Raw genomic sequence first — 72,089 nt, 5'->3', positions numbered from 1 at the left:
GACAACACTTAACACATGATTGCTCAAGAATAAATATGCCAGAGATGGGTAAAGCCTAAACAGAGTTTTGGGTTAAAACCCATTTAGGCCTGAACACATTATGACGCAATATTTTATGCTTTAAATATTTAAAAAAATAGCAGATATACAAGCTCACGCTAGTTTTGAAAAATCTTGAACATTTTTAATTTTGACTCGATTCTGTGTCTTTTGAATCCTTCTAAGATTTTTGGAAAAAAACCTATGTTTCTATGTCAGCAATCTGGCCAGCCATCGTCAAAGAAAAGGTCCTTTTCACTTAACTGGAGCTCAGTTAGTCTGTTCTTGAGAGACTACCATGTCAGTGGTTCTCAAACCTTTTCATGTGAAGGACCCCCAACATGATATTTATTTGGCCACGGACCCCCATTTCAAAATATCTAGTTCCAGGGACCACCCAGAAGCAAAATTTGAGTTACAACCGTTCGCTTTGAAAATACATATATTCAAAGAGTTGCACACATTTTCACGACTTTTTCAAAAATAGCAGATCTACAAGCTCGCAGCGCGGGACTCTGTGCCGCGCTGTGAGCTTGTATATCAGCTATTTTTCACTGGTTAAAGCATTCGATAATTCTAGGCCTAAATGGGTAAAAAAAAAAAAAAAAAAAAAACTCTACCTCGTCCGCCACCATATCCGCCGCCTCCCCTTCCGCCTCTGTAGCCACCGCCGCCGCCGCCGCCGCCACCACCTCCGGAGCGTCCATTCCCAGCTTCATCCACACGGATCGTTCTGCCGTCCAGACTCTGGAAAAAGATCATTATTACAGTTAGCCATTGTCTCGTCTAGCCATTTACAACATTAAAATTTAAATAAAAATAAAACAGAAGATCTAAATTGGTGCTAATAAATACTTGAGCAATTATCTGAAATGTCACACGAGTGGTTAAACAAAAATGCATAGTATTTTATTCACAGCCAACACCGTCTATCCTGATGATCTGTCTTGCGATGTTTTGTGTTATATGGTTTTGTGTTTTTCTTTTGTGTTGAACAGACTTGTGAAGACAAATTTCCCCTCGGGGACAATAAAGATTATTATTATTGTGCTGTACTATGTGCAATACCGTGTTGCGCCACCAGGCCACCATGTGCCTTACAAAATGGCCACCAGCAACCAGCCTTCTGTGATAAGATTTCATCAACTCACCTGTCCATTCATTGCTTCTAATGCATCCTTTGCATCATCTACGCTGTCGTACTTCACAAAGCCGAATCCACGAGACCTGCCTGTCTCTTTGTCTCTGATGACATCAACTGTAGACACAAATTAATAAAAAGATACATTGAAGATTAAATCATGAATGCGAATCAATTTGTGGTTGCACATCTGGAATCAATTTGTGGCGTCTCATATGCATTGCATGTCGTTTACCTTTGGCAATGTTTCCATATTTGGAGAAGGCTTCCGCCAGAGAGTCCTCGGTGGTGTCGAAGCTCAGCCCACCAATGAACAGCTTACCCTCGTCCGACATGTTTTGTCTAAAAAGAACACATAAGAAAGGTTACATTTAAGAATCAACCCCTTGCATTTAAGAATCAACCCGTCGTGCAAGATGTGCTTTACATAAGTGGATAAAACAAATCAAACTGTCAAATGTGTATGCCGCAGGGTAATCATGTAGGTCGCAGAACCATCACCTGTCCCAATTCCAATACAATGACTCCCACCCCAGTTTGGTGTTGATTGAATGCACTTTGGTTTCCTGTTCTCCCCGTCCTTTTAGTAAGGATTTGTTTACTCATCTTAATTGTTAGTCATCATATTTACATTTTAGTTTTGCCAATACTGCCAGTTTGAAGACTATTCTGATAATGACTAAGGAACCAGATGGTTCATTATTATGCATCAATTGTCATGGCTAGTTATCCCAGGGAATGCCCACTGCAGGTAAATTATTGAAGTGGGAACCAACTGGACCCTTATGGGTCTGTAATGCAGTACTTTATGTGGAACCTCATGGAACTGTAAGGATCAATTTAGTTCAATGTATACATTCTCAGACTTACACTGGGCATTTTACATTAATCGTGTCAAATGGGGGCATGTGGCATTATGTATTAGGGATCCTTGAAATTAAAGAGTAACCACTGAATTGAACTAATCTACTAACTAGCTTGGCTTGCAAAATTGTGATAAATCTAAATGTAAACATATCAAACGGTGTAGGGAGATGACAAATGCATAATATTTTGAAGAGTCCTTGACATGAAAATGTTTGAGAACCACTGGTTTAAGCATTTAGGGAAGCATGGCCAAAAAAAAGGCAACTACATTTTAGATGATCCACCCAAAATGCTACCCAGCAAATACTGCTGGCACAGGGATTGATTAGTCATAAGAGAGGAGACGCGGGGCGATGACATTACGTAAACTGTGTGCGACTGCATGCTGCATCATTGTTCTGGCGCGTTGCAGTCTGGTGTGAAATAAATGGAGTTTAGCTTTGCTAGCTCCCCAAAGAGAGCAGTTCCCTGGTTTGCCGTTATAGCGTCTAAAATCCTACACACATGCCTTTATTACACAGTCAGTCTCGGACGCTACACTGGTGGCAGAGGTGTAAATAATATGTTGTAACGATGAATCAGCGTTACAGAGAACACAGGCCTAACTGCCGCCTCGTTACAGGACTGTAGGCCTTTATGAGTACCAAGCCTTTTAGCGCAGGACCCAACAAAAGAAATTAAGACGTTTGCCCGGGAACTAGTGAAAACATAAGACCTACAAGCTCCTAATGAAAACGGCAGATCGACAAGATCCTAATGAAAAAAGCAGGTCTACAAGATCACACATTTTACCTACTTCTTACACACTTTATATTTCTTGATACATTTATTGAAAATATAATTTAGTTATTTTTATTTATTTTTTCTGGTAACGTTATGATCATGTTTTAAACAGTTTTCTGTTTTTCTTTTTGTATGTAGTAAACTAAAAATAAGGGACCCATATAAACCCAGTGTTAGGGGCCCAGTGTTGTAGGCCATCCAGTGCTCAGTTACTGCACGCTAGTTAGCCTAGCTCTTTTAGCCACACTGCTGCTAACGCGCCTCTTTATCCAAGGGCCCCGGCCGGGCCGGGCCGACGACACACGACACTACCAATATTTACACGCACCTTTACAGAAACGCTTATAATATGATAATAAGCAGACAATAAGACAACACCGACCTCATACGTTTCAGATAGGAGACATAATAATTACCTTAAGTTGTTTTTTTAGCAAGAAGATGACACAGTCTTGCTGCGCGGTCGAGTGAGAGCGAACTGGGGTGGGAGGATGGAAAAGGAAGTGCGCGGTGCCGAGGGCTCAGTTTTAGTACTGCGACCTCAGTGGGCGGGGTCAGCGGTGTGACGATTTTGACGCTTTTCGCTGCAGCCCGTGTGAATGGGAGGGGTTTAAACAAGCAGGGGTCTCCAACAGGGGGTCCGGGACCCCTAGGGGGGTCGTCAGAGTTACTATAGGGGGTCCTCCAAATCTTTGTGCGATAGAAACTTTTTTTCCTCCTATTTTATTAACCACTTGAACCCTAGCATCCATATTCGGATAACTTTTGCCAAAAATAGCAGATCTAAAAGCTCACTTGAGCTTGTAGATCAGCTATTTTTGGCAAAGAGCTTTGGTGCAGAGGGGGAAAAAGAGCAGACTAAGTACGGAGTGACGAGTGATATGTCAAGTGTTTTAAGTATTGACTGTTCAAGTGGTTAAAATATCTGAAAACGGGTGGGTGACGTGACGTAGCGTTTTCGCTGTCCTCGGTGTCAAACATGTATAAATAAAAAATATATTTGTCAAAAACCTTCTGAATATTGTGCAGGACATTAAGCTTTATGTGAACTTACTCAAGATTAAAACATTTCATTCCTCATTTCTTCAGAATCTTCAACCAAACATGGTAAATGTCATCTGGTGTGACTGTCCCGACCTTGTTTCTCAAAGTGGGAACTTGAATAAAACTAAGAAAAAGAATTGCTAAAATTCATTTAAAAATGAATTTAGGCAAAAAAAATGTCTATTTGTGAGCCTATATCTTTTCAAAGTCCAAGCATAATGTTTTCAGTCATTTCTGATCAAAAAGATTTTGTCCCCCAAACCAAAATCATCTGGTGTGACACTAGTTTGGAAAAATTAAACAGGCAATAATTTGGACACCTACTGGGCTAGAGAGGTCCTTCTTCTGTAAGGCTATTCAGCACTCCCAGCACAACTGCAAGACAGGTGTCTGAGGTGAGTTATGATTTTAACATTTTCATGAAATGCCATCTTGTTGAAACTTTGACAAGTGTGGCACTTCTGGATGTCATCTGGTGTGACACCTTTTTCATTAATAAAGCAAAAGTTATTTGAAACTTTGGTCATAATTACATGTAAATCTAGGTTGTTTTGTTATAGCTAGCATGTTGTTAGCATGCTAATGCGTACCTGGTAGCCTCAAGGTAGTCCTAAATGCAGAAAACGTCATCTGGTGTGACACTTCGTCATCCAGATGATATATACTGTATTTTCCTACAGACATAACAATAAATAACAAGTCCCATGTTTCTTTTGTCCATTTAAAACATTTTAACATGTTTAAAACAACGTTTTAAACATTTTTACATAATTTAATTTAGCTTCATTCGGTGATACAGCAAATTCATCAGACAGAGCAGAAACCCCTTCACAGAAACCTAAACCTTATATTGTGGTAACACTTTATAATAACTATCCGTTATAAGCAGTTAATATAAGACACTTGACAACAGAAAATGGGTGGTACAGAAAATGTGATTTTATTATTTCCAAAATACACAAACATACTGTATAGTGATGAATGAATGGATATGGAGGAAGGGCATAAACAAAACCATAGCTGTTCTTATCCTTACTTGGATACAGCAAAACAAAAAAAAAGAAGGAAAAAAAGTAGGACTACTAGTTATAGATTTAGCACAATTCAAATAAATTGATTAATTTGGACAAATTGCACATTGCACATAGCTTGCTTGCAAACAGTCTAGGTCCTGCTAGCTCAACCACCACACTTTAGCATAGCAAATATAGACAACAAAATACATTTTTTAAAGAACATATAAATGAATTCTGGCCAACTAAATTGATACAAGATTAATTAATTAAGAGCAGGAAGTTGTCTGTGGCATAGCAGAACCGCAACAGGGCAAACGGTTTGCTACCCTCACCAAATGTGACTGGCTGATGTACAATACAGTCTAAATGTCTATACCCTCACCAAATGTGACTGGCTGATGTACAATGCAGTCTAAATGTCTATTCTAATCTAATCTAATACTTTTGTACTTTCACTCACTGGACTGGACAATGAGGTAAGGTAGGACCCGAGACAAACATAGCGAAAATAGCTGATCTACAAGCTCTCAACGCATTGTGCTGCGAGAGCTTGTAGATCAGCTATTTTCGGAGTTGCACAACCCAGCACTCTTTAGCTAGTGGAGATGTGGTGTAACGACATGATTCGTAAATAAATTTGTTCAACTCAAAATGCTGTGTTCAAGTTCAGGAGACTTCGGAAAAAAGTAATACACCTGAATGCTGAGTTGTTTCCAATAATTGGTGTTAATAAAATGTTGCCTTGGCTCCCAGTGTGGCTATGCACCTTATTGTCTCTTTAAGATCCTTCTGCCGTGGGCCGGCAGAAGACTTAGGTGTGCGTAGCATTCCTGTGCACATCCTCATCATCCATCTACTACTACAATTCTTTGTTATCATATGTTAAGGCCCAACAATACTATCCTGTTCAGAAATATTAAGGCCATGTTATTTAATGTTAAAGCAATTTTACTGTTGCTGTTTTTCCTGGGTAATTGTTTAATCAATCAGTAAAGTTCAGTACTCACTAATAGGTAGGTTAAAACACAGTTTGCTTTGACACATGAAGATATGGTCATCTGGTGTGACACTAAGTCATCTGGTGTGACATTCCAAATAGTGAGAAATCATACCTTTATTAATGATGAAACCGAAAAAATGTGTATGGTTTACATAGAAAATAGTATCAGGAAGAGTCACAAATATTTGTGTAATTTTAAAGAAAGTTTTTGTCAGAATAAAATTAAAATATGTTGAAAGATCGACAACATGGGCCTCACACAGAGTGTTGATTATGAAAAAAATATACAGATTCAATTAATTTTCACAAAACTATAGTGGTTAGTTATGATAAAGGACTTTGATAAAGTGAGTAACTTAAGAAAGGTGTACTCCATTTTAATTTTATGAACAATTATTGTCATGTCACACCAGATGACGGTTTTAGGCACAAGTACAACAAACTGCTCAATAAAGTCTGATTCCAATAAAATATCTAAAAACAAAATGTGTTTCCATAAAGTTGAGAGTGAGTAGAACAAAAGTAAATAATTTTTATGCCTGCTATTTAAAGTTTTTAAAAAACAGGTTTTTTGGGGTGTCACGTCACTGACCCAAACACAACATTGACATGAATCCAAAATACACTGTCAAACGATGAAACTATATGGAATGAAGAGGTTGTGGGGTTCCCTGCTTCATCTCTCTCTCAACTAAGGGGTCCTTGGCTAGGGCTGTCACAATTATTACATAATCGTCTAATCGTGATTATTTTACATCATGCAATTATTTTGTCATAATCGTCATAATCTTGAATGTTGAAAAATTTCCGAAATAGTAGTAAGTAGAAAGTTGTCAAATATGTCAGTAATTTCTTTGTATATTTAGGTTATGTGTCATATCTACCATGTGCAACTTCAAAACCTAAAGCTGAACAGAAATGTAATTATCAACGACAAAAACACAATTAAATCGTTAATCGCAATTATTTGAGTGACAATTAATCGTCATATAAAATGTCATATTGTGACAGCCCTATCCTTGGCCTGAAAACGTTGAAGACCCCTGGTTTAAAGCATCACTGGCAGGCCTTTTGTTTTACCCTTTTAACTTTATTTGCAAATAATGCAGTGGTGTAAAAAAAAGAAAAAGTACACTTTCTTTTTTACTCAGGTAAAAGGAGCAATGCTGCAGTATAGAAATACTCTGTTACAAGTAAAAGTCCAGAATTTAAATATTACTTGAGTAAAAGTATGAAAGTATTGGCATCAAACTATTCTTAAATTACCACAATTAAAAGTAAAAACAAAAAATGATTGAACAAGTACATTTTATATCTAGGCTATTTGGGTCACAACGCAATATGCTGTGAGCTTGTAGATCGTCTATTTTCAAATAGCCTATAATAGGGCTAAAGTGGATTAATTGCGACCGTTAGGGAGCAGTTTACTACCAAAACCTCCACCGGCCGTCCGTCCGTCACACGTCACATGTCACACCTTTGTTTGTGTACGGTGTGATGTCATATATCTTCAGTATGACATCACACCACATGTGTACACAAACCTTTGTGTACGTTGCTGTGGCAACAGTCTGTTGTTGCTGGTCTGTTAGTGTACGTTAGCAACCACCTTAGCAACCATGGTTTTACCCTAGCAACCAACTGTTTACCCTAGCAACCAACTGTTTACCATAGCAACAATGTTTTTTTACCCTAGCAACCAACTGGGCATAACAGGGATTCTGTTAGGGATCTCCATATATGGGCATAAAAGGGATTCTGTTAGGGATCTCCATATATGGGCATAAAAGGGATTCTGTTAGGGATCTCCATATATGGGCATAAAAGGGATTCTGTTAGCTGTTAATGATCTCCATATATGGGCATAAAAGGGATGCTGTTAGGGATCTCCATATATGGGCATAAAAGGGATTCTGTTAGGGATCTCCATATATGGGCATGAAAGGGATTATGTTAGGGATCTCCATATATGGGCATAAAAGGGATTGTATCCCAGATGATGCCCTGTTAGGAGATCCACACTAACAGAATCCATATATGGTCCTACCGACAGCTGCTATAAGCCAACCCTGGCGATAAGGTCTGAGTCGAAGAAATGCTTCTTTCCTGGCAAGAATTGCCCCTTTATACTGTAGGGCTCGTTTTTTTTTTGTATTGTATGACATCACGCCACATCATCGGCTGAGGACTGTGTGATGTCATCATATCTCCATATATGGAGACATAAGTTGCTCATGCCCAAATATGGGCTGGTGAGGTCAGACTTAGTGTGATGCGTAGGTTATCTCCATATATGGAGATTCAACTTCAATGAGTAACCATGGCAAACTGTCAACTGCCCGTATGTCTTGATAATTGGTAAAACAAACTTTTGGCCTATTTGTGGAGATAAGCGACCAACGGTCGCTTATCTCCCGATTAGGGAGTCTTACTGGTGTATATATAATCACTTAGGCTATATCTGCAAAGTAACTAGTAAAAAAAATATATAATAATTGTAGTAGAGTAAAAGTGGAGTAGAAATAAAAGTATGGAAATACTCACAGTGCAAAATACTCAAAATTGTACTTAAAGGAGTAGTTCACCCCCAAAATGACCTTTTTTTCCTATTGATTACTCACCTCATGGAGACTTGAGTTAAATAACATTTGTTTTGTATTTGTCACATTCCTAAGACACAAATGTTATAGTAAATTTACCCCCATTGATTCCGGATGGAGACCCAAATGCATTTGGGTCCCCATCCAGAATCAATTAGGGGGACATTTATTGAAATCAAATTATTGTCTTAAGAATGCGAATTCAAGTCTCTATAGGGTGAGTTGTAATCAATAGGAAAAAACAAAAATGTCATTTTGGAAAGGTTTCAGAAAGGAGAACGACTTAGTTGCTTTTCTTACCCCCCAAAACAAGGTTTGATTGATTGATTGATTGATTGATTGATTGATTGACTGAATACATTATTAGCAGTTCACATGGGAAAAGCACAGGACAGTACAGTTCAGATACAAGGTCTACTATAGGATTTAAACCCAAGAAAGCTTGTTACTTGCACAAGCAGAGCGTGCAAGTATACTGCGATCAGCTGGGTGTGTGTGTGTGTGTGTGTGTGTGTGTGTGTGTGTGTGTGTGTGTGTGTGTGTTTGTGTGTGCGTGCGCGCGCGCATGCGTGTGTGTGTGTGTGTGTGTGTGTGCGCGCGCGCATGCGTGTGTGTGTGTGTGTGTGTGTGTGTGTGCGCGCATGCGTGTGTGTGTGCGTGTCGGTGTCCTCTCTTGTTTAAGACTCACTGTTGACTGTGTCAGGGACCCTCTGACCATGTCATCATTAACAGACAATGAGGGACCATGGTGATGCCAGTGGTGATGTCATTGGTCATAGTATATCAAGAAATGCAAACAAGAAATGCACTCTGTCGAGGTGCCAACTTGCGTCCTGCGACCAAGCAGGCTATATGGCCTACTTGTGCGCAAGCAGAGTGCGCTCACCACTGGCGGCCGCCTATATCGCCTATACGTGTAAACGGCTCTGATTTCAGTTTTCTTTGGAAGCGGTGATGCCAGTTGTTCCAGCCTATTGCTGTATTTTGTATTCAATTCATTGAGACAAAAGGTAATGCATATTTAGAAATAAAAGTTCCCAGATTTTTTTCCCCCCTTTTTTCTCCCTTTTCCACTACAAGGAGGAACCAGAACTTACCAGAACCTGAACCGTTTTTTTCTGGTTCTGGTTTTGTTTCCATAGCACACGGCCCGGTTTCAGACAAGGTTCTATAGGAACCTTCTTTCGGTCCAGCTCTTGAGGTAACTAAACTTTATTAGTTCTGGGAATGGGCGGCAGTGCTGCTGCTCTTTTTTGGGTTCCTGGTTATATGGAAACATAAGCAGAACTTGGTCCTGGAACTTCATGGGTTCTTGATAGTTCTTGATTCTGGAAAGTTATGGTTCAGCCCTGTAGTGGAAAAGGGGCTATTATAGTTGGGTATCATTTTCCCTACCTAAGTTCTGCATGTATGTATGTAAACTATTGATTGATTGATTAATTCAATGCTTGATTGATTTCCCCTATAAAACTGACTCCCTGCCTCACAATTTCCTCGTTTTACTGGAACCCTTCAAAAATCTTGTGAAAGCAGAGCTCGCAATGGAGACCATGATATGCCTATTAGTGCATATCAAATCAAACCATGCTAGTTTGCGAGGGTATTTTTTTTTCTCCTTTTCCTCAACCTACATCCACATATTTTAGCCACAAGGCTGATAAAGCATTTTGAGATGTCTCACACAATGGTGGCGGGAAGGACTTTCAGACAAAGCTGGTTAAAGTAAACTGCATTTTATCGGATTAAATATTTTTAATGGCTCACCCCTGACCACAGGGCCCGAGCTGGTCTCTCCTTTACTTTAACCCAATATACTCTGTACATTAACTTGGTGATGAGCACATTTGGAACCATTTCAGGGTCTAAGAAGTCATGTTATAGTGATATTGTGAAGAGTAGCCTGTCATGTTCCACTTGCATTTCCCGTAAATGTAGGCCACTAGAAATTCGCGGCCGCTGTGCGGCCGCTCAATTTCTAGGCCTGCTCAATTTCTAGGCCTGCTCTGTATTTGATCAACATAAGGGGTTTAGGTTTTAAGTCAGATTAATCATGAACAAAAAGGCACACTGGTTGGACACCAATAACTCAGGACACAGCGTATTAATTATTAGTATTACTATTGTTATGATTTGTAGGATCTCTCTCTCTCTCTCTCTCTCTCTCTGTCTCTGTGTGTGTGTGTGTGTGTGTGTGTGTGTGTGTGTGTGTGTGTGTGTGTGTGTGTGTGTGTGTGTGTGTGTGTGTGTTTGTGTGTGTGTGACACAGCCCTCCCTCTCTGTTGTAAATGTAATTCGATACACTGCCCTGCTCCTCTCCCCTTCTCTCTCTCTCTCTCTCTCTCTCTCTCTCTCTCTCTCTCTCTCTCTCTCTCTCAGTGCCTGGGCTGGCTTAGGCTAGCTTCATCAAACATGTCCGTTGACTGCCCTGTGCCCTGTGTGCTTGAAGTGGGCGTGGCCTCTTAGCCAGTTGTATAAGTAGATGGATGTATACCAGGGGTTCCCAATTTTTGAGCGGTGGTCACAACGCTCCTATACGTGGCCGTGTGTGTATCCGTGTATCCGTGTATGTATGTGTGTATGTAGCCCGAACTACCACTCAGTGACCAGAGAGGGTGCTCTTGAGTCTAGTCTGAGCATCAACTGCAATACTCTCTCTCTCTCTCTCTCTCTCTCACACACACACGCACACACACACGCACGCACACACACACACACACCACACACACACACACACACACACACACACAACCACCGCTCAGTTCACACGGGTGTGATTTTTTTGTCTCAGGGCACCCTGTGATTTTTTTTTTAATCCGAGGCACCCCTACATTATAAATTTCACTCCCAGCACCTTATATTTATAGCATATCGTCGTTGTCGGGTAGAAACCTTGTATGTCCAAAACCGTTCGTTCATCTATAAAATGTACTAAACTAGTGAAAACAGCAGATCTACAAGCACACATCGCGAGGCGTTGTGTGCTTGTAGATCGGCTGTTTTCACTAGTGTTGTGCGACAGTCTTGTATGATGAAGCAGGGCTTTTCCTGACCAAAAGACGTATACATTTTAAACTTGGAGATACAAGGTTTCTACCCGACAATGACAATATTTTAGTGATTATGTTGCGAGGAAAATGTTGAGATAACAGCCATTTTGGTTAGAACTGACTGAAAATAACTTTGTACTTCAAGTTTTAAATGATACTAAATATTTTTTCAAGTGTCCAAATAAATTCCAACTATTATCAAATTATCTCGCGGCACCCCTGGACTGCCGTCACCTGTCACCCACTTTGAAAACCCCTGTTGTATACAAACTTGGTGCTTGGAATAGGAGGCTTTGAATATAAGTATAATACATAGGCCTAAACTAATCTACAATCATTTACTTTAGCCTAATATATTCTGTACACCTACGCATGCCAAAATAAACATGTTAACATAATAACATTTGGGGATAAAACAAAGGATATGAGCATATTAGTTCCATGGCTCTCATACATGTTTGTGTCTGCAAACATCCACCTGAAATATATTGTCCAGGGAACTCCACAAGAGAATCTTTGTGCTGTTAAACGTATTCTACAATGTTTAAACAACTTTTAATACGCTTTGGAAACAGCAGATCTGCAAGCTCACAGAGACTTGCAGTGCGGCCTGTTCCTCAGTTTGCTGGGGACCCCCTGGAAAGCCCCAAAAGGACCCTTGGAAGTCCCTGGTCTGGACCCCATTTAGACCCATCGTTTAGTAAATTCAAGATCTCGCGGTTTAGTTGTAGCAAAAATAGACGATCTACAAGCACACAACATGTTGCAACCCGACACGTTGTGAGTTTGTACAAATTGACCTTCAGGAAAAAGAATGTAAGGATGTGTGTAAATTAGGAACAACAGTGTTTATTTTGTCTTACAAAACTGTCCAGCTTTTACTCTGATATCAATCAGATCTTGTGTCGTACTTCAGGAACATGTCTCTGCAAAAGAACATTTCTGTTGACCCAGTAAGCTTATCTTTTGGCCTACAAAGTTTGTGTGTGTGTGTGTGTGTGTGTGTGTGTGTGTGTGTGTGTGTGTGTGTGCGTGCATGCGTGCGTGTGTGTGAGCGTGTGCATGTGTGTGTGTGTGTGTGTGTGTGTGTGTGTGTGTGTGTGTGTGTGTGTGTGTGTGTGTGTGTGTGTGTGTGTGTGTGTGTGTGCGTTCACGTGCACACGTGCGTGTGTGTGGTAGCACCGGGTACTATACTACTGATAAAGAATTCTTGAACCTTGAGCCTAGATAACATAAAAACACTGGGGAAGCCAACAAACCGAAGGCCAGCTCCCAGTTGGAGTTGAACTACCCTGGAATATGCTGTAGCCTACTTCTGAGCAAAAAAACAACAAAAAAAAACAAAAAAACAACAGTACACAATAGCATTTCTTAATACCAGAGAAGTAGAACTGATAAGTCATGAAGGCTTTACTCTTACACTATAATACTTTTTTATTTTCAAAATAAACACATCCTTAAAAATAACATTTGCCTATAAACTTTTCTTTAAAAAAGAAAAGGTTTATAATAGGTGCAGGTAGGCCCTACTTTTACTTGAGTATTTTAAATGTTCAAGACTGTTCAACTCCATTACATCTCTGAGGCAAATACTTTTCAGATTTAGATTATTAATACAAAACATTAAACACTTAAGCCCTCTTAGGCTATGCAAACTGTTCAAACAAAGAATATATGGTCTATGTAGGCCTATTTGATGTTATCTGCATTTTACAAACGAGGGGCAAAATAGCTATACATAATATAGTCCTATATTTGAGCGGTGCTAAATATAGGACGTACATACGGTATGTACATACGGTATGTCCCACACTTGGCTCATTGGCCAAGCTTAGCGGGACCCTTAATGACATTATTTCATAAAAAAAATATCCTTTAGTGGCTAATATTTCTTCATTGTTACAAAACCTGCAATGCTGTCATTTTGGGGATAAACAAGAACTTTATGGGTGAAATCAGGTCTGCATGCTCAAATCATATAACCTTTACAGCTATTTTCTGTATGTTCTGTGTAGCCTGCCCTATACTGTAAATAGCTGTAAGTATGTTGATGCCTTGCACTTTAACGTTACAAGGTTTGGTAGAGTAAGCCTAGGCCTATTTCTACATTGTGGTATTGATTACTTTTCCACGGCTGGTTATAGTAGACAGGGATATAACTATTAGTGTAATGCTAAAATAACGTGGTGTTCAAGTTTATACAAAACAAAAGGCGACCCCCCCAAATAATCATATTTGAACTGGGGACCCCCCCACCCTGACGAGCACTAAGAGTTCAGGAATTACATTTTGTATAACATGTTTTTTTATTTTATTTATGCCTCTAATATTTGACAATTTGTCATTTTAGAGGTATTAAAAAGTCGTTGTCACTTGAGAAATGTGCAGATACCCTATATACACACATAAAACCTTATGTTGGTTTGTTTAGTGTGGACTGAAAAGAAACATGTTGCACATTAAGTTAATCATCTGGGGACCCCCCCAAAATAATTTGGGGACCCCCCTGGGGGTCCCGACCCACAGGTTGAGAACCACTGGCCTAGAGCAAATGGCCCATGGTATTCACAGTCAAACAGGCTTGTGTGAATGCAAATCATTCTCACAAACAATGTGACTTTAAGTCATAAACAAATGAAGGGGGTAGGGGGGCTGGGGTGGTCTTGGGGGTGCATTTACAGATGCAAGTAAGCGTGGAACATGTAGCATGTTTTTTTTTATTTCATTTCATTTGACGGATGAGGATTTTAGTCTTTAACTTAATCAGACATAATAATGAAGAGAAAAGTCTAAGCTGCCATCAACATGCAATGATTTGTTTCACCTCATTCACTCAGACATTCCGCTCCACAGCTCTACCCTGTGGGGGAGGGGAGGCATTGTTCCATTGTGTTGAACTCAGCAAGATGCTTCACAGCAAATCCAGCAGATAGTGAGACAATGAGAACTCAACTCCACGCATGGACTCTTATTCACAGCCCCATGGAATATAGTAGAATATTAAGAGAGGAAAGTAATTTTCCATCACTGTAGGAAGCTCTGAAACATTTGTCACCCCCTCCCAGTCCCCACCCCACTTTTATGAAGTGTTTTGGTGTAATTTGAACCAACATGTCTATCAGTGGCTTCTAAGAGTGGAGGTGGGGGGTTGGGTCTCAGCACTTTGTGGGGGGGGGGGGGGGGGGGGGGGAGTTCAGTATATCTTTAAATTATTTATGAAGGAGCTGTAAGTTCTTGTGACATTTTTTTGTAAACACACATAAAGCTCTAGAATCATTTCTATATTAGAGAGAATAAAACACGTTCAGGTGTGTCAAGAAAGACATTTAAATTATTTCATAGTATTCCAAAATGTGGTTCATAAAAAAATACATGCTACTTCTCCACGTTTATTTTTGGTTTAATGTACAGAAAGCAGAGCTTTCCCAGATGACATGAGAGATCTGGATGGTTTATACATTTTATCCCGAGACCCAACATAATCATATTTGAGCTGGGGACACCTCACACTGACAAGCACTTGGAATTGTAGGAGCTGAGGCATACATTGACTCTGTTCCACAGATAAACATTGTGAAAGCCAAACTACAAGTTTCAATTGAAGTTTCGATTCAATTGCAATTTAATTCACAACGCCTCACAATGCAATGGAGCTGAGAGCTTTTAGATAGGCTATTTTCAAAATAAAATTTCATTAAAAAAATAATTGCTTGTTTGACGATCTTTATAGTTCATTGGTTACTTTTACGTAGTAATGGTCTTATTATAACCTATATTTGTTTTCATTAGATATTAAACTGTTCTTAAACGTATTTAAATTGTCACTTTAGAAAGGTGCAGATAGGCCTACCCTACACTTATTGTAGGCCTATGTTGCTTTGTTTACTGTTGAATGAGAAAACTTTCACAATAAAAATCATCTGTAGGTTTGGGAACCATGCTACACTTTTAAAACAAAGGGTCAAACTCTTTTTTTCTGCTATACCACCAAAATGTGGAAAGCCTTACCGAAGGTCATAAAGGAGTGTGGATCACTAGCATCCTTTAAAATTGCCCTGAAAAACCACTTACAGGCAGCAGCCGTTCGCAACTGGTAAAAAAACGAACCTAGCCCAACCCTGCCCTCCCCTGCCCCTTCATACTGTTTGTTTAGACTTACTGTTTTCTTTTTTGTTTTTCTTTACATATCTACTGCATAGTACTGTGTTCTATTTGTCTGTCATTCAATGTTATATGAGATACTTCAATGGTTTCCAGTGGAAATAAGCTTAGTCTTTTCATGGATCTCCTTTTAGTAGACCTTGTACCAGTGAACTGTACCGTCATGAAACTGTACCTTTTCCTATGCAAACTTCTAATAAAGTCTTCAATCAACAGAGTGAGTGATCTGCTTCAGAGAGGCATGTTTCAACTCAGTCCAATGATCTTGTGGTGCCCTCTAGAGGTGACCTGGAGTAAATGTGTGTTCTATTCCTCCAAACTAACTTGAGCCTGTACTGGAGAGTGACTGCAGCTTTCTATCCTTATTGTCCTGACCAGCCAAGGAGTGTGTGTACAAAGGCATGGATAGGGGCAACGGTGCCGGAGATAAGAGTAGGGGCAAAAGTGTGATGTGACGTGACGGGCAAAAGTGTGAGGTGATGGACAGACGGACTGACAGACAGTCGGTGGAGGTTTTGATAGTAACTAAGTTGCGAGCTAGTGTGTAGCACTTTGCATGATTTTTAGGCAAGATCAGTAGGAGCAGTGTCCATTAATGTTGTCAGCAAAAAGCAGCCTGATGGTGGTGCTAGAACAGGGGCATGTGAGAAATCAGGGGCGGAGGTTGTGATTTGCCAGAGTGTGTGTGCAAAGTTTGGCATGGATTGGGGCAACGGTGCCAGAGATAAGAGTAGGGGCAAAAGTGTGACGTGACGTGACGTGACGTGACAGACGGACTGACAGACAGCCGGTGGAGGTTTTGATAGTAACTGCGACTTGACTGCCGCAATTATTGACCATCGGGGGAAAAGAAAATAATGTCCATATATGGGCATTCCAAGCTATGGGCTTAATATTGATGACATCAGGGATCTCCATATATGGGCAGGTCAGCTATAGAGGTATTTGTAAATTAATTCTGCCAAATGGAGTGTCCATATGGGAATTGCCAAATATGTGGTGTCCCAACATGTCAGCTATAGACATTGAGGCATTACCTACCTACTCTCACTGACGGTCAAGGTTCTGCCGGGTTTGATAGTAAATGCTTAATGCTCCCTACGGTTGCAATAACATGTAAGGGATTTATGTTATCCCCCTCCTTCCCAGTCCCCAAACACAGCCAGACATCACACAAATATGAGAACATGGTTGGGTGTTTAATGACATCAGTGGGTCCCTATAAAGTCCTGCTCAAACTAAACCCTATATTCTAACCTGTACCAACCAGAAATACATGTACCTTACAGTACATGTCGGCTACCTGTGTGTGTGTGTGTGTGTGTGTGTGTGTGTGTGTGTGTGTGTGTGTGTGTGTGTGTGTGTGTGTGTGTGTGTGTGTGTGTGTGTGTCACATCTTGTTATCAGGAGAAATTTAATCAAAGTCCAATTCCTTTTTCAGTCACGTAGTAATTTTCTCAGGCTGAGACTCGTCAGTCAGAGAAGACTACGGAAAACAGAGAGGTAAATATCAATTAATGAATGAATAGAAGGACAGACAGACGGAGGGACTGACTGACGGAGGGACAGACAACTGGTGGAGGTTTTCATAGTAGGAAAAGAATAATAATGTATTGAAAGAATAATATATTTAATACATTATTGCTTTGGAATTAATTTGATTACATTTCTGTCCTGGTATTTGGCTTTTTGACCATCAAAAAGTTATATCACCAAAGGCCAATTGCCTTGACCAATGACATATAATGACGAAATTCCAGGCCTCACTAAAACTTATCTAGCACAGTTTACTATTACTATTATTGATACGCATTGTAGCGTCAAAATCCAATAATTGCAGTTACTGCTGGTTGCCTGACGTGTGGTGCGTTAAGAACGGACATCCAAAGAGTTGCAAAAAAAGGTGTACTTTATTCTCATGTCACTTTTGCATAACAAATAAATAAACAAATAAACAAAACGGCTAAATGCCAGCCAACACTGCACAGTCAAAAGACTGTCTCACAAACCGACAACACCTATCGCTGATTACTGATGCTCCCTAAATAACCTGGCCACCCTGGCTTTGAACTTGGGCGTTAAGTAACAAGAAATCTTGTGAAATAAAATGTTGTCAACCAATCATCAAGGATGATGATACACGAAAGAAGAAGAAGAAACTCAAAGTGACGTCATATCATGAGAAAATACAGAAATCATAATATGTCTCACTCATAATGTTATTGTTGTTGTTGTTGTTGTTGTTTTGTCTTATAGTATTCCTCTACAGCCTCAGAGAACATTCCAGATCAGGTGTGTGACGGGCAGACAAAATGGCTTCCCATTTGACTGGTAAGGAAGAGGAGCTGAGCTGTCCTGTGTGTCATGACATCTTTAAACATCCTGTTGGGCTGTCCTGTGGCCACAGCTTCTGCAAAGAATGTCTGCAGGACTGGTGGAAGGAAAGACCAACAAAAGAATGTTCTGTTTGTCAGAGAAGATCCTCCAAGGACTTTCCTCCTACAAACTTTGTTCTGAAGAACCTGTGTGAGAACCTCTTGAAGGAGAAAGGCCGGAGTTCCTCGTTGGTGAGCTCTGAGGTCCTCTGCACCGCACACGGTGAGAAGCTCAAGCTCTTCTGTCTGGATGACCAACAGCCGGTGTGTGTTGTGTGTCGTGATTCAGAGAAACACGCCAGACACAAGTTCCTACCCTTGGACGAAGCATCTGGACATTACAAACAGAAGGTCCTGGAATTACTCAAGCCTTTAAAGGAGAAACTGAAGGTCTTTGAAGGAGCTAAAACAGATTATGACAAAACTGAAAATCACATCAAGATTCAGGCCAGGAACACAGAGACTAAGATTAAGGAACAGTTTCAGAATCTTCGTCGGGTCCTACAGGAGGAAGAGGAGGCCAGGATGGCCGCTCTGCGGGAGGAAGAGGCTCAGAAGAGTCAGGAGATGAAGGAGAGGATTGAGGGTCTGAGCAGAGAAATGGAAACCCTCTCCAATGCAATCCAAGCTGCTGAGGACCAGCTGACAGCCCACAACCACGTCTCATTCCTGCAGAACTACAAGACCACCATGGAGGGAGTCCAGCTCACCCTGCAGGAGCCACCGCCGCTCTCAGGAGCACTGATAGACGAGGCCAAACACCTGAAGAACCTGACCTTCAGAGTCTGGGACAAGATGAAGGACATTGTCTCCTACACTCCTGTCATCCTGGACCCCAACACTGCTCATCCTGACCTCATGGTGTCTGATGATCTGACCAGTGTGAGATGTGTGGAAGAGGAGCAGCAGCTTCCTGACAACCCAGAGAGGTTTGACTTGTTGTTCAGAGTCCTGGGTTCTGAGGGCTTTAACTCAGGGTCTCACAGCTGGGATGTTGAGGTTGGAGAAAATGAACACTGGGAAGTAGGTGTGTGTGAGGACTCTTACCAGAGGAAGGGAGGCAGAGGGAGAGGACGCTGGGGTGTATACTTCTCTTACGGTAAATACACAGCAGAATCCTCATCAGGGCCTGAAGATGATGATGATGATGATGATGATGATGATAGGACTGTTCTCTCAGTGAATCAGAAACCCCGGGGGATCAGAGTCCAGCTGGACTGGGCCAGAGGACAGCTGTCCTTTTCTGATCCTGATTCTAACACACACCTACACACCTTCAGAGACACTTTCACAGACAGACTGTTTCCTTACATTTTTAATGGTGATTATGATGGTACGTCTCTGAAGATGTTACCAGGGAAGATCTGTCTCACTCTGGAAAACCACAGTTAGAACGTCTGGCTTCCAATAAAAACCCTACATAATATATCGATCTGTTATTGGGTGATCTCCACTGTAAACAGAAGGGATTGGTTTATGGCAGATTATTATTTTGAATTACATGTGATTGTTTGATTAATGTATCATTCTGTTTTGAACTGCTTTACCAACACAGCTGTGGTGGATAAAATGGATAAAATCATTCCTGATAACATACTTTTATTTTGTAGTGTGTAAACGATCAGTTTGTGATTATAGCTCTTACCCGTTCAAAGATATGAGCTCCGAAATGATGTGCAGTGTGTGGGTTATGGGATGTGTGCACACAGGGATGGAAAGTAACTTTAACTGGTGCTTGCATGATAATATGTAGGAGCATCAATGTAAGAAATACCCGTTTTACCCAGGGGGCAAACCAGCCTTTTTTTAGGAAACCTGCATTTGCCCCGACATAAAAGGTTGTCCACCAGAAATATTATCTATGACCCAGTAGGATCACAACCTATATGGACAACCCGGTCAATTTGTACGGAAAGGTTCCAATATGGCCGCCTCAATATTAGCCCCTATTAGTTTTAATGGGGGGTGAATAGGGAAAATGTTTAAACTGAGGGATATTTCCACGAAACTTCACAGGTTGATCAATGGTATACATATGAACATTTTTTGTATTGCAAGTTTCCATGAAATCCAATATGGCCGCCACAATATGGCCGCCATAATGTAAGGACCCAGAAAATAGGTTTTGCCTCTAACTTCTGAACCAGACGAGCTAGAAACGCAAACTTGGTGTCTATTTCATGGTGTCTGACCATGGGAGACTCAATGGAATAGCTAATTTTATTATTGGGTGTGTCTGGACCTTTATTGTGCATATTTGCAAGATGGTGGATTCCCAAAATAGAGCTTTAACATAATTTCTACCATGATTGTTGACTGCTTTTGCAAATACAAGCAATATGAATCCATTTGCTAAGATTTATGGCACAGAAGGGACTTATACCTGTATTATTCTTGAGTTTGCATGTTGTCAAAATGGCTGTAAACGAGATATTATATTTCCTGTCCGATTCTACTGTATGTAGTTGTAGCAATGACTTCAGATAAAATCAGAGACCAAAACAATGTATCTTAGAAATTATTTTTTTATTTAAAAAATTTATAAAAAAAGAGAGAGATTATCTCAATGAAATGAATGCAACTGCCTTTTTGGGTCTTTCACACATAGACATGCACATGCTTTCCAACAACTTCAGCTTCAGGGAAATTATAATGAACACATGATTAAAACAGGCTGCATTATAATGCAAATAATTGCTAGTCACTATCACTGTCATGTGTACCTATCCTGCTGCATCGTCTCCAGTCCTTGGCAACGACACCCCAAGTAGCATGCAATTCCCTTCTTCGCACATGAAGTTCAATCACCCGAGAGAGACTTGGAGTAGAACCGCTGCTCCTTCACTTGGAAAGGAGTCAGCTTAGGTGGTTCGGGCATCTAGTACGGATGCCCCCCGAGCGCCTTCCTAGGAAGGTCCTCGATGCACGTCCCACTGGGAGGAGACCCCGTGGCAGACCTAAGACCAGATGGAAGGATTATATCTCCAGACTGGCCTGGGAACGCCTCGGTATACTCCCAGAGGGAGTGGAGGAAGTTACGCAGGATAAGGAAATCTGGAAGTCTCAGTTGGAACCGTTACCCCCGCGACCCGATTCCGGATAAGCGGTTGAAGATGGATGGATGGATGGATGGCACATGAACAGTTTTTCTGGCAGCCTTTGATACAGCTACATGATATTGCCTTGTCCATTGATATAGGCCAGGCTGGCTCTGTAGATGGACAGGGGACTGCCTTCCCATCACTGAGAGACCATCCATATTCAGTGAAGCAAGGGATGTCTGGCTTCGCGATGTGTGCAGTTTTATCTATTATGGCTGCAAGAGCAGCTCTTTTCAGGTGCAGGCCAAAGGCATTTTCTGTAGGTGGCAGCAGCTTCAACAGGGTTGATCGGTTATTTAGGAACTTGTACACTCTCAGCTTTGCCAGGTCAAAGTCCTCCGAATGGTCAGCTTTTGATGCATATACAGCTATCGTGAGGTCTCTAGCCTGATTCTTGACATCCTCTGAGAGGGAATAAGAGGAATTTTCACCAAACTCCTGAAGTGCAGGGAGATCTAGACCCATGCTGGTCTTGAACCATGCCTTCTTTCCAGTGAAAAAGGGATAGCTGGTGGTATCTCTGCCACTCAGGCTGTGAATAAAGGGCAGGGCACGACACTGTGCGAGTCCAAGGGCTGAGACCATGTGATGGATAGGAAGATATGCATCCTGCTCTGTTCTCACCCACAGCTCTGGAAGGTCTAGGAGGTGGGTGGCAGCATGATATAGATGCCTATATCATGCTGCCGCCATGGGAAGGCAGTCCCCTGTCCATCTACAGAGTCAGCCTGGCCTGAAGTTGTTGGAAAGCATGTGCATGTCTATGTGTGAAAGACCCAAAAAGGCAGTTGCATTCATTTCATTGAGATAATCTCTCTCTTTTTTATTAATTTTTTAAATAAAAAAATAATTTCTAAGATACATTGTTTTGGTCTCTGATTTTATCTGAAGTCATTGCTACAACTACATACAGTAGAATCGGACAGGAAATATAATATCTCGTTTACAGCCATTTTGACAACATGCAAACTCAAGAATAATACAGGTATAAGTCCCTTCTGTGCCATAAATCTTAGCAAATGGATTCATATTGCTTGTATTTGCAAAAGCAGTCAACAATCATGGTAGAAATTATGTTAAAGCTCTATTTTGGGAGTCCACCATCTTGCAAATATGCACAATAAAGGTCCAGACACACCCAATAATAAAATTAGCTATTCCATTGAGTCTCCCATGGTCAGACACCATGAAATAGACACCAAGTTTGCGTTTCTAGCTCATCTGGTTCAGAAGTTAGAGGCAAAACCTATTTTCTGGGTCCTTACATTATGGCGGCCATATTGTGGCGGCCATATTGGATTTCATGGAAACTTGCAATACAAAAAATGTTCATATGTATACCATTGATCAACCTGTGAAGTTTCGTGGAAATATCCCTCAGTTTAAACATTTTCCCTATTCACCCCCCATTAAAACTAATAGGGGCTAATATTGAGGCGGCCATATTGGAACTTTTCCGTACAAATTGACCGGGTTGTCCATATAGTTTGTGATCCTACTGGGTCATAGATAATATTTCTGGTGGACAACCTTTTATGTCGGGGCAAATGCAGCACACCTTCCTTTGCCCCCTGGGTATTTCGTTTAATGGCTATAGAGATACTGTGTACCCCCTCCCCCCCGCCCGCCCACCCGCCTGCGAGCGAGCGCGCGCGCACACACACACACACACACACACACACACACACACACACACACACACACACACACACACACACACACACAGCTGGTTAAACATGTTGCCTCATGCTAGATGCAGAATAGATATGCCTGCTAGATGCAGAATAGATAGTAGATACACCATAAAAATGCTAATATACAGCATATGATTTGTGAAAGTGACAAACGGGCTTCACAGTTATGTTAGGTGTGTTCATATGCTAATGGTGATGTGATTTCAGATCAATTGCTCCAGCCACTGAGGAGAAACGCTGTGACAGACACTCACTCACTCAGACAGACAGACAGACAGACAGACAGACAGACAGACAGACAGACAGACAGACAGAAAGAAAGACATTCGGAAAATGATATTTTTGATATTGGTATAATGGTGACATGTTTGATATGATTATTGCTTATAATAACATGTTTTATATTGTAGTGTGTGTCACATCTGGATCAGGTTTGAATTTACTAGTTTATGTGACAGTGATGATATCTGTTGATGTGTATTTGATCTTAATAATATTAAAGATGATGAGAGTAAAGTGAGTCATGTGTGTGTTTATAACAGTTAGCATTCAGCAGATCATACACTAGAAGATTTATTCCATGTTACAAACAAATGATTTTCCACAAACTTTCTAAAACAATAATTATCATTAACAGTGAATATATAGGAGATCTACAATAGCAGGCAACAGATAGAAACAAATTGTTACAGCAGTATATTTCATTACATTCATAATACTCATAAAGAGATGACATAACTGTAATGCCACATAACTTTATCTATTAGCAGTTTATCGTTTATCCTCTTGTTCTTTGTGTTTTTTTCCCCCTAAACTAACATGTGATGTCTTAGAACAGTATTCTGATCCATTTAGTATACTATAGGTCCTATTGGACAAATTTAGAATTACACAAGATCAGTGGTTCTCAACTTTTTTAGTCCACGACCCACAAAATAATCATCACATTAGTTCTGATACATTAAGTAGCCTGTACTTTTACTGAACAGTTAACCTACATGTGCACTAGATCACCTGTGGGCTGGGGCCCTCTGATGGTCAGAAAGGGTATTGCAAGTGGGCCTTGCAATACCTGTTTTAGACCTGAACATCTCTGGTTTTCAGGGTCTATAAAAAGGGGCTGAAATTAGTTTTCGTGCAACAAGCTCGATTGTTTTTGTTATTTCCATTGATAAAGGGAAGAAGAAAGGGAGGGGGCAAGGGGAAAACAAATGATCTACATATGTATACATCATAGTACCTGAGATAAGATATAAAGGTATGTGAGAATAGCAGCAGATGTATTCTGTAGTACAGGGGTCTTCAACAGGGGGTCCAGGACCCCTAGGGGGTCCTCAGAGTTACTACAGGGGGTCCTCCAAAACTTTGTGTGATAGAAAAACAAATCACCCCTTTTTTATATTAACCACTTGAATCCTAGCGTCCATATTCAGAGAACTTTAGTCAAAAATAGCAGATCTACAAGCTCACAACGCCTCGCGCTGCGAGGCGTTGTGAGCTTGTAGAAGAGCAGACTAAATACACAGTGAAAGGTCAAGTTTATTAAGTATTGACAATTGAAGTGGCTAAATATCCGAAAACCCACATTAACATGAATCCAAAATACATTGTTTGATTGTGCTGTCAAACAATGAAACTATATGGAATCTATGAAAAGGTTGTGGGGTCCCTGCTTCATCTCTCTCTCAATTAAGGGGTCCTTGGCCTGAAAAAGTTGAAGACCCCTGCTGTAGTATCAGGACATTAGTTAAAGTTCCATGAAAAATACTCTAAAAAAGCAGCATTACAGCATGAGATTAAGGTGCAAAGTGTCAGTGCATATCAACCCCATAATCCACATAAGGTAAACTGACACCGGTGTATTGGAAACAGTGATTATTCCAGGAGTATCCTTTGAGAACTATAATGCTCTGATATGAAATAAACAATAAGAACATTTATGTATGCCTGAGTGGGAGCCACAGTACAAGTACGCATCACCAGGCAAAGCTTTGGTATTTTGAGAAGCATGACTTCAATAAGCATCAACAGGTCAACATATCACAATAATATAAAAAGATATCAAAACGGTCCTATAATTATCTATGATATAACCAGTGGTGGAAAATGTTTTACTTAAGTAAAAGTATCAATACTGCAATATAGAAATACTCTATTAGGGTGCCCTCACACCAAAATACCTATGAGAGTGGAATCCGCGTTCCGCCAATGAATTTCAATGATAAGGGAGCGTTTTTTTGCAGAAATCCTCTGCTGGCATGAAACCGCTTCACTCTCATTGAAATGCATTGGCGGAGCGCGGATTCCACTCTCATAGGTATTTTGGTGTGAGGGCACCCTACAAGTAAAAGTCCAATTGAGTAAAAGTATGAACGTATTGGTATTGGATCTTGTAGATTGGCTATTTTCAAATAGCCAAGGTATAAAATAGGGCTAAAGTGGTTCATGTATGTTTTTTTTATAATAATATTCTAATTTATACCTGCAAAGTAACTAGCAAGTTAGCAACTAACATTTTAAAGTAATGTAGTGGAGTAAAAGTACAATATTTGGATCCGAGATGTAGTGGAGTATAGAAGTAAAGTACAAATACCTCAAAACTGTACTTAAGTACAGTAGGCTACTTAAGTAAATATACTTATAGTTACTTTACACCACTGCTATGATATAACAAACAGGGATTTATTGCGACCGTCATGAAAGGTCGCAGTTACTATCAAAACCTCCACCAGCTGCCAGTCTGTCTGTCAGTCAGTCAAGTCACACTTTTCCCCTACTCATATCTCCGCCACCGTTGCCCCTATCCATGCCAAACTTTGCACACACACTCCTTATGTACATGGGTATCTTTGAGGTGTTGTGTATCTTGTACACCAGGCCCATTGCAAGATGCTGTACTCTGTCAGCTATAGTTTGAGCCACCCCATGCTTATGTGGTGATAAACGGTAAGGTGGGCCCGAGGATGTAGACGAAGCACAACCCTATCAGTTTGTTCTGGGCTGTTTGGAGCTTTGACTGACATGATTGCGACCGTCAGATCGCAGTTACTATCAAAACCTCCACCGGTTGTCAGTCAGTCAGTCAGCCAGTCTGTGAGTCTGTCAGTCACGTCACGTCACACCACATCACGTCACATCACGTCATGTCACACTTTTCCCCTACTCATATCTCCGCCACCGTTGCCCCTATCCATGCCAAACTTTGCACACACACTCCTTGGCTGCCAAACCACAACCCCCAACCTTCACCCTCATTTCTCACATGGCCCTCTTCTAGCTCCACCATGAGGCAGATTCTTGCAAAACACATTTTTGGACACTGCTCCTACATATTCTGCCCTAAAATCAAGCAAAGAGAGGTACACAGTATGTCTAGAGTCCTGTCATCAACATGGATCTGTCCCATTTAGCGCCACCATCAGGCCGATTTTTTCAAACACTTTTTTGGACACTGCTCCTACAGATTTTGCCCTAAAATCATGCAAAGTGGTACACAGTATGTCTAGAGTCCTGTCATCAAAATGGATCTGTCCCATTTAGCGCCACCTTCAGGCCGATTTTTTCAAACACATTTTTGGACGCTGCTCCTACAGATTTTGCCCTAACATCACGCAAAGCGGTACACAGTATATCTAGACTCTTGTCATCAACATGGATCTGTCACATTTAGCGCCACCATAATGCCGATTTTTTTTCAAACATTTTTTTGGACACTGCTGATCTGACGGTCGCTTATCTCCCGATTAGGGAATCTTACTGGTAATAAGCATGATATCAACCATGATACCAACCATGATACCAACAATGATACTAACCATGATACCTGTTGGCTTATATGCTGTGTAGTAAGAACCTTGTATTGGGGAACAGGCAGACACTTTAATAAAGTACACCAGACCATGTGTTGGTCAGTATGTTATAAAGACAGGGAGCAAACACAATGCTGCGTGTCAGTGGTTATTAACCACTGACATACCAACCACAATGCTGACACTACGCATGATACTAAGTTACTAACCTTGATACTGACATGATACTAACTCGGGTTGAAAGTTAGAACCCGACCCTACCCTGACGTTTTCGGGCCGGGAAAGGGCCTAAAATACATGATAATTAGTCTGGCCGGGCCTCAGGCCGGCCCAGTTAGGGCCCAGAAATGGCCGGGTCTCAATTTTCAGGCCCGTTAAGAACTCTAATACTACCATGATACTGACACGATACTGACAAGATACTAACCATGATACCATGATACTGACATGATACTATGATACTTTATAATACTGACAGCATGCTAATCATGACAATGTCATCATACTGACCACAATGAATAACACTAATAACACTCAAGATGTATTTTGTCTCACACCCTTTGAATTACTGATAGCTGGGATGGTGTAGGAAATTGTGAAGTTTTAAACATATTTTACTTTATACTATATTGTTGGCTACAAACTGAACTCAAATTACACAAGATATGTGTGACAGGTGCAAGTTTAGGCTATATTAAACTGAGTTGGGTGTCTTTAAAATGGAGTCCATAAAATACATGCTAATATTCATTTACGCCCTCATGTCATGTGACACTACACAGAAAGCAAAAGCTCTAAATGTTGAAAATAATTGTACGTTACTATGTTATTACTATGTTATCCATACCAAGAACATGTTCCAAAGTCACAAAACATCTTCACAGTATTATCAATGGTAATGAATGGAAGGTGCCTTTGTGCCAGTGAAAGTGTGTGTGTGTCATAATCACATACAGATACCACAGTTGATTGAAAATGTGAACACATTTCGTTTGTTGTAGTTTGTCACAGTAAGTTATGTGTCCACAAATCCATCTAGTGTTGCACAAACTGTCATCTGTCATTTGAAGTCGGGATCAACTCCACCATCATGCTGCCGTCAACTGGGGTGTGTTTACTGGGGTCAGAAAACCTTCTATTTATAGCAAAACATATGGCAAAACAAGAGTATAGTTTATGTTATTGTGTCGCCAGGTATGTCTGCTAATAGGATTGTGAGTATTGTTGTTAATTTAACATAGTTTGAAATATTTTAGAAGACAAATGACAGAGGAAACACTGTGCTCTGACTGTGGAAGGGTGAGGTTTTGAGCGTATCACTTGAAAACGAGAGCGTTTTTTTCATCGCAGATATATTGGAAACAAAAAGGCACATGTGTGCTAACTGGCCAGCTCTTTGTTTTATTTCATAACATGCACCGTCGTTTGTTATAACTTGTTTTAATCGAGGAGAAAACACAAGTGGCACATTAAGCCACCCAGACAAGAGGAGATGTGTGTATGTTGTCTCTATATGGTTCTCATGTGGTGTTTAAGTCCAGCCCCTTAGTTCAGAGCGTTCAGTACCAGTCTGACAGACTTTACATTACGGAAGGAAGGACGAACTACTATCCGAAAAAACAATGGCAGAAGTCGCACCAGCTCCAGCTCCGGCCAAGGCCGCCAAGAAGAAAGCAGCTCCCCGACCGAAGAAGACCGGACCCAGCGTCGCTGAGCTGGTCGTCAAAGCCGTGTCCGCCTCCAAGGAGCGGAGCGGTGTGTCCCTGGCTGCCGTTAAGAAAGCTCTGGCTGCCGGCGGCTACGATGTGGAGAAGAACAAGGCCCGCGTCAAGATCGCCGTCAAGAGCCTGGTCGCTAAAGGCACCCTGGTCCAGCTCAAAGGCACCGGCGCGTCTGGCTCTTTCAAGATAAACAAGAAGGCAGAAGCGGTGAAGGCGAAGAAGCCTGCTGCTAAGAAGGCAGTTAAAGCAAAGAAGCCCGCTGCCGCCAAGAAACCCGCAGCGGCTAAGAAGCCCAAGAAGGCGGCGGCAAAGAAGCCCGCAGCCGCCAAGAAATCGCCCAAGAAAGCCAAGAAGCCCGCCGCCAAGAAAGTAGCAGCTAAAAGCCCCAAGAAGGCCGCCAAGAGTCCGAAGAAAGTGGCTAAGAAGCCCGCGGCAGCCAAGAAAGCTCCAGCCAAGAAGGTTGCCAAACCCAAGGCAGCAAAGAAGGCAGCCCCCAAAAAGAAGTAAACCATCGGTTCCATCTCTGTACCCACAAAAGGCTCTTTTAAGAGCCAAACACTTCATTTTATAAGAGTATCCTCACTTTTATACCAGACTACGTGTCAGCACTGGAATATTAACCAGTCTGTTTTAATAGACATGTGATTTAATGGTCTAATGCCACTTAAATAATTAATGACAAGAGTAGAAATATAATGGTAACATAATTATTTATGACAAAGTTAATAGATATTAACGCAGTCTAACTTTGTTGTACATTTCGAATACGGCTATTTCTCTCACTTTATCAAGCTTGCAAACCTCCCCTATGACCTAATTTATTTACTGTAAATCAAAAATCACTGTTCGATTCGCTATTGTGCTGTCCTCCTGACTACTATAGTATGTTTGTTTTGGTTCAAATTCAACATGACATTGATATGGAATAGTAGCCCACTACAGTTTACAGTTTAAGCATTTATTTTAGCAGACGCTCTTAATCCAGAGCGATTTAGCCTACAATAAACAGGGTAGCAGCATCTACCATTGTTATAGTTCAAAATCACATACATTATTGTAAATAGTAACCCTGGTCCACCTCTACATCGTGTGCAACACATAGCAAATGTCACATTTCTCAAATAAACCAGACATTAAGTCATACTTAATTATTGATGAATTTACTATAGCTTTTTTAGGTTGTGTGATAAAACGTTTAAACTTGAGAGAGTCTGAAAGAAATGTTATGGCCCAGAGGGTGTACTTACGCAATACTCATGTTAACACCAAATGTACATTGACAAGAATATTAATAGGGAGATTTCAAAAGTGAATAGCAATTACAATATGATATAGATAGAGGATTTGACTAGTAATGTTACTATATTCTTAATCTGCGTTCCCAGAAGCTTCTCATTTTCGCCACTAGGGGCCAGGGGGCACTATAATCTATGAACAAGGGGGAGGTGCGTCCGTGTGTGGTGGGGGATGGGAGGGCGGGTATGGCACCACCCACACTGCGAGGTCTGCCTGTCCTCCCTTACGTCCTCAGAACACAGATAAAAAGGCATGGCTCAGAGCGTTGGAATCATTCACTTCTGCATCTTCAACTGAACTGAAGCTGAAAAATGAGTGGGCGTGGAAAAGGCGGACACATTTCTTCGAGCGTTTACTCCAGAAATAGACCTACAAAATGAGCGGCCGAGGTAAGACAGGCGTTATAATGTAGTGATAAATAATGTCTACTACGTTTGCGTCCCGTTTTGTCCACAACTGGGCTCGTTTAAAGTATACGGGCGAGGCAGACCTCCCCACACGGGAGTTTGTGGGAAAAGAGCTTTTGTTTAAGAGCAAGCTTGTTAGTGCAAAGGATATCTACTCCTTTATCGCCTTGCCGAACCGGCGTGAGTTCGAGTTGTGTTTTTTCCAAGAGACGACGCTGCGTCGCTTTCTTGAACAGTACGCTTCTGAGATCGAGGAGGAGAAATGGAAGTACTGGTCCATTGAATCTTCTGTTAGCATCAGTGTGGTGAACGTGGTGGTTAAGTTTTGGACCGGACGGGTCTCAGACCACGACGTGGAGCTATACTTGAAGCGCTACTGCAACCTGCTAGAGAAACCGTACAAGCCGGTGGATTCCTTTGGGATATGGTATGGAGTACGAAAGTACAAGGTGGAGATCAAGCTCGACACCAACGGCAAACGGATGTGCTTGCCCAGCTCCATTTCACTGGGTCCGTACAACGGCCGTGTGTTCTACCCGGGCCAGGAGACCAGGTGCTTCGTGTGTAGCAGTACGGAGCACCAGGTCCGGGAGTGCAAGGAGGTCAAGTGCTGGAAGTGTTCGGGCTTAGGACACAAGGCGAAGGACTGCCAGAACAGCGCGGTATGCAGCCTGTGTGGAGAGCTCGGGCACTCGTATTTCCAGTGCCCCAAGTCTTACAGCAACAAGGCTAAAGAACAGCGCAAAGAACAAGCAACGGAGCAGCAGAGACGGGTCGTGGAGCTACTAAGGAGCAGCAGACAGCAGGTGCCGCCCTCTTATTACAACTCTATGGTGCCGCCACCAGACGACGCCAGCACCCCACAGTCGGCTGACAGTGGGCAGCAGAGCCGTCCGCAGCTGGAACCCAGCGCTACAACACCAACTCCGACTGAGGAGCGCAGTGAAGCTGTGATGTCAGCGGGGACGGGGAGGAAGGAGCCTGACCCTGGCAACTTCAGGCCAATCTCAATCCTGAGTTCCCTCTCTATGCTGGTGCCTGGGAGAGGTCGTCGTACTCAACTGGAACCCGGCGCTACAACACCAACTCCGAGAGGGGAGCGCGGTGAAGCTGGGACGACAGCTGAGACGAAGGTAAGCCAGCAGCTGGTGCCAGGCAGAGGGAGAGGCCGTGGGAGAAGTTCTTTCTCAGCCGCCAACATGAGAGCAGCCGCAGCGCGCTCCGGAGGGGCGAGCTTTCAGATGGTGGGACAGCAGCAGCAGTCGCCGCCATCCTCTTGTCCAGAGGCAGCTGCCGCAGAGGAGACGGAGGAGGCTGTCAGACAGCTGGAGGATGCTGTGAAAAACATCCTGCCTCCCTGGTCCGACTCTTCTGGCGTCGAGGAGGAGAAGGGAGCTGAGGATGATGAGCAACGTGATGAGGAGAAGGGCGAGGAGTCAGATTATGACTCAGCAAGCGAGGAGCCGAGTGAACCGAGCGACAGCACCCCAGGCAGTAGCCTTGTTTCGGGCGGAGGAGAGGGGCTCCTCCCCGATGCTGCAGACGGGACTCGAGGAGAAGGAGCTGAGCATCATGTGAGTGTTAATGGTCAGAAGCGACAGACGTCGCCTCTGGCCAATGTTGAGAAGAAGCATAAACAGCGATGAAAGCGCGGTTAACACTAACACTTTTCTATAATGTCTACACTCTCTGTAGTTACCTGTAACTTGAGAGGAATCAAGTCGGCAGAGAACAGAAAGACTAAGATGAATATTCTCCATACTACGTCGTATGACATTATATGTACACAAGAATTACGTCTTACAACTCGGGATGATATTGATGATGTAACTAACATATGGGAAAAAGGTACTTCTATTATATCTATAGGGCTTGATAAGGCTGATGGTGTTGGTATATTCTTTAAAAGTAAAGCTGAGATTATAAAGACAAGAGAAATTATTCCAGGGAGAATTTTATTAGTTGACTGTTTCTATTTAAATGTAAAGCTTAGAATTATAAACGTTTACACACCTCCAGATGCTGCAACGAAAGTAAGAATGTTTAAAAGATTATACGAGTTATTAACAGTTGGTTATCATACGATATTATGTGGAGACTTTAACGCTTATACTGATGCTAACGACAGAATATCTGATACTTTTCTTGATGCCCGGGTCCGTAATAGAGAAGGCGTTGAGTTGAAAAAGATGAGTGAATTATGTGGTGTGTCAGATGTATTTAGGATGTTGCATCCGACTGACGTGGGATATACTCGATTTGACAGAAATGTCAAAACGAGGATAGACCGGGTGTATATTAATGCAAATATTTTTCCTGTAACTTACAAAACACGCGTTTTGGTTAACTCTGATCATCTCGCTGTTATAGTGTTGTTACGACTTGGCCAGATTGAAAAGAAGGGGTTTTGGAAACTAAACGTTAGCTGCCTGAAAAATAATGATGTACTTGCGGAACTAAAAGGGGAGATTACAATTACTAAAAGTCTAAATGTACTAACTAACTCATATGTGGAGTTATGGGAAGTAATGAAGGAGCGCTTAAGATATTTCTTTAAATATAAATCTAAGATATTAAACCAGGAGCGAAATGAAAAATATAATGTATTAATGGCTGAGTTTGTAAACCTTAAGACGAAAGCGGATAAAAGTGAGGATGATGAAGAGCTCTTAATTGAAATGGAGGCTGAATTAGCTAAATTAAATGATGTCTCTTTTTGCCTCCGCCTACAGGCAGGAATGGGAGACTCCGATGGTCCAAGTAATGCTAATAGTTTAATTAGTCTACACAAAAAGAATTTGCAAAATAAACATGTTGGTTCTATTCTTAATGACGGCGGCCTTTTGATAGAGGATGAAAAAACTAAAAGGGAAACCATCAGAGAACTATGTGAAACAATGTACCAGAAAATATCTATTAATGAGCCAAGACTGCGTGCATTTCTTGATTCTGTCGATTTAAGTGAAGTTGGCCTTATTTCTGCAGGTGGTGAAATTACCAAAAATGAGGTGAGGGAAGCAATCTCACATTTACGTAAAGGCAAGAGTCCAGGTCCAGACGGCCTGCCTAATGAGCTATTTCTCTCATGCACAGAGGAGCTAGTTGACCTGCTAACTTCTGCTCTTAACGATGGAATCAAGACAGGCAAAATGCATCCTTCGTTTTATCATGGTGTCATATCGCTTATATATAAAAAGGGGCCTGCGCATAATTTAGATAACTGGAGACACGTTACACTTATGAATGTGGATTATAAAATATTGGCAAAGATAGTGGTCAATAGATTAAATAACGACCTGGAAAAAATTATAGAAAAAGAACAGACATGTGCTATTAAGGGACGACTCATGTGGGATAATCTGGGTATTTTGAGAGATATCACTGGTGGAGAAGTAAAGGAAGAATTCTTCATTGTGAGTTTAGACCAAAAAAAGGCCTTCGATTTCATTTCTAGAGAGTATCTGTGGGAAGTTTTAAAAGTATATGGTTTTAATCAGGATTTCATTAATTTGATCAAGTTGCTATATGCAGAGTCCACGGTTCAGGTCAATGTAAATGGTGTTTTAACAGAGGCATTTGGAATTAAAAGGGGAGTGAAGCAAGGGTGCCCCCTATCGGCAGCTCTCTATATTTTAGCTATTAACCCTTTATTAAAACGAATTAAAAATGATAAAAGACTCTCAGGGATAAAAACCAGTAGCGGTGAGAGGGTGGTCGTCCTGGCCTACGCTGACGACGTGACCATCATAATTAAAAACCAGTATGAGTTAGATGTTATAAATGAGCACTTGACACTTTATGAAGAGGTTTCGGGTTCTAAGCTGAATCAGGACAAAACAGAAGGTGTCTGGTTTGGGAGAAGGGAGGCACGGCCAACAGTAAATATAAAAGACAGTGAAACAATGAAAGTCCTGGGTATCAAGTTCAGCAGCAGTGACAGTTATGGGAAAAATTGGGATAACAAGGACAAAGAGATAAAAGACGAATTAGATAAATGGGAGAATAAATCATGTCGCTTTAAAACAAAGATTATAATTATAAAATCATGTATTGTATCAAAGTTATTATTTCTCGCAACCATTTTTCCTCCTAAGGACCAGACACTTAAAAAGTTAAATAAATTATTGGTCAACTTTATTTGGGGAACCACCAGGGAGGTGACCAAAAGAGACCTTTTATATAAAAATAAGCGTTTTGGAGGTCTTGGAGCTGTTGACCTGGGATTAAAACTAAAAATTGCCTTTTGTAAAAATGTAGCTTCTGGCTTTAAAAGAAATGCAGTATGGATTGGCGAGGCTTTAAGCTGGACCAAAAAGAAGGGCCGAGCAAGGAGCTCTTTTCCTTATTTTAAAATAATGTATGGTGATTTATTGTGTAATTCTGCACATATGAATATTGATTGGACTGAAATGTCGAGCAAGAAAATCTATGGAGTTATATGTGATGACATGTATGGTGGCGTTTTCCCCTACAGAGATCTGGACGACAACCAGAAGCAGGTGTGTCTGAAAAATATTTGGAGTAAAAACTTGTCTGAAAAAAAGAGAGACGTCATGTGGCTCGTGTCTGTAAGACGACTAGCCGTTAGGGCAGTTGTCAAATGGAGTTGTTTTGTAACAACAGTTAAATGCCCTTTTGTTAATTGTGACGAAGATGAAACTATAGAGCACCTACTGGTTGATTGTTCCAGATCGCAGTATGTGTGGGGGAGAATGGCCCGCATTGGTTTCACCGTAAAATTGAGTTATAACGCGATAATGTATGGTGTATTTGACGAGAATCTTTCACCCATGGACCAGGACTTCTATTGGTCTGTTGTATGTACCACAGTGAACAAACTGTGGAATACACGATGTGCAATGACTATTAAGCAGGAGGCCATCTCTGGAGAGATGGTCTTCAAGCAGATAATCACTGAGCTGAAGAGACAAAGAACTCTTGACTCTAAACAAAACGTACTGAATCCGTGGCACCTTTTGACCTTGTAATTTGTTTTTTTTTCCCTTCTATTTATTATATTTCTATTTTCTATTATATTTGTGTATCTAAAGACTTGGACTTGAGACTGAAAAAGGGGGGTTTAAAACGGAAAGTAATGCCCTTACATTGTCTATGTTTATTATAATGTACTTACATGACTTTGAATTGTATGTATGAATGCAAATGCTTAAATAATTGTAAACTGCCAATTTTCAATAAAGTTTATTTAAAAAAAAAAAAAGAAAAGGCGGAAAGGGACTGGGAAAAGGAGGCGCCAAGCGTCATCGCAAGGTTCTCCGTGATAACATCCAGGGCATTACCAAGCCCGCTATCCGCCGTCTGGCTCGCCGTGGCGGTGTGAAGCGTATCTCCGGTCTGATCTACGAGGAGACCCGCGGTGTCCTCAAGGTCTTCCTGGAGAACGTGATCCGTGATGCCGTCACCTACACCGAGCATGCCAAGAGAAAGACCGTGACCGCCATGGATGTTGTCTATGCTCTGAAGAGACAGGGACGCACTCTGTACGGCTTCGGAGGTTAATAATGCTGACTTGATCTATCAACAAACAACCCAAAGGCTCTTTTAAGAGCCACCCACACGTTTTGTAACGAGCTAATTCCCAATTTTAAGCACGACGATAACATCTAGACTTTTCGGGTGAATATATTACTCAATTTAAATCCTAAACCTGAATACACTCTTGATAACGCTGTACAATGTAATTCAACCGCACCACAATTCACGTAGGAACGTCATTTCTGCAGAAATCTACACATCTTCCTGAATTAAACCTTGCCTTTACCTCAAACAAATTTCAAGCATCACATGACTTGAGTGTCGCATAAAACAATCCTTGGTCTGTATAAGACAACCTGTCTTTACTTGTGGAATAAGTATTGTGATTTGAATATGAACGTGAAATAGCCTACATATTCACTGGGATGAACTGTATTGCAACTGGGTCTAAACAAGTGCTTGTGACTGCCATAGTCTATGAACATGTAGAGGCGGGAAAACACACTCAGTCAGCTCATTATCTTACTTTGGAATACTCAGCATACAGAGTTTATATTACATTGTCCCAACTGAAGTTAACTGGAGTGATGGCAACTATACGGTAAATCGATTCGGCTTTCTTTGTATTTTAAGTAATAAAGCTAGGAATGGAGACAAATAAAATAACGCGCGCGCGCGCACACACACACACACACACACACACACACACACACACACACACACACACACACTGCCACGCTACCACGCTGCCAGCAGCACCCAGTTCTCTATCGTGTGTACACATTATAATATTTCATTAACTATTTATTATATTATAATATTGGGAATAATGCCATTGTCTCAATGAACAGACACATTGATATACCTTGGTTGGTCAAGAAAGCACTATGGCTTGTTTCCATTGGGGTCCTTTGTGGACATCGTTTACAAATCTGAGCAATATAATAATAATAATAATAAAATACTTTCACGTTACATTTACCCTAAATCCATATTTAGCCGCTCAAAATTAGATTACAGGGACAATAGAGCGCACGAGCGGGAGAAATAATACAGAAACAAAGACACCTCCCTCTTTGTGGGAGGATCAGCCAATCATATGCTGGGAGTCATACACCACATTGGCATTGGCTGTGTATAAATAATGGTGTGACTGCGCTCTCCAACACATTCTTCTCTGCTAGTCTGATAGAATACCTTCAAAATGCCCGAAGTTGCCAAGCCAGCGCCCAAGAAGGGCTCCAAGAAAGCCGTCGCTAAGACCGCCGCCAAAGGCGGCAAGAAGCGCAGAAAGTCCAGGAAGGAGAGCTACGCCATCTACGTGTACAAGGTCCTGAAGCAGGTCCACCCTGACACCGGTATCTCCTCCAAGGCCATGGGCATCATGAACTCCTTTGTCAACGACATCTTCGAGCGCATCGCCGGTGAAGCCTCTCGTCTGGCTCACTACAACAAACGCCGCACCATCTCATCCAGGGAGATCCAGACCGCCGTCCGCCTGCTGCTCCCCGGTGAGCTGGCCAAGCACGCCGTGTCTGAGGGCACCAAGGCTGTTACCAAGTACACCAGCTCCAAGTAAACTGAATATTCTACTGTACTAAACCAACGGTCCTTTTAAGGACCACCCATATTTTCCCAAAAAAGGGTTGACCTAAATGCTAATCCCATGTCCAACCGCCTGATTTACAGATCAGATCATTTGTCATTCTAACCTATTTATCTTTCTAATTTATTTTCTAACCCTAACTCATGTTTATAAAAAAAAACATTGGGATTTTTCTTCCCCCCCCCCCCCCCCCCTTTTTTGCTCTAACCCCTGTATGAAACTTGCAGAGTACACGCTAAGGACCATTTAGTAACTAGGTTGACAAAGGAAAACATGACATCTTGCATGTATACGTCCTCAAAGTAGCAAAGACAACAGTAATTAGTTATAATTCATAAAGTAAAATGTCAGCTGTCACTGTGTATATTGAACAAACTTGTGAACGAAATTTACAATTGTCAGACGAGTGTGAGATCAGTGTTACATTCCTTTCCCCCTGGCCTATTTTAGAGCTGTATGTGTAGATTAATCTAATGCGTTATTACCGTTTTATTAATTCAATGTTAAACATTTAGTTAGGCTATGTACACATGAGAAAACTACCCAGAGCATAGACTGATTATCTGAGATATTCCTATCAGTACGGTCATGATATCGAATATGACAGACCATTGTTATAGCAGTGCAGAAAGCACGCAGGCTCATTTCACCATACAACAATGTGCGCGCGTAAATATATTGCAGAGTAATTATATTCCCTTTCAAGGCAATAGGAGCGACTCTTTGTTGAAACAGTGGGTGGCTCTTAAAAGAGCCTTTGTGGGGTTTGTTGAGACGAATTAAGTAGATTTATTTCTTGGCGGCTTTCTCGGTCTTCTTGGGGAGCAGGACAGCCTGGATGTTGGGCAGCACACCGCCCTGAGCGATGGTCACTCCGCCCAGCAGTTTGTTGAGCTCCTCGTCGTTGCGGACGGCCAGCTGGAGGTGACGGGGGATGATACGAGTTTTCTTGTTGTCACGGGCAGCGTTTCCAGCCAACTCCAGGATCTCAGCGGTCAAGTACTCGAGGACAGCCGCCAGATAAACTGGGGCGCCGGCACCGACTCTCTGGGCATAGTTGCCTTTACGCAGCAGCCTGTGGACACGGCCCACGGGGAACTGGAGCCCGGCGCGGGATGAGCGAGTCTTAGCCTTCGCCCTAGCCTTTCCGCCGGTTTTGCCTCTTCCGCTCATCGTGTAGATTTATTTCTGGAGTATAAGCTCGAAGAAATGTTCTGGAGGTGAGGAGCACGAGAGCTTTTATAGGCTACGTTCGACATTGTGACACACTTACTTTTTTGTGATTGGTGGGACAGACTCTCTGTGCGCCCCACCAATCATAAAAACGAGTGTGTGCGCGGGCTGAGTGTGTATGAGCTCCCCACCAATCACTACCAGAGCAGTAGTCTACTAGTGGCGTGATCGGCTCCTCCCAGTCTAAACTCTGGTTCCTCCCAAACAAGGAGGTTCCTGACCACAGACCAATCAGAGAAAGACGGCGCCTCAGAGCCGCTGAAATAAAAAGAACGAGTTTGCGCTCATTTTTATCACAACTTAGTTGTTCAAGGCTTCAAACAGCAAAGAGATAATGGCACGAACCAAGCAGACCGCCCGTAAATCCACCGGAGGCAAAGCCCCCAGGAAGCAGCTCGCCACCAAGGCAGCTCGTAAGAGCGCGCCTGCAACCGGTGGAGTGAAGAAGCCTCACCGTTACCGTCCCGGTACAGTGGCTCTGAGGGAGATCCGTCGCTACCAGAAATCCACCGAGCTGCTGATCCGCAAGCTGCCCTTCCAGCGCCTGGTGAGGGAGATCGCCCAGGACTTCAAGACTGACCTGCGCTTCCAGAGCTCCGCCGTCATGGCTCTGCAGGAATCAGCCGAGGCTTATCTGGTCGGTCTGTTTGAAGACACCAACCTGTGCGCCATCCACGCCAAGAGGGTGACCATCATGCCCAAAGACATCCAGCTGGCCCGTCGTATCCGTGGAGAACGTGCATAAACTCATGATCCGAAAGTCCGAAACTGTCTGAACCCCAAAACGGCTCTTTTAAGAGCCACCCATCAATTTATTTAAAGATATAGTTCCACCACTTATGCTCTTATATTTGTAGTTTTCTATGAAACTACACGTTTGCATGATTGTGAAAAGCAAAGCTGCTTTATCCATGTCTCAATAAATGACTACTTTTACTTTCATGGAAAAGACCAAAGGCTAAAAGCAACGCGATTGACATCTGCTTGTGAAGTAGGTGTAATGCAGTCATTTTCTACATTGCCTTTTTAATACATTTAATTTCAATTATTCAGGGTCTACACAAATGCAATTGTAAATAGGCACACACATTAATACTACTAGAACGGGCGGCCCAGCGTCTAGTCGGCGACCTGGCCAACTCGGAACAATGTAAATAGGGAATGAATGCCCCGCCCTTTAATGCAAACCCCATTATACCTGTTGTCATAGGACCCGTTTTGACCATCTGTTTGCCTGTGTCCATTTATGCCCATATATGGAGATATCTGTTATCTGTCTGTCTGTCAGCGTCCATTTTATGTCCATATATGGAGATCACTGCAGATATAGTTCTGGGTCCATTTTATGCCCATATATGCCCATATATGGAGATATCTGTCTATTTGCGTCCATTTCACGCCCATATATGGAGATCTCTGAATCTGTCTGTCTGTGTCCCTTTATGCCCGTATATGGAGATCTTTGTGATTCTGCGTAAATTTTATGCCCATATATGCCATTTGCGTCCATTTTATGCCCATTTATGGAGATCTCTGTATCCGTCTGTCTGTGTCTGTCTGTGTCCCTTTATGCCCGTATATGGAGATCTTTGTGATTCTGCGTAAATGTTATGCCCATATATGCCATTTGCGTCCATATAGTTCTGGGTCCATTTTATGCCCATATATGCCCATATATGGAGATATCTGTCTATTTGCGTCCATTTCACGCCCATATATGGAGATCTCTGAATCTGTCTGTCTGTGTCCCTTTATCCATTTTATGCCCATATATGGGGGCATTCATTTTATGCCCATATATGGAGAACGCGCGTGCCCGTGGGACGAACGGTTCTCATATGGGGGCATTCATTTTATGCCCATATATGGAGAACGCGCGTGCCCGTGGGACGAACGGTTCTCGAGATACGCGGATTACCTACATACATACACACTCACAGAGATTTTTTGTTGACTCATGTGGCGTACGTGATGTCAGAGCCTTTTATGAAGTGATGTCACAATGAGTCAGAGCTTTCGCCGATTTCCTCAGAAACAGCCTGATGTCAACAATCAACCCCGCATAAGGAGATTCCGAACGTTTCGCGCCGGTTCGGGAAAACCGTGCGCCGGGTCGGGTCGAGGCGCGGCATTGCACTCCGTGCCGCGGCGGGGAACGCGCGTGCCGAATCTGAAGCCGGTGGGACGAACGGTTCTTGAGATACGCGGATTACAGACAGACACACACGCAGACAGACAGAGACTTCTCGCATTTATAGATAACTAGAAGCTGGGCCACCCTTCGGGCGGCCCAGCGTCTAGTCGGCGACCTGGCCAACTCGGAACAACGTAAATAGGGAATGAATGCCCCGCCCTTTAATGCAAACCCCATTATACCTGTTGTCATAGGACCCGTTTTGACCATCTGTTTGCCTGTGTCCATTTATGCCCATATATGGAGATATATGTTATCTGTCTGTCTGTCAGCGTCCATTTTATGTCCATATATGGAGATCACTGCAGATATAGTTCTGGGTCCATTTTATGCCCATATATGCCCATATATGGAGATATCTGTCTATTTGCGTCCATTTCACGCCCATATATGGAGATCTCTGAATCTGTCTGTCTGTGTCCCTTTATGCCCGTATATGGAGATCTTTGTGATTCTGCGTAAATTTTATGCCCATATATGCCATTTGCGTCCATTTTATGCCCATTTATGGAGATCTCTGTATCCGTCTGTCTGTGTGTCTGTCTGTGTCCCTTTATGCCGTATGAGATCTCTGAATCTGTCTGTCTGTGTCCCTTTATCCATTTTATGCCCATATATGGGGGCATTCATTTTATGCCCATATATGGAGAACGCGCGTGCCCGTGGGACGAACGGTTCTCATATGGGGGCATTCATTTTATGCCCATATATGGAGAACGCGCGTGCCCGTGGGACGAACGGTTCTCGAGATACGCGGATTACCTACATACATACACACTCACAGAGATTTTTTGTTGACTCATGTGGCGTACGTCTGCCCATATATGCCCATATATGGAGATATCTGTCTATTTGCGTCCATTTCACGCCCATATATGGAGATCTCTGAATCTGTCTGTCTGTGTCCCTTTATCCATTTTATGCCCATATATGGGGGCATTCATTTTATGCCCATATATGGAGAACGCGCGTGCCCGTGGGACGGAACGCGCGTGCCCGTGGGACGAACGGTTCTCGGAGATCTCTGAATCTGTCTGTCTGTGTCCCTTTATCCATTTTATGCCCATATATGGGGGCATTCATTTTATGCCCATATATGGAGAACGCGCGTGCCCGTGGGACGGAACGCGCGTGCCCGTGGGACGAACGGTTCTCATATGGGGGCATTCATTTTATGCCCATATGGAGAACGCGCGTGCCCGTGGGACGAACGGTTCTCGAGATACGTGGATTACCTACATACATACACACTCACAGAGATTTTTTGTTGACTCATGTGGCGTACGTGATGTCAGAGCCTTTTATGAAGTGATGTCACAATGAGTCAGCGCTTTCGCCGATTTCCTCAGAAACAGCCTGATGTCAACAATCAACCCCGCATAAGGAGATTCCGAACGTTTCGCGCCGGTTTGGGAAAACCGCGCGTCGGGTCGGGTCGAGACCCGGCACTGCACTCCGTGCCGTGGCCATATATGGGGGCATTCATTTTATGCCCATATATGGAGAACGCGCGTGCCCGTGGGACGGAACGCGCGTGCCCGTGGGACGAACGGTTCTCGGAGATCTCTGAATCTGTCTGTCTGTGTCCCTTTATCCATTTTATGCCCATATATGGGGGCATTCATTTTATGCCCATATATGGAGAACGCGCGTGCCCGTGGGACGGAACGCGCGTGCCCGTGGGACGAACGGTTCTCATATGGGGGCATTCATTTTATGCCCATATGGAGAACGCGCGTGCCCGTGGGACGAACGGTTCTCGAGATACGTGGATTACCTACATACATACACACTCACAGAGATTTTTTGTTGACTCAATACGTTCTATTAAAGGTAGAGTAAGTGATATTTTTCTGTTAAAATAAAAAATAATTAATATTAAGCACTATTAATATTCCGATAGTAATCATTGATAGTTTTTTATTATTATTATTATTTAATCATTTTATTTTCAATAACAAGAGTCTCTCCGTTTCTCCAGCTCTTCAATAAATCGAAAATACATTTTCAGGTAGGTGACACAGCCAGTCAGGAGAGAGTAGCCATTTATCAGCTTAATTTATTATAGTGTTCCAGTTCCAATGTTGTCTGCTCATTTCTTTGTGTCATCACTTACATCCTGACCTCAACATTCATTTTCTGTTTATTGCCTATGCATTGATTACATTGTGTTTGATAGCTTACTGTAGAGTAGTCAGTGTTGTCAGTGGAATTTAAACTAGGCTTACTAAAAACGCATGTTTGACAAGTTGGAAGAGATGTTCATGAGGAACTGGTGGTCGTTTTCTTTCCAAATGATATCCAGGCCTACTTTACTTTGAGCAATTATGGTAAAGAAAAAACTAATCTGGATTTAGCTGTGTGTGTGTCAAATTAATTTGGTAGGCTATGAAAAACTTCAGGTGTAGCCTATGTATTATTTTTTAAATATAAACGAACAGGCCAGTAAAGTTGCTTGACGTGCTCTGGACTGTAAAGTATAAAGGTGTGTATAAAGGTTCCTTTATCTCTTCTTTTATAAGCAGCTTCACATCCCTGTCAGGGGATGGCTTTGAGGACACTGACAACATCTGGTGTTGCCTCCACCATTTTACTTTGTGAAAGATCAGAGGTCTGTTGAGTTACTATACTTCAGTTTCCACTAGATGGCAGCAAAGTGTAAGTTATGACTGGTTGTAGCAGTATAAACAGCTGCTCAGCAACTGTTGTGGTAGTTAAGACCAGAGTGGCTCAAACACGACACCAATGGCCCAGAAAGGAATTAAAATCATGCACAGTATTAGTATAGAGTATTAGTATAGGCACTCTATACGTTTATGCATAATAAAATCACTTTTATACAATGCACACATATTTATGCAATGCAAAACCCCTTCTCTTTATTCCATGCATGCATGTACGATTGTACGTGGAATAAAGAATACAAAGGTCTATAAATATTTTCTTCCGATCACGATTGCAGTTTGTCTCTCTCTAGACTAGATTTAAAACTCTAAAATGCTGTTGAGATGAGACAGTAGTTGATTTGGTGTTGGCATTCTGTGCCAGGAGGTGTTGGCATTCCAATGCTATTTTAAACTTTAGAGAGGCCTTTTGCATGCCTCTCAAAAATCATAGATTAACTGGCAGTGTGAAGTGAGCGGGGCTATTTGGGTGAATTTAATTCAGCGTTCTGTGAAGCTTGGACAATGTGACCCTGGGCGTACAACATCTTTGAACGGTTTGTGCAAAGATGTAGGCCAGATGTGGGCCAATTAAGCTTCGCGTCCAGCGAGGCGCACAACAAACTTTGAGCACTTTGTGCAAAGATGTCAGCCAGATGTAGGTTAGTAATTATTTCACATGCATGCTCTTTCTTAGAGGCCCCCTGAGCCCTTGGGCCTGGGCCCGGTAGCCCTGTGCGGTCCCCATGCAGCATGGAGGCCTAACATCACTTAAGATATTGGTCCAACACATTTTTATTATATCAGACGCTGAATCTCCAAACATAATGCAAGTGCTCCCACACTGTGGTCTCGTATGGATACAGAAAAGTAAAAAAGTGTTACTGCACACAATATATTAAACAGTTTGGCGCTTTAGTGCTCATCTTGCTCATGAGATTTCATACAATCATATAAATCTTTGTCTTTTCTGTAGGCTACTTTTGCATTTATTTCACTGCTGCAAACTTTGTGGTTTCCAGCAGAGCATATGTGTTCTTTCACATACAACCAACCTGCTCACACCACTGAAGAGCTCTATACCGAAGCTTCCATACCCAGCACATTTTGTATTATAACATACCTGCAAGTGCAATGACAACCCAAAATGCATTATTCAAACACATCACATCACTGTTGCAGGTCAAGTTCACACTGCTACCCTCTGCCATACTGGCTGGTGCACTGGCCTCCACCCACATGCTCACAGGGGCATCTGTGTCAAAAAAAAAAAAAAAAAAAAAAGAAAACACAATGTGATCTATGGTCTCTGAACTCATAATGTATCACACAGTAGTTAAATATCACGTATAGCCAATGGCTATTATAGGCCTAATTGGTTTCCAGTGTTTGTGTTTTAGAAAAAAAAAAAAAAAAAAAAAAATATATATATATATATATATATATATATATATATATATATATATATATATATATATATATATATGAAAATGTCAAAATGTTTATGCGACTGACTGCAAATTTTGAATGAAACATTGAGGGGGGCGACTCCACAATGGAGAGATTAAAGCAATTTCTCTTAGACCCACAGATGGCCACAACTAGGAACGTATAGAGACACCCGTCCTGGTGGAGATATGTGCCCACGTTTTTGTTGGTTGAACTCACTGGTGCAAGTGTAGCTACCAATCAGGTTGGTACAGGAGGCATTGGGACTACATCTCTCCTTGTCCTCTACACATTCATTAATGTCTGCCAGAGAGAGAGAAATAACACAGAGATCATTCAATATACATGTGCTCTACAAGCTCACAACCGACGAGTTGTGAGCTTTTAACGGTATAGAGGTATAAAATAGGGCTAAATTGGTTAATGTATGTTTTATATTATAATAATTTATACCTGCAACTAGTAACTAAAGTTTTCAAATAGTTGTAGTGAAAGTACAAAATTTGCCACACGCACACGCACACACACGCACGCACGCACGCACGCACGCACGCACGCACGCACACACACACACACACACACACACACACACACACACACACACACACACACACACACACACACACACACACACACACACACACACAATCACCTTGGCACTGTCCAGTGATGGCGGTAAAGTTGTCTTCTTGACCTCTCAGGTTCTTGAACCCGGTCTGACATTGACAATAATAGCTCCCGTATGTGTTGATGCAGACTGAATGGTGTCCACAGAGACCAGGAGAGTCTTCACACTCATTCACATCTTGTACATTTACACAAAGCCACAGACAAAAATAAGGAAACAAAAGTCAGGAGGAGAAATAAATTAAACCAAATAGTACTGGAACACGTTGATACTTTTCAACTGCTTGTCAAACTTCAATGCCAGAATCAAAGGGCACACCCATATTTTTTTTACATGGGCTTTTCCAAAGGTGGTCACAGGTTGTGAAGACAAGCTTGTGTACACTTGGCAGTAAGTGTTCATCAGACTAACAAAGTTTGGACGGTAATTTTCCAGGTAGTCTTACCAACACATTTTCCTTTCACTACTGATTCCCCAATTCCACAGGAGTCCTTTGTGGAACATGTTTTCAGCATAAACCCTGTGAAACAAGACAAGAGTCCATTAACCCACAGTGCAGGACTCGAAACTAGGACCTCTGGCTTCCCAGACAGGCCCTCTAACCATCCAGCTATTGCCACCCATGGCTGAGGAGGGATTTGTCTACATTGTCTCGACGCACGCACACATGCACGCAAACAGCAAAGCATGTTGTAGCACTATATAAATGCACCATTTAACATTACATTAACCCATGATTCAATAACATGCAAGGATAATTAAAAGTCATACCTGAGCTGCAGACCAAAATGAAGACCATTGTTTGATTCATATTTGTGTCAAGCTGTTGGTACAAACATGTGATATGGTGCTGGAATCCACTTTAGTCTGAACTGGATTGTCACTGAACAATGCTGTCTTATACTGTATGCCTTTATTTGTGAGACCTCCTCTCACCTCTTCATAATTTACCACAGGATGTGTTTCTATGTCTAGAGTGTAGTTGGGGTGTTCAGAATGAATGTACATCAAGTATGTTCTGACTGTCTGCAAAACTGACAGAGAGACTGATATGATATAGTACTTTATTGTCTTGCGACCCAGCAGCCTTTCTTTTTTATGATATGATATAGTATTTTATTGACTACTTTATTGACTTTAGTACTACTCTTTATTCCATGCATGGATGCAGCATGGTCAAGAACAAAGAGGTCTATTTTATTCTGATCATACGTGCAGTTTGCACCTTTAGAACAAAATACAAAAGCATTATTAATACCTAACAACTGTACAACAACTATTACAAAAATTAATATAAAACACCAGGCTTGACAAAAAAAAAAGGTATTTCAATCAATGTAGAAGGGAGGCACTGGAGCAAACTCTTACTGATTAAGCTTTTTTTTATATTGGTATAGGTATTTCAATCCATTTAGACCAAATCTAGTCCCAGACTCTGCTTCCTACCAACCACCCTAGGGAAGGAAGTCTCTGAAGAGTTTAAAGAAGCATAGGAGCTGTTTACTCTTAAGGTCTGAAAGTAACCCATTCCATGATACAGTAGTGTACATGAATGTATATTGTCCAATGTTTCTCTTAAAGGGATTGTTCACCCCCCCCCCCCTATCGATTACTCACCCCTTGGAGACGTTTGAGGAGACTATTTTTCTGTCTCCATAGGGAACAAAGCAGGCTCTTTGTGTCACCAAAAGGGAACCACTGCTGGTCATCAAATTATTGGCGAATGCGACAAAAGAAAAGAAAAAAAATCCATGAATTCAAGACTAATCGATAGAGGTATTTATCGGTTGAACTATCCCTTTAAATGATTCCAAAAGTCAATACAATACAGAGTGGTTCATTGGCAACGTGCACAGACAGTTGCTTTGTTCATAAACTCCACACCTTGTTACTTAGTTGCGACCGTCAGGGAGCAGTTTACTATGAAAACCTCCACCGGCCGTCCGTCCGTCCGTCACACGTCACACGTCACACCTTTGCCCTGCTCATATCTCCGCATCAGTATGACATCACACCACATATGTACACAAACCTTTGTGTACGTTGCTGTGGCAACAGTCTGTTGTTGCTGGTCTGTTAGTGTACGTTAGCAACCACCTTAGCAACCATGGTTTTACCCTAGCAACCAACTGCATAAAAGGGATTCTGTTAGGGATCTCCATATATGGGCATAAAAGGGATTCTGTTAGGGATCTCCATATATGGGCATAAAAGGGATTCTGTTAGCTGTTAGTGATCTCCATATATGGGCATAAAAGGGATGCTGTTAGGGATCTCCATATATGGGCATAAAAGGGATTCTGTTAGGGATCTCCATATATGGGCATGAAAGGGATTCTGTTAGGGATCTCCATATATGGGCATAAAAGGGATTGTATCCCAGATGATGCCCTGTTAGGAGATCCACACTAACAGAATCCATATATGGTCCTACCGACAGCTGCTAAAAGCCAACCCTGGCGATAAGGTCTGAGTCGAAGAAATGCTTCTTTCCTGGCAAGAATTGCCCCTTTATACTGTAGGGCTCGTTTGTGTATTGTATGACATCACGCCACATCATCGGCTGAGGACTGTGTGATGTCATCATATCTCCATATATGGAGACATAAGTTGCTCATGCCCAAATATGGGCTGGTGAGGTCAGACTTAGTGTGATGCGTAGGTTATCTCCATATATGGAGATTCAACTTCAATGAGTAACCATGGCAAACTGTCAACTGCCCGTATGTCTTGATAATTGGTAAAACAAACTTTTGGCCTATTTGTGTCTCTTTCATGTCAAAGAAGAGAAAAGGAAATCAAGAAAATTAGAAACTGATGAGCTCAACTACAAAGCTGCAAGGTGCAAAAAGACAAAAGCACCACACGGTATGCATAGCTGACCACAAGAGTGAGGGGGCGGAGGTGTGATAATACACAAGCGTATCCGAGAATCGGATCCCCTTGCTCAGCACTGAACATGAGAGTAAAGCATGAAGTGGTGCGTGATGAACAGGTTACTTATAGTGCAGGGTGAAGAAAGTTGAGCTGTGCATGCATGCCAGGCTGACAGCTGAGCTTCAGAGTACATCAAACTACATGGGATCAAAGTTTTTTGCACCATGTGCTTTTAACGCCCAGGAATCAAACCTGGGTCTCCGGTGTGGAAAGCCAACATCTTAACCACTAGTGAGATATTAGGATTTTGGATCGTCAGGCAGATTATAAGATGGGCTCCTGGCACAGACTTGTAAAAGGCTGCCACAGGCAACACCATAACACACCTAAATCTCAACAGGATTTTAGAGCCTCCAATAAAATACAAATAAAATACAAATAAAACATTAATTGACCGAGAGACCACTGGTACACACCTGCAATTCCAAGATTTATTAGCAATAAGTAATAAGCATTTACTCTATCCCTTCAAACAAGTTGCACATCAAGGAAAAATACGCCCAGACATTTGCACAGACTGCATTATTGATTGTGCTGATGCCAACTAGAGTATAACAGATGTTTACAGTTTAGTTTTTAGCCATGATCTCGTCCATCCAGGCGCGCAGGTTAGGGACGTTGGTGTAAACGCCAGGCACGTCGGTAGGGCAGCCTTGACGACCCCAGGAGGTCACACCAACCAGGGTCCAGGCTCCATTCTGCTTACACACCAGGGGACCACCAGAGTCACCCTGAAACCACAAGCAGTCGTGTTTGGGGTTTAATCAACTATCCTGGATTAATTTATCTTGGATCAGCCATGAATCAGTTTCATGAAAGCTGAGTTATCTCGCCAGATTAATTTAGCCTGGGTATGTTCATGAAGGCAATGCCACACATTAGTAACCATAGTCCATATTCACTGTGCGGCCATGTTTGGATTTTGCATTGACAGATCGGGGTGGCATTTAACCCACTGGCAGGATGGCCCGCTGTGCGAATATGGCCTATGGAAATTTAACTGTGAAGTTAGCTTTTTTGTTTTCTTTTTTTTTTCCCTTTTTCCTCATAAATGAAAAAAGGTTATAAAAAAAAAACACGGCCTACTCACATAATATTAGGATGGTAGTATGAGTCACCAGAAAAATAACAGTGTTTTTAATGAATCTATCATGGTCCAAATGGAGTTTGAAGTTACAATGGGTGTGTATGGGGCCCTCCTCCTGGAGGAGGAGGACTGACAACATTTACATCAAATATCTAAATCTAAATATTTAATCAGGCAAATTAAAATATGTTCAGGGTGTTCATAAAAGCCTGATTACGTGATAAAATGACCAAAAGTTTTTTTGAAAGTGAAATATCCCTTTAAGCATCAATCTGATCACAATCACAAAACAATTAGTTTTTCCACACATATTAAATTCTTATGTGTTTATGTTGTCTTATTAAATTAGTCTATGTTAAAACATCATCAAAGGTACATATTGCCATTAAAGGACTATAACCCTATATACTACATTATACATCAAATAAGGCTGCACAACTCAATCGTTACTTGTGAGCTTGTAGATTGTCCATTTTTGAACATTTTTTATAGAATACAATGCTATTGAACATTGTGACCATTATCATTTTTTATACTAATTATTTGTGATGAAGTCAAACTATGACAGACCATAGATTAGCATTCATGGGCGATTTATTTTTGCTAGGCCTAGGCCTATATTTGTGGAATATAACTGCATGCCACAATCACTGGATAATATACACACTACACAGGAATAGCTTTCAAAATGTGAGGTTTGTGGATTAGCTCCTGTCAGATTCTTTCCTGGACTATTGATTCTATCCTGAGGAGTTCTTGGATTACTTTTGTTTGTTTAGAATGATTGATACATGAACATGTGGAGAGCCTGGAGACGCAAGGAAAAGTTGTGAGACCGTCTTTCCGAAGCCCAAAATGCCATCTTTTTTGTTTTTCTTTACATATCTACTGCATAGTACTGTGTTCTATTTGTCTGTCATTCAATGTTATATGAGATACTTCAATGGTTTCCAGTGGAAATAAGCTTAGTCTTTTCATGGATCTCCTTTTAGTAGACCTTGTACCAGTGAACTGTACCGTCATGAAACTGTACCTTTTCCTATGCAAACTTCTAATAAAGTCTTCAATCAATCAATCAATCATCAATGTGTAGTTATATCACATGTCTCCCCCTTTCTGAAGAAAAGTGTGGATGTTCGTTAGTTTAAAACTAGTGAAAATAGTCGATCCACAAGCACACAACGCCTCGCTTGTAGGTCTGCTATTTTCACTAGTTTTGTGCGATAGTCTTGTATGGTGAAACAGGGCTTTACTTTACGAAGAAACGTTCAAATTTGAAACGTGGAGGTATGCGCTTTACACTCACATTGCAGGTGTCAGCTCCATCACCTCCGGCACAGAGCATCTGAGCAGTGATCCGTCCCGGGTACCAGCTGGTGTTGCAGTCCTTGAAGCTGACGAGGGGCATGCAAACCTGCTGGAGCTTGTCAGGACTCCCTGGAAAATAAAATAAAAAGAATACTCAGGCTTCATGTCGTGGCTCGGATTGCCCAATTTTGGGGACGGGTGAGGTCATCGGCTCGCTAGACTCTTTCAGAGCCAGGCAGGCTAAGGAAGTGAACGGCGGTTGAATCGGGCCGAAACTTTGCCCAAAATGGGTGATATGTAGCCTATCTATGTCATTGCGACCGTCAGGTCACAGTTACTATGAAAACCTCCACCGGCTGTCTGTCTGTCAGTCAGTCAGTCCGTCAGTCAGTCCCTCCGTCTGTCCATCACGTCACGTCACACTTTTGGCCCTACTCTTATCTCCGGCACCGTTGCCCCTATCCATGCCAAACTTTTCACACACACTCCTTGGCTGGCAAAACACAACCCTCCGCCTTTTCTCACATGCCCCTGTTCTAGCACCACCATGAGGCTGCTTTTTGCTGACAACATTAATGGACACTGCTCCTACAGATCTTGCCTAAAAATCACACAAAGTGGTACACACTATCTCGCAACTCATGTCAGCAACATGTATCTGTAACAATGCCACTTGCAGGCCAATTTGTGTATACATGCGACCTGACGGACACTTATCTTCCGATTAGGGAGTCTTACTGGTAGATATAGTAGGTCAAGGGTGGGTAACATAGATGATAGAGAGGGCCACTATATTTCCACACTCACTCCAGTGGGCCACATTGCATATTGTTACTGTCGAGCAAAAACTCGACAGTATCATCTCATCTCTCATCATCTATAGAAAATAGCCGATCTACAAGCTCAAAACTAGTAGCGTTGCGACACGTTTTGAGCTTGTAGATCTTCTATTTTTTATACTTTTGAATTGGAATCGTGAATTATCTTCTGTTGTTTTTTTAATTGGAATCCTGAAATGTAACATTTTGATTTAATTTATGCATTTAGTTATATGTTAAATTTATGGACTTAAAAACAAATACATTGGACATAAAAAAGAAGAACATGTTAGTACTACAAGTCATTCAACTATAAACTGAAGTAATTAAAGCGGGTCATGTTTGCATGTTTGGAATTGTAACAGCTGAAAGCAATAAGTATTCCGATATCAACCTGCAGGCCGCATTAAGTGAAGGTGGGGCTGCATGTGGCCCTGGGCCGCCAGTTGCCCATATGTCATATACGTGTCATCGATATAGTAAGCCAGATGTGTCAAAGATGTGTCATAGTCGTCATATTGTCATAGACTGGCCACACAAAGCCATGCTGTTTAAGTCTTGTTAAATATTAAGTGGCTGTCTTACTTATTGTTGCATTTCTGCTATAATGTCTGAGGATTACTTGAACACAGGATGTAACAATAAAGAAACACCTCTTACTTTTTGGGAAGGCATTTAATATTTGCCAGAACAATTCAAGGTGATAACCAGAAATGTGGAGTATAGGTATAACTTTATTTATTTTCCTTAAATCACCTTGAAACCTTTTGTTGTCGTTTCAAACTGATTGAGGGATGAAAAGTGTTTCCTGTCGTTCACTCACATTGTTTGCGAGTTCGGCCCCAGCCAGTGACCACACACTTCATGCCAGGAGCGAAGATGCCATTTGTCTCAGCCACACACACAGGGGACACATGCTTGTTCATCTGGGCAGGGCTTCGCAGCTTGATCAGTGCGATGTCATAGTCAAGAGTTTCGCTGTTGAAGTTGGGGTGATTGAAGACCTACCGGCAAAATGATCTTAGCTGTTAAAAGGATCCCTGGCTAATGTGTTACATGGAAAGTTTGTACTTCTACCTTTAGGGAGAAGGTACAGTGAACCTAAGTGGAAGCACATCAGGTTTAAAAAAATCATTAGTACCTGCGTCCACTACATTGTTGAACGAGGCTCTGAAGCAGCACTGACTGAGAGGTAAGCAATTTACCCCGAGTGAGAGGACATTATGCTCTCATAATGTCCGCAGTGAGGGTGTTATCGGACGAGGCGCAGCCGAGTCCGATAACACCCTCACTCAGGACATTATGAGAGCATAATGTCCGACCCCGAGTGGTAAATAGCTTTTCTACCACTTTTTCCCGTATACATGAAAGAAAACACATAGTTGTAACTTGCAAGGATCTTAAGTTACAATCATTATTGCCTATAAAACTTCCGCGAGACAGCAGATAGTTCCACAAACAACATCTTCTACTCACCAACAGATGGCGCCAACTCCTTACTAATCCATGCGTCTAGCTTACAGCTAAGCTAACGTCAGTTAAAAGCACCGTTCCGGCCGTAAATAGAGGCTGTTCGCTTCCAGAAAGGCATAGGTTCAGAGAAAAGGGGCTTTAAAGTTGGCGGATTGCATTGGATCCAAATAAATCGGCGACGATAGTACGCACGTTAGTAAACATAGGACCGCTGCGACCTTCATTTGTTGGTTGGGGGAAAGGTGTTCCGACTACCTCCTGAAGTCCCCGGATGTACACTGAGGCGCATTGATCTCCTCACACAACTTTGCGGCAGTTGTCCTCTCATAACCTCCGGAATTTAGCCAATCAGAATCCAGTATTTGAACACGTGACTCGAAAAAGTGGTAGAATATTGATTAATCACTGTGAACTTGTGTAATGTTGTGTCCCCCCTGTGTTATGTATTTCTATTGTGTATTGTGTTACTGATGATTTGTGTGTGGCTGTAGCCCAAGACAATTTTTTTTATTACAATGCCTGTTGCAAGTTGATGATCATGATGATGTAATTTGTCCATGTCTGGTATCCTATGGAGTTTATGGATGCATATGCAAAAGAAATATAATAATAATAAACAAGGACAAATGACATCATCAACTTGTGACAGGCATTGTCCCTCTTGTGTAACTATTTTTCCTTTCTTTTGTATATTTAATTTTATTTAATTTTTTAAGTTTCAATATTAGTTATAGACGGCAATTATAATGTATCAAGGAATATAAGGCTTATTAGCCGGGAATCCTTTTAAGCAGGGGTCTTCATCAGGGGGTCCGCGGGGGTACTGCAGGGGGTCCCCGAAATTGTTTGAGAAAAAAGAGGGAAAAATAAAAATAAAAAATATAATTTGCCATTAAATATTAAAAAAACATGATTCTGTCTCTTTTGAATAACTTACATGAACTAGTCCTTACCCGTTCAAAGATATGAGCTCTGAAATGATGTGCAGTGTGTGGGTTATGGGATGTGCACTGTGCACACAGTATATGAGGGATGGAAAGTAACTTTAACTGGTGCTTGCATGATAATATGTAGGAGCATCAATGTAAGAAATACCCGTTTTGTTTAATGGCTACAGAGATACTGTGTACCGATCTGCATTATTTTTGGACAAAATCTGTAACAGGGCCAGACAACAGACCCCCCCCCCCACCCCCGCCCGCCCGCCTGCGCACACACACACACACACACACACACACACACACACACACACACACACACACACACACACACACACACACACACAGCTGGTTAAACTCATGCTAGATGCAGAATAGATATGCCTCAAGCTAGATGCAGAATAGATATAGATACACCATGAAAATGCTAATATACAGCATATGATTTGTGAAAGTGACAAACGGGCTTCACAGTTATGTTAGGTGTGTTCATATGCTAATGGTGATGCGATTTCAGATCAATTGCTCCAGCCACTGAGGAGAAACGCTGTGACAGACACTCACTCAGACAGACAGACAGACAGACAGACAGACAGACAGACAGACAGACAGACAGACAGACAGACATTTGGAAAATTATATGTTTGATATTGTGCAATGTTAGTGATAGATTTATAATTTGATAGTATTGACGTTGGTTCTCAGTTAATAAGGTATGTTTATAAATTGCAGTGGTACATGAATCTGTCCCATATAGCGCCACCTCCAGGCCGATTTTTAAAAACACATTTTTGGACACTGCTCCTACAGATTTCGCCCTAAAATCACGAAAATCACTACACAGTATGTCTACACTCATGTCATCAACATGGATCAGGAAGATTTTGGCAAAACACATTTTTGCCCTATTTGTGGAGATAAGTGACCTACGGTCGCTTATCTCCCGATTAGGGAGCCTTACTGGTAAATTGCAGTGGTACAGCCACTTGTACATGCGAGTTTAAAATAAAAGCATGAATATATGAATCTATTATTTTAATAGCATAGTATTGAATGCACAATAACATGGTATGTTTGCACATGAAACACAATTGTATACATAAATATACAATAGGTCCTATGTGTTGTAGCCCCACCCCCACCCTACGAGATAGGGGTCCCTGCTCCATCTCCCCATCAGTTTGGGGGTCCCTGGCCTGAAAACGTTGAAGACCCCTGCTTTTAAGGATTTATTATGCAAAAAGATAGATGCAAAAGATACAAAATAACAACCTAATGTTATATGTCCATACTACAGTGTATCATGTGTCATATAAAACAAACGCCTACCTTTCCAATGTTCATCCTCTGGAGGTTGTTTCTTAGATTGTGCTGGCCCAGGATTACACGGCTACATGCACTGGAAAGAAAAAAAAAAAAAGAAGAAAACATGGGATGCTCAACTTAAAAAGACATACAGAGTAAAGTACAAAAGGCTCAGATACTGGAAGAATCATGAATGCTATGGAATGAATGAATGAATGAATTAATTAATTAATTAATTAATTAATTAATTAATTAATTAATTAATGAATGCTCTTCAATCATCATTGACTTCTTTACATTATCGTTACAATGAATGTTATGTTTCCAAAAGTACAGAAAGAGATTTGGTGAGCCTTTTTATAAGCCCCTATAATAGAAACTGTGACAAACGTGTGGACCGTATGTATGTATATACTGTATGTCTACTGTACCTGACCCCACAGTGGGCAGCAGTCACAACCCAGTTCTTGTTGATCAGTGATCCACCACAGAAATGTTTGCCCCAACAGCCCCAGGTCTAAATTCACATTAAGGTTTCATTAGTAGTTTTCAACACAGGATTTATCGAACTTATAGTGTCTCAGTTATTCAGCTGAAATGGCTCAACATAGCTTCCCCTCATTAGTGTTCATTCATCTATTTATACACACATGCATGCACGCACGCACGCACCCACGCACCCACGCACAAACGCACACGCATGTGTATACTACAGGGCGACATGCCCTGAGGCCATGTGGCCAGTGATGTATATCGGACCAGTTACCCATATGTGGAGACCCCTGCATGATAGTCAACAATGTTATGTCAAAACATGCCCATATATGGGCATTACCAAATATGGGCATTCCCAGATATGTCCTTAATATTGATGACAGGGACAGGGATCTCCATATATGGGCATAACCCATATGTTAATCAGTAAAGCCAAGCAGGGCCATTGCGAGTTAGGGCCTGGGTTTGATGCCTGGGGATCTCCATATACTGTATGGGCATAAGGGGGTACCAATATATTTTATGCCCATACATGGAGATCCCTATCTGAACCAGCCACACAGATATGGGCCATGTCTTGGCCATCTGGCCAGTGATATATGTCGATGACATCAGGGATCTTCATATATGGGCATTAAAAGGGGTCTTAGGTATACCCATATATGAACTTTTACATAGCTTATGTCACCTGTGATATCACCTGTGATGTCACAGTGATGTGTCAAGGGAACCAACCCATAGACTGCAACAACGTGTACATACACAGAGACACGCTGTGACATTTCTCAAAAGCAAGGCAGTGTAGATAACAACAGTGTGAGGGATGTACCTTCAGGGAGACCTGCCAGGGCCAGGAGTGAGGTACAGCCTCCTCACCGTTGACGATACCTAGTCCATCACTGGGACATCCACTGACCACTGGTTTGATGGCAGGAACACCACAGGCTGAAGAACACGCACACACGCACGCACACAAACACACACACACACACACACACACACACACACACACACACACACACACACACACACACACACACACACACACACACACACACACACACACACACACACACACCACAGCCACACATGCAAGGTAAAACGTTTCAATACTGCTGTTTTAAATCAACTACATTTTCAGGCTGCTTTCGAGTGCCTGCATGTGGCCCCTGGTGTGGCTTTTCTGATGGCAGGCCCCTGACCAGTGTTGGTGCCAAGTTTGGTGTGGCTCGGCGAGTTGGCGGACTTGCAAGTCTGAATATTACGTTTTTGATGTCCACTGTCGAACGACTAGGCATTTTTAATATACGATTCAACCTTTGAATGCTGAATACTTTATTAGTCAGAAATGTAAACAGCACGAGGTGCATTATATTGTCATACAGAGTCACATGAAGTGAAAATAAGATATTGTTTGTTGTTTTATTTATGGTTTTCAGGCCATATTTGAATTTGTAAGTGCACTATTTTATATTGTTTATTTCCATTAGGCAAGCATTTATATGTTTATATTTCAGACATTATTTTAACAATAAATTGTATAAATAAATTCAATGTCAACTCGTATACCTAAATCATCAAATACTTGAGTACAGCTGTTGGTTATACTCTACCCACCTCTTCCTGTGGTTCCATTGTGGACAGCAGTCACTTCTTCAGGGGAATGTACATAGACTACTGATGCTGGGTGTGTGCCTGTTGAAAAACATGGAGCAATACAACTTAAATGGACTTGACCACAATGTTGGACCTAAATGATGACAATCGATGTCGTCATATTTCTTCTACATTTCCATAAGCGAGGAGGCGATAAGGATTATACGCACGGACGTATAGGAATTGATCCGGTTCAAATGAATAGCCAGATTATGAAATAGATACAGTACTTAATAGTTGGGACCTTAGTTATGACAATTATTGTCGTTGTTAGGGTTCCCAAAAGTATGTCCCTTGAAATAGGGATTGTCCCTCATTTGGAAACTAAAAGATGTGTCCCTTATTGGATTGATAAGGGACAAACTTTTTCCTTATTTTTTGGGGAATCAATCAATACAGGTTGTTAAGCAATTAAACCCCTCTATGACTTGGTAAACTGGACCTGAGTTGTGTCTGTACGTGGACCGTTTTTTACACCAAATCTACACCAAATCTCTAAATAGCTGATCTACAAGCAGACATCGCAACGTGAGCTTGCTGTTTTTGGCCTTCCCCAAAATGTTGGTGCAAATGGTTAATATAACATGCAAAAAATAATAATAATAATAAAATAATAATAATAATAATAATACATAAAGCCTATGAGATTGTATATTTTTGTTGTTGTACCTTATTATTTCTTGGGAATATATATTTGGCATATTTGATAACCCTATAGTTGTCATGTTACTTCTAATTATCCCTAAATCCCCTTAATTACTTAATTACTTAATAGTCTGAGTGTGGAGGGGATTAGATGTCAGGACTATGACCAAACAGTGCATTACAACACACAAACCTCAAGCACAGACTAATATAATTATTATGTTCAGGTTCTACTTATTATAGAGCCCCGGCCCCTACACAAATATTGTTAAACATATAGCCACACACAGTCAAAGCAAATGTAACACACACCTATTTAACTTCAAGCATGGTTCTTCAGCTGTCTGTCTTTCACCTCAATCAATGAATATCATTAAAACAGAAACATACCTGAGCTCCAGATCAGTATAAACACCAGGGTTATTTTCTTCATATCTGTAGCTGTCTGGACACACAGACATACACACTGATATGATGTGCTGTCAGAACACATACACTGATATGATACTGAGTTCTAACTGGACATTCACAGAACAACACTTGCTGTCTTATACAAGTAACTCTGTATATCTCATTATGTATTCTTCAAGGAGTGGTTTAGTAAGATCTCATCCACACTTGCGAGGCTATATTGTTTGTGGGTGTTGCTATGAGAAGTGTGTGTGTGTGTGTGTGTGTGTGTGTGTGTGTGTGTGTGTGTGTGTGTGTGTGTGTGTGTGTGTGTGTGTGTGTGTGTGTGTGTGTGTGTGTGTGTGTGTGTGTGTGTGTGTGTGTGTGCGTGTGCACGTGTGTGGGTGCGCGTGCGTGCGTTTGTGTGGCAAATCTGGCAAATCGCTCATCAGTGCCATAGTTCTTGTGCACATTGCAGTAGGGCAACTCTTGCATTATTTTACATGTTTTGAAATATTTAAGTGGCTGAGGCTACTCATTGCGAGCACACTTTAGATATTGTTATTATTGTGGGCTCGCCTGAAAGGAGAGCACACTTTAGATATTGTCATACTATATCAGTCATACTATATCAAGTTCTCCTCAAAACTTTAGCACCTTTCTACTCCCACACACTTGAAAAATGAAAATAAAAACATCAATGTGTTCAGCTTACTCTGCTATTACTTTTTACAGCAATCGGCCAAATGGTGGCGCTGTAGGAAGCCTTCGAAAGTGCAAACTTTGAACAGGTATAGCTCATGCTCTGTTTGAGGTACAGCCATGAAACGGTAGGTTCCGTACGGAACCATTGTTTACTTAGATATGGAAGGATGACCTCCCACTTGGGTAATGACGCCCCCTGGCGATCATTCAGAGAAACTACTTCAGCTCCCGTACTAACGTAGGTAGGAAGGGCCTGTCACTCAAACCGGAGTGACCCGCCTCCAGGCTATATAAGCCCCCGGAGGCGGAAGTAACATCCTCTTAATACCACTCTCTGCCACATTCAGTGAAACAGAGGGGCATTACGTGGGAGGTCATCCTTCCATATCTAAGTAAACAATGGTTCCGTACGGAACCTACCGTTTACTGTCAATATTCCAGGATGACCTCCCACTTGGGATTCTTAAACTCCCCTCTAAGCCACAACCTACTCTCATACCCCCACACACCCCTCATACGGGTGAGCACATCCCAAACGGGCGTGACCCATCACCCAGAAGGTCCCAGGCCCACCGGACCTGGGTGTGAAGGCATGAGAAAATAAGGAGAGACCCTGACAGACCGAAGTCCGCCTCATTCAACTAAATGAAAAGGACAAGTCCGCCTTATAAGTAAGACACACTATATAAGGAAAACACAGGGTCCCCCCCAAAATACCCCAGGTGGCTACATGCCCACCTGTGGGAGGGGAAGATCCGACTCCTCTATGACTTAGAGGAGGCAACTGCACCCAGAACCGAATGCGCTAGCGAAGAGGATTCGATATCCAGGTGATAGTAGGCTGCAAAGGTAGAAGGCGAAGACCAATTCGCCGAAACACAAATCTCCTGAACGGAGACTCCCTTTGCCAGTGCCCACGAAGTAGCCACACCTCTAGTGCTATGGGCTTTAAGTGCCGCCGGCACTTCCACACCCGCACTAGAGTAAGCCAGCCTAATAGCATCCACAATCCACCTCGAAAGAGTGGGTCTAGACACCGGCTTTCTGACAAGAACATTGCCCATTTCTACAAAGAGCTGAGAAGAAGCTCTAGAACCAGCAGTCCTGTCACAGTAGGCCTTCAATGCCCTGACAGGACAAAGGCAATTCAGCCGCTCATCCTCCGCCGAGACAAACGGAGGAGGATGAAAAGCCAGAAGAACAACAGGCTCCTTAGGAACCACCATGTTCTTAGGAACAAACTTAAGATGAGGCTTGAGCAACACCTTGAGATCATTGTTCATAAACTGCATGCACTCCGCAGACACCGAGAGAGCTTGCAGGTCACCAACTCTTTTAGCCGTGGCCAAAGCCAGCAAAAGAGCCGTCTTGAAACTCAAAAGTTTCAAAGGCATCCCTACAAGCGGCTCAAAGGGAGCCCGACATAGGCCCCCTAGAACCACCTGCAGATCCCAAACTGGGAACAAAGACCTAGTCACCGGCCTCAAACGTTCAACTCCTTGCATGAACTTGATGACCTCCGGGACTTTAGAAGGTGCCTTGCCCGCCACCCCCAGGTGACAGGCATTAATAGCCGCCAAATACCCCCTAAGGGTAGAAAATGCTAGACCACTTCTCAAGCGGTTCTGCATAAATTCCAGAATTTCCTGGGCTGACGCCACATGAGCCACCACAGGTGGAACACGCGACTCGCACCAGTCCTCAAAGGCATTCCACCTTCCATCATAAGACGCCCTCGTAGAGGGCGCCTTAGCACTCTGAATGGTATCAACCACTTCAGAAGAAAAACCGGCTGCCAGCAGGTTTAACCTTTCACGTGCCAAACCCACAGGTCTAGGACCTGCAGGCCTTGGTGGAAGATCTCCCCCCTGGCCTGACTCAACAGGTCCCTGCACTGAGGCAGCTGCCAACCCGGTTCGCAAAGGAGAGGGGCGATCGCCGATCTCCACGTGCCCTTGTAGGGAGCCACCAGGAGCATCTCCAGACCGAACCTCCTGACTCTCTCCAGAGTGGGTCGGATTAAGTCGAAGGGGGGAAACGCGTACAGTAGACCTCTCGGCCACGTGTGCGCTAAGGCGTCCAACCCCAAGGGAGGACTGCCCTTCACCGCGAAGAACAACGGACACTTCGTATTCTCCGCTGACGCAAACAGGTCCGCCACTGGCTGACCAAACTTGCGAAAAATCTGGCTCACCACCCTGGGGTGGAGAGACCAATCCTCGTAGCGAGGACCTCCCCTGGACAGGAGATCTGCTCCGCTGTTGAGGAGACCTGGGACGTGTGAGGCCCTGATCGACTTGAGGCGCGACAAGCACCAAACCGTCAATTCTCGAGCCAGACGGTCCAGTGGCAACGACGACAGGCCCCCCTGTTTGTTGACATAAAACATGGCCGTCGTATTGTCTGTCCTGACCAGGACGTGACAATGCAAAATCCAAGGCTCGAAATGCTTGAGCGCCAGGAGTATAGCCATCAACTCCAAATAGTTGATGTGACGACCCCTCATCTCCAGAGGCCAAAGCCCCTGCGCTGTGCGCCCCTCGAAAGTGGCTCCCCATCCACTGAGACTGGCGTCTGTCGTGATCGACTTGTGGGAAACCACCTCGCCAATCGAGACTCCGCTGGTGAGGAACCCCTCCACCAGCCACGGAGACAGGGCGATCGCGCAGGAAGGGGAAACCGTAACCTTCTTGTACTTCAAGGAGGGCGGGATCCCGAGTGATAACATCCATCTTTGAAAAGGTCTCATATGAAACCTGCCCAAACGCAACAGATGTACTGCGGAAGCCATCATTCCCGTCAGTACCATGCAACTCCTGTAAGTGACCTCCTGGTCCACTTGAAAGGAGTCGAGACATTCCCGAAACCTGTCCACCCTCTCCTCTGAGAGACGGGCCGACATGTCGGATGAGTCCAGAAGGACCCCAATGAATGTAAGACGACTTGCTGGAGTCAGCATGCTCTTGCCGTGGTTGACTATGAAACCTAAGGCCTTCAGGTGAGCCAAAACCACTTGTGTGTGACGCGCCACTTCGTGGGCGGAGCTCGCTGAAATCATCCAATCGTCGATGTACGTCGCCAACCTGACGCCCTGCCGTCTCAGCGGGGCGATGGCTGCTTCGGTCACTTTCACGAAAACCCTCGGGCTCAGTGACAGACCGAAAGGGAGTACTGTATACTCGTACAGGCGACCCTCGAAGGCGAACCGAAGGAATTTCCTGTGTGGGGGATAAATCTGTACGTGCTGATAAGCATCCTTCAGATCCACTGAACAGTGGAAATCCCCTTGCCTGACCGACCGTAACATGGTGGGTACTGTTAGCATCCTGAAAACGTACTTCTTCAGGTACACGTTTAGTGCCTTTAGGTCCAGGATGGGACGTAGCCCCCCCCCCTTTTTGGGCACCAGGAAATAACGGCTCCAAAATCCCATGCGGGATTGGGTCCTGTCCAGCTCCACTATAGCACCCTTGCTTAGCAATGAGCTGATCTCTTCTCTCAAAAGACTTGCTTTTAAACCACGTGCTCTGGTATGAATAACCCTGCTCGAAAGCGGGGGTATGTCTGCGAACTGTAACCTGTAACCCCTGGTTATCGTTCGAAATACCCAATGGCTCGGGTTGCATAACTTCCACTGGCGCGCACAGCGTGCTAGCGTGTTTTGAGCGAGAGAAACCCCACCACTGTGCTTCCGTGACGGCGGAGCTTTTTGGCGGCCGGACCGGAAGTGGGGAACCTGCGTATCCGTATCCGGAACGACCGGATGCGGAGCGCAAGGGTTCAATAGGCCGCATGGCGGAAACACCTTCTGGTTGTACCGCTTGACTAGCGGAGCTATTTTGCGGCGGGACCGGAAGTGGGGAACCTGCGTATCCGTATCCGGAACACCCGGATGCGGAGCGCAGGGGTTCAATAGGCCGCAAGGTGGGAACACCTTCCGATTGTACCGCTTGACTAGCGGAGCTCTTTTGCGGCCGGACCGGAAGCGGGGAGCTAGCGAATCCGTATCCGGTGAAACCGGAAGCGTTCGGTTTTGGCTCGATAGAGCGACAGGAAGAGCAAAGCGATTCGACTGATAAACAGACTCGCCCACAACTAAAGCATTCTCCCCTGACAGGAGAGGAACTTTTACGTTTAACACCTGCTCTAAGGCCTTTATGCTTGTCCCTTGACCCGGGCTCATAGTAGGCCGACAGAATTTCTGACTCAAGGTTAAATTCATAGCATCGCTCACGCGAGGGAAAATCCACTCGCGCGCATGAGGAACCATATAATTGTTTGACGTTAACATTACTGGTTGTTGATAAAACCTCTGACTGATTAAAGAGTCCTGACGGGACTCCATCATTCTTACAGGAGGCATGCATAAAGGATTCATATTGTCGACGCGAGGGATATCCCACTCGCGCGCTTGAGGAACCACATAATTGTTTGACATTAACATTACTGGTTTCTGATAAAACCTGTGATTGATTATCGAGTCCTGACAGGACTTCATCATTACTACAGGAGGCATGCACGATGGGGTCGTCTGTGCTAGTGCGAGAGAGTTGGACAGAGACAGACTTTGTTCTTTCAACATGTTTATTGCCGACACAGGAGGCATCAAAATTAACATTTTCATTTCCCCGACACGGGGTACCGAAAAACGCCCTCGTTTGGGGGGAGGGGGACCGAGAGACACCTCGGACCCCCGCCCCAGCACAATTCCCCTCTTCAGAGTGTCATTTGCGCTGTCCCCTACCGCGGCCACCGCGGTATGAAGACTGCTGCCTGCCATCCTTGGACGGGCGGCGCGGCTGAGCGCGCTCGGGAACCACAGCCTTGCTGCGGGGCCTGTCAGGCGCCCTGGCTGCAGAGGCTCCCCTGGAGGAAGACGAGTGCTTCTTAAAAGAAGCAGAGCGGCCCCTTTCCTTGGCGCGGGAGGAGCGGGACGTCCTCCTAGCTTGCTGCGGTTCATCCTGTGGCACTGTGGTGGACTCGACGATGTCCTTAGCCGCCTTGAAGAAGGTAACTCTACCCTGCAGCAGCTCCAAGCCCCCACCCATGAGGGTGGTGGGACTGTTCTCCATGTTTATGAGAGACTTGTACATCTCCCCGCGAGGACCTAGAGGCTTCTCGCCCACATCCCTCTTAGGCTCGAGGTCGACATAGTCGAGCCAGCGGGCTCTCTCAGACTGGAGGTTGTAGTCCATGGACCTGCCCATCCACTTAACCGCATGCCAATTGACCTTCAGCATGATGTCAAATAGAGTGTTCAGTTCAGCTGTGTGCTCCCCCGTGGGCAGACCTTTGACCAGGTCCTTGGTGGAAGCGAGCAAGAGCTGGATCAGATTTAGGTCCTTAGCGGCCAGAGCAGCGGACCGGTAGGCGTTACGAGCCCTGTCCGACTGCAGCTTGTCCTCCAGGACAGTGAACCCCGGCGGGTTGGTGCCGACGGGGCCAACAAACGGCCCGTTCTTAGCCGTGCCTACATCTTTGTACTGGGGTCTGACAGAACTCAGAAAAGATTGTGCCAACAGGTGGTCCAGGTTAGGGCAGGTGGACATGCCTGCCTCCGCACCGCCCACCAAATCCAGCACAGAAAAAGGCAGCTTCCTGGGGTCTTTATGTGTCTTCCATGAGGAATGGAGGGCCTTGGTGAAACCTTTCACCAGCGGCAGCCTGGAGAGGACATACGGGGCGGGAACCGAAGGCTCCTGCCCGGGCATTTCATCATCATCCTCGGCCTCTTCAGAGGGGAGAGGAGGTGGCAACTCCTCTCCAACTCTGGCCAGAGCTCTCATGTAGACTGTGAGATGATCCAGCATTTCTGCTGCAGAATCGACGTCCTCTGCTCCCGCTTCACTCGCTTGACTGGCGGGTGGAGGGGCAGTGGTGCCTGAGGAGGCCTGGGAGCTCCCTGCGGCGTCCAGTTGACGTGCTGGATCCGCAGGGGCATTACCTTTCACAGTGACCGTGAGTCGAGAACCCTCGTCCTCGACGGAGTCCTCCTCCTCCTCGGCCGTGTATCCAGAGTATTCAGAACCAGAACCCTCGCTCTGACCGGAGCTCAGGTCCGACTCTCGCCTGAAGGTCTGGACTGTTTTGGTGATGCTCACGTCGAGGGGGACGTCCCCGACGGTCACATCCAAGCGTTTCTTTTTGGGCACCGCGCCCGAAGGGGAAAAGGCTACCGGAGATTTCGTCTGGGTGTTAGCCTTCTTGGTCGCCTTCTTAGCGGCGACTTCACCAGACCCGCCAGCTCCAGTGACAGTGGAGCTAGCTGCGGTCGGTTGCGCGGCAGGCGGTGTCTCATGTAGCACGGCGCCATCTTGACTTGGAATGGCGCGCTGGTTGTCAAGCGGATCTCCGGAAGGCAGCGCCGCACCTTGACCAACGGTGCGGGCCGCCTGGGGAAGGAAAGACTGGGCTGTGGGGTTGAGAGCAGTGGACCCACCTGGTGGAGCGCAGGCCCCGAGGCCTGCCCTGGCTAGGAAGAACCGGTGTATCAGTACATCGTGGTCGTAGGCCACGCAGCAGTCACAGAAAGGTCCTGCTCTCCCCTGAGGACTCAGTGCAGAGAAGGCGTGTGCAACGCCCATGCAGCCGACACAGAGATGGTGAAGATCCTGTCCGTCGATGAGTCCTGGACAGCCTGGACATTGCCTCGGCAGGAAGGCCAGAGGATCCATGGCGAAGCACTGTAGATAGAGTTAACCAGAAGCAGACGAGCTAACAAGCTAACGGCTAAGGCTAGGCCACGCTTGATTCGGGCAGGGCCTGAACAAGCGGTAAGCAGTGTAGCTAACGTTAACAATAGCAGACGAGCTAACAAGCTAACGGCTAATGCTATGCCACGCTTGCTTCGGCGGAGGCCTGAACAAGCAGTAATAATCCTTTGTTATAAAAGGAAATAACCGTCGATTTAGGACGGAACAAGAATAAGTATTCTTAAGTACGGGTTAATTCAACACTCGCCAGTGGGCGACTCCTAATGCCACCGCTTTAGGCTAATGCGCGAAGAATAATAATACAAGGCTGAGTTTCAACTTATCTGAATGTGGCAGAGAGTGGTATTAAGAGGATGTTACTTCCGCCTCCGGGGGCTTATATAGCCTGGAGGCGGGTCACTCCGGTTTGAGTGACAGGCCCTTCCTACCTACGTTAGTACGGGAGCTGAAGTAGTTTCTCTGAATGATCGCCAGGGGGCGTCATTACCCAAGTGGGAGGTCATCCTGGAATATTGACAGTAAACCTGTATAGACTTATGCGTCTCCTCATGCCGAACAACTTTTACGCTCTGATTTTTGACCTCTGACCTTTAGTTCTCCCACCATTTTGAATTATATGAAAAATAGTAAAAATCTATCTCCTCCTGGGATTTTTGCGTTATGTGCACGAAACTTTTTTCACATGAAATTTGAACCTATATCTACACAGGCTATGTGGTGAGAAGTTTATACGTTAAATCATTATTTTTTAATAATTCAATGAATATTGCGGTTTTATGCAAATTATTCTTCTGCCTCTAAATCATACATGCAAAGTAACACGTTCATGGCATTTGGCAAAGATGTAGAGGGTTAGTCCAAATATCACTGAAACCAATCTTATTCCAATTGGCCAAAGGGGGGCGCTATACGAAGCGTTTCAAACTTCAAACTTTAAACAGGAATAAGTCATGCCTCGTTTCGTTTGAAGACATGCAAGTTGCTTACACACGTGCCTTGACTCAAGCGGAAGACATCTGTGTCTTTGTTAAGTAAGCTCCGCCCTTAGATTTTCCACGTCACGTGCACAGAAACTTTTTTACATGAACTTTGGACCGATATCTAAAGATCTATCTGATCTACACACAATCTAAGGACCTTTATCTAACATGCCTATGAAGTGCACAATTTATTTTAATAATATTAACAATAATAATAAATATAGCTGCAAGCAGCGATAAAGTGGCCAAAAACACCTCAAATCATGAACACAGCCTGCGATGTGCGTGGGATTTTGCAAGCATATTCCCACTAGGTCAAGGAACAGATGCCACCCTTCTCACATTGGCCTGTTATAGCGCCATCAGCGGGTCAACTTTTGCATAACACATTTTTGGAACAAAATGCCTCAAATCATGCATGCAGCGTCCGATTGCATCAGTAACGTCAAAGAGAGCACTGCCTGCGATCTTGACATTTTATACTTTTATAGCCATTGTTTTTTGGCTTGAAGCAAGCCCACAATTGTTTCGAAGGAACAATATTTTCTAGTTTATATAAATATGCCCTCAAAAAGAATGTTAATTTTTTTTTATCAAGCTTCCTGTCAACAGGTTCAGTTGACAGTTTGTATCATGTGGTTCCTGTATCGGCTGGTGGTTTAAGCCACAGGTTTTTAAATAACTGAAGCGTCACATAGTACTGTAGGCCTATCTTTCTCATTAAAACCAGATGAAAAGATACCATGTTTAAAAATGAAAAAATACAAAATGAACTACAATTATGATATTGACTTTTAAATGGTTAAGGGTGCATTTAAAGGAATATAGTTCACCCCCAAAATGACTTTTTTTCTATTTTTCCCCGCATTGATTCTCACACAAATGCATTTGTGTGTGTGTGTGTGTGTGTGTGTGTGTGTGTGTGTGTGTGTGTGTGTGTGTGTGTGTGTGTGTGTGTGTGTGTGTGTGTGTGTGTGTGTGCGTGCTTGCGAGCGCGCACGTGCGTGTGTGTGTACTGTATATGGAGTCGGACTACTAGTTATATAATTTAAACTCATGCCTAACACAGACCCCTGATGTGTTGGTTGGTTGGCCGAATTATGATCGCCCATTATTCCTCTGCTATCTTAAGTTATAAAATCAGCTTCCTAAAATATTGATCAGCACTTTTGATGTGCTTATTCATTGTATTGCCAGCTAGTCTGTCATGATTACTATATTTTGGGGTTTATTTAATCAGATCCGGTTTGTGAAACTCACACAAATCATGTCTGAGTGCAAGTGATCAAGATGTATTAACGGGTACACATTATTGTGTATAATTATTTTATGCTTTAACTATTGAAAAATAGCAGATATAGAAGCTCACAGCGCGGCACCGAGTGCCGCGCTGCGAGCTTGTAGATCTGCTATTTTTGAAAATTTGAATTTTGACCCGGTTCTATAAGTGTCTTTTGAATCCTTTTAAGGTTTTTTGAAAAACCTATGTTTCTATGTCAGCAATCTGGCCAGCATCGTCAAAGAAAAGGTCCTTTTCACTTAACTGGAGCTCAGTTAGTCTGTTCTTGAAAGACTACTACTATGTCAGTGGTGCTCAAACATTTTCATGTGAAGGACCCCCAAAATGATATTTATTTGGCCACGGACCCCCATTCAACATATTTAGTTCCAGGGACCCCCAGAAGCACAATTTGAGTTACAAACGTTCGCTTTGAAAATACATATATTGAAAGATTTGCACAAATTTTGATGACTTTAAAAAAAATAACAGATCTACAAGCTCGCAGCGCGTCACTCGTGCCGCGCTGTGAGCTTGTAGATCTGCTATTTTTCACTGGTTAAAGCATTCAATAATTCTAGGCCTAAATGGGTTTTAATCCACAGCTCTCCGCCAGGCCCCAACCCGGCCAGGCGGAGAGCTGTGCTCCAAGGATCACACTATATCAGGGGTGCCCACACTTTTTTGACATTAGATCTACTTTTAAAACCAGTAAGACTCCCTAATCGGGAGATAAGCGACCGTAGGTCTCGCTAGAAGAGGGCCATGTGAGAAATGAGGGGTGGGGTCTCCGCGTTGCCTTGGCGGACGAATAGGTACCGGCCCCGGCTCTCCCGGACGCTCCTAGGCCGAGTTAGGGCATTTTATGTGAGCTGCAGTGGAGGGGGTCCTCCACTGGGGGCGCCACCACTTTTGCATCCGTTCTGGAGTAGCAGGAGTGGGTGGTCCCCGGGAATTCCCCGTGAGCAGCCCCGTGGGGGTGGTCATTTGGTCATTTTTGCACATTTGGTATTTTTTTTACATCTGGGGGTCCCCCAGGGACCTGGGGGTCCCTGGAACTCCGGGGGTCCTTGGAGGTTGTAGTTTGGCAGGTAAGGAGTGTGTGTGCAAAATCTGGCATGGATCGGGGCAACGGTTGCGGAGATATGAGCAGGGCAAAAGTGTGACGTCTGACGTGTGACGGACTGACTGACGGACGCACGGACACCTGGTGGAGCTTTCTGTAGTAAGTGCGACCTACGGTCGCAATGACTAGCTCAACATGATCTACCCATCCAAAATGTTTTAGCTGAGGGCCTGATAGGGGGCTTTGGAATAGCAGCACTGGCGTTACATTTTAGACAAACACACTTACTGTAAGGGGGAAATAAATGGGAAATACTGGGGGAGATGTCTTCATCCCATTCTGTATGGAAGTGGTAGGTTTTGGGGTTCTTTGTAATGCTACTGACTCTTGAACAAAGTATTGCATTGGAGGTTTGCTTACTTTAGAAGCCATGAAGGGAGCTGACAGGCCCTTCTTGTTGTCATGACATTTTTTATTTTTTATCTTTTAATTATATATATTTTAGAGGCATGTCATGTGGTCTACCTGCACACCCTTGGTGATCTACTGGTAGATCACGATCTACCTTTTGGGCACCCCTGAACTATATGCTGTAGGCTCATACGAGCAACAATCACTAAACAAATTTCTGAACATTATAACATTGTCACTCTATGTCCATCAAAGTAGCATCAACAACACACATTTATGATAGGGAAGTTAGCCGTTTGCTGTAAACATGTTGACATGATGTATGTGTGAAAGGTGGGTGCAGCATTTTAACACTTGTGTACATAGAATAGACAAAGCGAAGGGACCAAAGTGACTGCATGGACCCTGACATTGTGGTTAATTATTTTAGAAAATAACTTAGAAAAGTTGAGAAAAACACACCCACAGTAACCAACTGCCGACATTTATTTTATATTGGAAATATAGTAATTGATTTATCTTTGCAGGAATAAAAGATGCTAAAAATATAAGTGTCAAATGTAAATTGTGTGCAGGACAGAAAATGCTGGCCACAGCAAATAGCAGCAATGCAAACCTCCTGAAACCCTGATTAAACAAAAGTGTATGGGGCTATCAAACGCCAATGATCCCACTGATTTTTACGACTACATTTCTACACACATGATAGGCAGTTGTCTTTTCTCTTACTGTGCCACAAAACAACACAAAAACCTTTTTAAATGTGTTTTCATTATTATTAATTAATTAAAGTCAAGTGACAACTAGAATGTAGTAACTAGTAACACAACTAGTTGCTTATACAGAGCAGTAACTACTAACTAGTAAAGTAATTAGTTTTTTTTTTTTTAAGTAACTTGCCCAACACTATTAGTATTTGCTGACCACTGGTTGTTATTTCTTATAGCTTTAATGTTGAGAAGCTGCGTTCACATCTGCAATTCCAAAATGGGTTCAGCAATAAGCACTGTATAGTATACATTGTATCACTTCAAACAAGTTGTACATCAAGGACAAACATGCCCAGACATTTTCACAGATTGTATTATTGAATGTGTTGATGCAAACTATAGTAATGGCTGTTCACAGTTTAGTTGTTAGCCAAGGTCTGGTCAATCCAAGCACGCAGTGCAGTGACGCGGGAGTAAACCCCAGGCTTGTCGGTAGGGCAGCCTTTAAGGCCCCAGGAGGTCACACCAACCAGGGTCCAGGCTCCATTCCTCTTACACACCAGGGGACCACCAGAGTCACCCTGAAACAACAAGCAGTTAAATTTAGTTTAGGCGCAAGCGAGATCTACAGTATAAGCTTAAGCTTGTAGATTTGTGAGAAAAATAGAAATAAACAAACAGAAATACCCTGCCTGTAATGGCATGCCAAAAGTAGGGTGAAAGTGGTAAAGGGGTAATATTTCATTCAAAGACAAAAGTAACAATTGTAACTAGAAATACTGTTCCTACGAAACAGTGTGGGCTCGCTCGTGACTATATTCTGCAGCGTGCTAACTGTCGAGCCCACAACAATAACTAAAATAAAAACTCTTAATCAAATAAATTGTTCTTCATTTCTTATGTTTGCCAACGTGACTATATTCTACAGTGTGCTAACTGTCATGTGAAGCTCAACCAATACTCCAGCTAACACCACTCCCAGATTTTTTTTCCACCAATTGCGCCTCGTTGGCTAAGGGCCCTGCCTTTGTACTGTCTGCGGCAGAAATATGCAGCGGAACTCACTATATAAATAATGAGGATAACATAGTGTTCTTGCCTTTCAGGCGAGCCCACAATAAAGGGTTCTCGGGTGGTGCAGTGCATGGTCCCTGCATGCCCACCACCACCAACACCCCAGAGGTTGTGGGTTCGAATTCCTCCGTTTTTTCATTGAAGTCACTCACCTGGCAGGTGTCAGCTCCAGCAGCTCCAGCACAGACCATCTGGCTGGTGATGGTTCCCAGATTGAAACTCATGCACTTGCTGTTGCTGAGGAGGGGAACGCACAGCTGCCGGAGCCTCTTGGGTGTCCTGGGAGCTGGAAAAGTTATGTCATGTCGTCAAATGTCTTGTGCACATGTGCTACTTAGGCCAAAGCCCACCACAGTCTCTACAGCAATGATTTGCAACACAGCTGTTTGTTTGTGTCATGGAGTAGCTCTTTAAAACCGGTGTTCTATAAATGTGGTGATTATTCCAAAAGGTTGAGAAGAAGGTCTTCTTTCTAAAAAATACAAAAAATAAACTGTTTGACTGTTTACATCTGCGTGTGAGTGTTGATTTCAACGGTTGATAGTAACGAAAATGCTTGCAATGCTTGATGAACAAGTAGAATCCTAAAGGCACTTACAAGGTAAAAATTTCCTTTTTGAGGAGGCGTTCAATATTTTCTAGACAGTTTCAAGGTGATAACCAAAAATGTAGAGTAGGTCTAACTAATCTTTTATTAAATCATCTTGATGCCTTGGCAGTTATATTGGA

At 43.0% G+C, this 72,089-nt stretch overlaps 7 protein-coding genes across 8 annotated transcripts in view; 3 read left to right on the top strand and 4 right to left on the bottom strand.

Annotated features, from left to right (window-relative positions):
- The window catches only part of LOC308286258 (cold-inducible RNA-binding protein A-like), a gene marked incomplete at its 3' end in the record, with an annotated part of 4,134 nt that extends 779 nt beyond the window's left edge, over positions 1–3,355 (bottom strand). For both annotated transcript variants that reach the window (XM_080727240.1, XM_080727241.1), the window contains exons 1-4: positions 3,247–3,355; positions 1,416–1,522; positions 1,191–1,297; positions 660–786 (exon numbers count right to left, since the gene is read on the bottom strand). In XM_080727240.1, coding sequence (XP_080583366.1) covers positions 660–786; positions 1,191–1,297; positions 1,416–1,515 — 334 coding nt within the window. In that variant the 5' untranslated portion in view covers positions 1,516–1,522; positions 3,247–3,355. The remainder of the gene's footprint in view (positions 1–659; positions 787–1,190; positions 1,298–1,415; positions 1,523–3,246) is intronic.
- Positions 3,356–28,299: 24,944 nt separating this feature from the next.
- LOC308286233 (histone H1-like) lies at positions 28,300–28,905 on the top strand (the record flags this gene model as incomplete). The annotated part of the gene is made up of 1 exon (XM_080727208.1): positions 28,300–28,905. The coding sequence occupies one exon, from the start codon at positions 28,300–28,302 to the stop codon at positions 28,903–28,905; it is 606 nt and encodes a 201-aa protein (XP_080583334.1).
- Positions 28,906–36,801: 7,896 nt separating this feature from the next.
- Positions 36,802–37,176, top strand: LOC308285835 (histone H2B-like; the record flags this gene model as incomplete). Its single annotated transcript, XM_080726726.1, has 1 exon — positions 36,802–37,176. One exon carries the CDS (start codon positions 36,802–36,804, stop codon positions 37,174–37,176), a length of 375 nt encoding a protein of 124 aa, XP_080582852.1.
- An 816-nt stretch (positions 37,177–37,992) lies between these two features.
- Positions 37,993–38,376, bottom strand: LOC308285642 (histone H2A-like; the record flags this gene model as incomplete). Its single annotated transcript, XM_080726474.1, has 1 exon — positions 37,993–38,376. The coding sequence occupies one exon, from the start codon at positions 38,374–38,376 to the stop codon at positions 37,993–37,995; it is 384 nt and encodes a 127-aa protein (XP_080582600.1).
- A 394-nt stretch (positions 38,377–38,770) lies between these two features.
- On the top strand, positions 38,771–39,181 carry LOC308284615 (histone H3.2; the record flags this gene model as incomplete). Its single annotated transcript, XM_080725294.1, has 1 exon — positions 38,771–39,181. One exon carries the CDS (start codon positions 38,771–38,773, stop codon positions 39,179–39,181), a length of 411 nt encoding a protein of 136 aa, XP_080581420.1.
- Positions 39,182–48,876: 9,695 nt separating this feature from the next.
- On the bottom strand, positions 48,877–52,469 carry LOC308286052 (chymotrypsin B-like; the record flags this gene model as incomplete). The annotated part of the gene is made up of 3 exons (XM_080727014.1): positions 52,344–52,469; positions 50,701–50,831; positions 48,877–49,038 (listed from the first exon to the last, which is right to left on the bottom strand). The coding sequence occupies exons 1-3, from the start codon at positions 52,444–52,446 to the stop codon at positions 48,877–48,879; spliced, it is 396 nt and encodes a 131-aa protein (XP_080583140.1). The 5' UTR covers positions 52,447–52,469.
- An 18,236-nt stretch (positions 52,470–70,705) lies between these two features.
- LOC308284828 (chymotrypsin A-like) overlaps positions 70,706–72,089 on the bottom strand; it is a gene marked incomplete at both ends in the record, with an annotated part of 3,976 nt that continues 2,592 nt past the window's right edge. The window contains 2 exons of the mRNA XM_080725555.1: positions 70,706–70,867; positions 71,513–71,646. Of these exons, the coding sequence (XP_080581681.1) occupies positions 70,706–70,867; positions 71,513–71,646 (296 nt within the window). The remainder of the gene's footprint in view (positions 70,868–71,512; positions 71,647–72,089) is intronic.

The sequence above is a fragment of the Nannobrachium achirus genome (genome assembly GCF_963921795.1).
Source record: "Nannobrachium achirus genome assembly, chromosome: 5".
Taxonomy (NCBI): domain Eukaryota; kingdom Metazoa; phylum Chordata; class Actinopteri; order Myctophiformes; family Myctophidae; genus Nannobrachium; species Nannobrachium achirus.
Note: the sequence above shows the minus strand (reverse complement) of the source record. Positions and strands in the feature narration are given on the sequence as shown.